The following is a 64317-nucleotide window of genomic DNA, read 5'->3' on the forward strand; positions in this document are numbered from 1 at the left end:
GTATCGTCGTTGGCACTACCCGATCTTCACAATCGTATGATAACGATGGTGTTACCTCATGTAGTATAAATCTATCAAACTCTTTATACGACCTGTTTTTCGACAAAGGGTTCAATAACATACGAGGAGTGCTTGAGCGCTAAACAATCATGAGTACAAACAGGTTGTTTTAAATTATTCAAATCAAATTATTTTCAAACTTAAAACAGTACAACAAAAAAAGTTCCAGTCAGCATATTCATACGCATATTCGTGTTTCGATTGAAATATTCGTATTCATATGTATCACACAAACTCACACTAGACGCGCAAAATACAGCATATGCGTACTGTTTTGGAGGCGATATACGCACTGAAAAATAATAGTACGGGATTCTTTGATAAATTTATAAACGATAATATTCGCAACTGAAAGCGATTTATTTCATACTTTCTTACGAATTTAAGTTTAGTCCGGTTCCGACATAATATACGATTGTAATCTTACTTTTGGGGAGCTGCGTAGCCGCAAGGTTACAGAGTCCGCTTTGTCGAGCGGATGGTCGTGGGTTCGAATCTTAGTAGAACCTGGCCATCCGGTGTCAAAAAAAATGGACTTAAGCATGGGTTTATTCTCATTCTCATTCTCATTATAGTAGAACAATAAGCGTGTAAAGGAAGAATAGCACATTACACACAAGCACTGATGAACAATAATAATAAGTATGCCACTTCTCAATAGAGGTATTGCTATTAACAGAAGTGCGGGATACAACAGACACCCGGGCATATCTCACAATAGATCCTACGATTCTGGTCGCAGTGAGGAAGTCCATACAGGAAAAAAAATCTTACTTTTGTGCAATCAATAGAAGTCAAGACAAGAATCCATATTTATTTATTTTCATTTATCATTTTTTGAACTTTATTTGAAGTTCGATCAACCATAACTTTTTCAAGCACATATGAATCGAAAAGTTATTGTACTTTAAACTCGAAGGTTACTAGTTCTTCGAGAACAGTTCTTCAATTCAGAATGTCTGTGGTCGCTACTACTGATAGTGCTGACAACACTGGCGCACAGTTTGGAACACGTAATAAAGTATTTTAACGGTATGTATTTTATTATTTCATTAAATAGGAAATGTCAAAATAGATACATATTTCACTGACTTTTCAAATTTTAACAACAGAACTATTGGAAAAATTTGTTTTGAAACTTAACAACCGTAAATGATTTCAAGACAGTCTGATTTCAGGAAAAATCATTACAGAGGGGTGTCAAGTCGCACTCCACGGAAAAATGTTTTTATCTGTCCCAATTAATATTTTCCAGTTGGCTAAAATCCCAGTAAACTCATTAAAGCGGCTGCGGGTAACCAATCGACTATTAGGCTTCCACATATCAACACGAGCTCTATTACACTTGTGAACACAGGTTTGGCCCTACAGCACAACCTGGAAAAAATGAGAGATTATAGCTTTTCAACCATTCCTTGTGAATTTAGGTGTCTCTAAAACAGACAACTTTTTGTGAGAGTTGAATTAGTTTTTTGACGTGGGACTACGTCTTTGCTTACTATACTGGAAAGCATTCTGTAAAACTGCAAATAAAACTGGCAAATGTTGTGTCAGATTTCAAACGCTAATAATAGCATAACCACATGATGGATAACAATAACCAATATGTTGTTGGATAAATAAAATGTAAAACAATTTTGTAATATGCTTGTTATCACTCTAATTTCATTGCTAAGCGGAAAAATTGATAAAAAGTTCGACAAATTTACGCGAACAATGAACCAATCACATGCGAGCATTCCTAACACAGACGACGTGAGTGGACACCATCCGTTTCCTGTGATATTCTCTGTATCAATCTATACATATAAAAATGCAGCTCTGTCTGTCTGTCTGTCTGTCTGTCTATCTGTCTGACTGTTCCATATAGGCTTGGAAACTACTGAACCGATTGGCGTGAAATTTTGTATATAGGGGTTTCAGGGGCCGAGAAAGGTGACTAAGTAATTCGAGACCCCTCCCTCTTCTGGAAGCGAGGGATCCCATACAAATGAAACACAAACTCATGCACATCTCGAAAACAAACCAAGCAAATGGAACCAAATTTGGCAGGTGGATGTTTTTAGGGGTAACAAATATATCCATTATGGTTTGAGACCCCTCCCTCTTCTAGAAAGGAGGAGTCCCATACAAATGAAACATAAATTCATGCACATCTCGAAAACTAACCAAGCCAATGGAACCAAATTTGGCAGGTGGATGTTGTTAGGTCAAAAAATATATCCATAATAGTTTGATACCCCTCCCTCTACTAAAAGGGAAGGGTTCCATACAAATGAAACACAAATTCATGCACATCTCGAAAACTAACCAAGTAAATGAAACCAAATTGGGCAGGTGGATGTTTTTAGGGGTATCAAATATATCCATAACAAATTGAGGAGGGGCGTCAATTTTTAAAAGGGAGGGGTCCCATACAAAAGAAACACAAATTTCGCACAGCTCGAGAACCAATCCACCAAATAGAACCAAATTTGGCATGTAAGTGTTTTTAGAGGTAACAAATATGTTCATAATGTTTCGACACCCCTCCTTCTTCAGAAGGAGGGGTTCCACACAAATTTCTGCACATCTCGAGAAATTATCAAGCAAATGGAACCAAATTTGATATGTTGAGGTTTCTGAGAGCAAGAAAATTTTTTGACTCCAGACGCCATTGTTAAATTTAAGAAGGAAACTTCCGGTTTCTATCCGTAAAATGTCTTCAAATATCAGTTTCAAATCCAAGATGGTGACTTCCGGTTTGAAAAACAGCGGGGTATGACCAAATACCACCCAATATGGGTATTTCCGAAATCGTGATGATACACTGAAACCACAAATCGACCTCCGACAACATTTTGAGTTGTAAAATGGTGACTACCGGTGACTGGAAAACTGCCGAAAATGACCAAATACTAATATGGGTGTTTTTTAGCCAGAATGACGTTCAGAGGCCAGAAATTGTCTCCAAATGCCATTTTGAAATCCAAGATGGCGCTTACGGTTTCTGAAAAACAGCGAGATATGACCAAATACCACCGAATATGGGTATTTGCGAAATCGTGATGATGCATTGAAACCACAAATCGACCTCAGACAACATTTTAAGTTGTGAAATGGCAACTTTTGGTGCCTGGAAAACTGCCGAAAATGACCCAAAAATAACCAAATATCGGTTTTTCTTTAACCAGAATGATGCTCAGGGGCCAGAAATTGTCACAAAATGTCATTTTGAAATACAAGATGGCGACTTACGGTTTCTGAGAAAATAGCCGAAAATGACCAAATACCATCCAATATGAGTGTTTCTTTAACCAGAATGACGCTCAGAGACCAGAAATTGTCTCCAAATACAATTTTGAAATCCAAGATGGCGACTTCCGCTCTCTGAAAAACAGCCAAAAATGGCAGATTTCCATCCAATATGAGATGCTTCGATACCAGATTGATACACAGGAGCTAGAATCGACCACAGACACCATTTTGAATTCTAAGATGGTGATTTCCGGTTTCTGGAAAACAGCCGAATATCACTAAATAATACCTATTATAGGTGTTTCTTCAACCAGAATGACGCTCAGAGGCCAAAAATTGTCTCCTAATGTCATTTTAAAATCCAGGACGGTGACTTCCGGTTTCTGAAAAAAAAACATAAAGTGACCAATTACCACACAATATGCGCGTTTCTTTAACCAGAATGATGCATGAAACTAAAAATTGACCTCAGGCACCATTTTAAATTGTAAAATGGCAACTTCTGGAAAACAGCCGAATACTACTACATATAAATATTTCCGTAATCGAAATGATGTATAGACGCCAAGCATTGACCCTGAACACCATCTTGAATTCGAAGATGACCACTTTCAGGTTTTGAAAAACAACGAAAATAACTGAATACCACCCAATATGAGTATTTCCGGAGAGGTGATGTACTAAAGGCAGAAAACGAGGATGTTGTCATTCCGATAAAATCAATAATTTCAAACGATATAAACAAATCGCAAGAAATCAATGAATTTGGAATGTTGAAAATTATTAAATTGACCACAAAAATAGGCGGGACGAAGTTTGCCGGGTCAGCTAGTATCGAAATATAAATTGACAGAGTCTCCCCGTCCCAATAGGTCAATTTATTTTTGCTTCCATGAGCTTAGACTAATATGATGTCTCGAAGGTAAAAGTTTTCCGAAACATTTGAAACAATCCCCATTCTTGAACAATTTCTAAACCTGCTTTCAGAACCTAATAAAAACTGATGTCGCGAAAGAAAATATGCCGGTGAAAGCAACAATGCCAGTGGAGTAAAGAGCCGCAGGTCTCTTGTCGTCTATGATTGCAGCGGTACTCTTCTATTCATACATTTCAGCGGTACACTTCTATTCGTACTGCAGCGGTACAATTCGTATTGCAGTGGTACACTTTTATTCGTACATTTCTATTCGTGTGCAATCGAGGAAAAACTGCAACGCTGCTGCTGATGGTGATTGAAAGTTTATCTCATAAATAAGATTACCATAAATTACTCAACTAGTATTGTAAATTTTTGCAACGGATATTTATTTAATTTTATTTTCGATAATCACTAAATAAATGTGACCGGATAGTATCGAAAGATTAAATTTCCAAACATACAAATGTATAGAAAAGTAAGAGCCTGCGAATTCTAGTGAATTTTTGGTTTATTTACTAAGATTCATTCAGAATCTCTTTTTACATTTCAAAATTGTTTGATGATATATAATTATTCTAAGCTTTACCATAATAAACGTATATTAGCTGTCTTCATAATACAGCGAAGGTAGTTGTAGGCAACTGAAAAAAAAATTTCAACCAAAAACAAAAATGGAATTGTTGATTCCTATGATTTTTTGCTGGAACTTGTTCATAATTTTGTTTAAAATATCTTTTTATGTTTGCCAACTAATGAACTTTTGTAAGGACTTCCATATTATTTTGAAAGTAAAGTCCATATCATAGATTTGATTTATTCAGTGTTGAATGAGACAAAACCATTCATTATGATAACGTAAGTATTATTGGATTTGGTTTTTTAAGATATAGAGTTAATTCTGACTTCGACGCATTACGAGAAATTTTTGGTGCTTCTTCAACAAGCACGATATGCTTGTTCCTTGTCAAATACATGTTGCACAAAAAATACTAAAGAGCAAAATCATTTTAAATCGCCTGGAAATACGCGAAAATTTAATCGACCATTTTTGATTTGAATGAAACTTTGCCCACGGATTTGGCTTAGCAAACTGAGCATTTTTCACAGGTGGAGAGATTTTTTACACCCATGAGTTACATTCTAAAAGGGCGTATGCCTTTTGGCATAGGTTTTATTCGAAGCATTGTAGCCCAGAAACCGTTGGTTGTATAGAAAAACTGTCTGAGAATGAGTTGTAGAGAATAAAAATGCACTATAAAAAAAATATACACTGTACAAAAAAATTTTTTTTTGACCAAAAAAAATTAAAAACAAACATTAAATTTCAATTTAAAAAAAAAAGAGTTGAATTTTTTTTTTAACTTTTTTTTTAAAGAAGCTTGACGTTAATGCGCAACTTTTCAAAAAAAGTCCAGGATGGAGAAATGAAAAGTAATTTTTTTATGGTAGATTATTTTTTTTATGAAAATTCTAATTCAAACTTTTTTCAAAATATTTGTATTCTGATGATTTTAAAAGATGCAGAGAGTTATTTTGAATCAAAAAGCGCTTGGTAATAAACATTCTAAAGGCATCGGTTTTCGAGTTATTTCTGATTCAAGCTCGAAAAATTATAATTATTTAGAAAAATACACGGTTTTCTTATTTTGTCCATAGTTCTCCAGCAAAAACCATACGTTCATTGGAATGCTTGATCAAAAATATACAATTCATTCTTTGACAACAAAACGATTTAGCGAACGGTTCTAAAGAAAAGAGTTAAATGTTCTAAGTAATATAAATATATATAAGAATCAGGTATTTATTTTCGAGTTTTATTATATTAGGAACATACGTTTTTATGACATACATACTTTACAGAACTAGTTTCACCTTATATTTTATATACATCATAAGTAAATGATTCGTCATCTTTTGAAAACAGCTTCGTTTGTATCTTATTTTCTAAAATCGGAACAAAAGAGTAATACTTTTGTGTGGCAGCTATCATTATAGATTTTTTGAAAATATTGCTCCATTCTGTTACTCTTTGTTCATATTCTTCATATGATACCCAACTAAATGACTTTTTTGATGAATTCTATTTACTTTTCAGATTAGACCAATTGCGCTTGTAATGGGATGTTCATGCTCTTTAGCTAAACTTGCATTTCCTGCCATTCGTTTTAATATGCCACCAATTGCATTGCATGGGCCTTTAACATGAGAAGTCGCAAAAAAATGCCACTCTGCATCGACGTTATATTTTGTTTTGAACTTGCCAAGACTTGCAAAGTTTTTTCTATTTTCATATTGTGAGGCAGCTCCATCAGACATTAATATCGCTTTTTTCAACTCTATTGTTGTTTTCAAAAAACTCATTAATTTGGCAATAAACACCTGAACCGCAACAGTATCATGATGGAGTACTTCCGATATTAAGATGAAGCTGATATTCTTAAGTGTTCCAGATTCTGAATAGTAAACAACGAAGGGATGAATGGTGGCTTGACTATCATTCCAATAACTACACGAATCACAAGTTGATAAAGACGTATTAAAATGAGCTTGACTGTGCAATATTTTTAATTTTGCAATAACGTTTTCGTTTAATTTGCGTAAGCTTGATGAGCACCGATGATCAGGAAAGGGTTTACAGCATTTGGGCTTGGTGTATTCCATTTTCACTTTATTCATCTTCACAAAATGCAAACTGTTACTAACACATCTAGAGTAGTGCAATCGTATTTATATACGAAAACAGATATTATAGGTAACCCAGTAGTTATTGGTTGCGTACTTTACAAACAGTTGTTATTAGTAAACAAGTAGGTAGTGTTGCATGACAAACATATTTTTTTATAAAACATTCGGCAAGGGGGAACGTGTAGGAAGGCTCAGGTTTAGCGCTTGAGTTATTTATCCAATCGTTTTATTGTCAAAGAATGAATTGTATATTTTTGATCAAGCATCCCAATGAACGTATGGTTTTTGCTGGAGAACCATGGACAAATTAAGAAAAACGTGTATTTTCCGAAATATTAATAATTTTTCGAGCTTAAATTTAAAATAACTCGAAAACCGATGCCTTTAGAATGTTTGCTACCAAGCGCTTTTTGATTTAAAATGACTCTCTGCATCTTTTAAAATCATCAGAATACAAATATTTTGGAAAATGTTTGAATTAGAATTTTCATTAAAAAATTAATCTACCATAAAAAATTACTTTTCATTTCTCCATCCTGGACTTTTTTTGAAAAGTTGCGCATTTACGTCAAGCTTCTTTAAAAAAAAAATAAAAAAAAATTCAACTCATTTTTTTTTTAAATTGAAATATAATGTTTATTTTTAATTTATTTTGGTCAAAAAAATTTTTTTTGTACAGTGTATATTTTTTCAATGGTGCATTTTTAATTCCCTACAATTCATTCTCAGACAGTTTTTCTACACAACCAACGGTTTCTGGGCTACAATGCTTCGAATAAAACCTATGCCAAGAGGCATACGCCCTTTTAGAATGTAACTCATGGGTGTAAAAAATCTCTCCATCTATGAAAAATGCTCAGTTTGCTAAGCCAAATACGTGTGCAAAGTTTCAATCAAATCAAAAATGGTCGATATTCGACCATCGGTCATTTGGCGCAATCTTGCTCTAAAGGCATAACATCGCCAAACAGAAACGATATTCTTTCGAGTGTTGTTGAATATATTTCAAAAATCGATTTCCAGTGGAGGCTGAAAATAAAAATACGTAAAGTCGCTAAGCAAACACATTGATTCTGTCTGCAGACACTGAATATTTTGTAACAAAAAATCCCCTAATTACAGTGTTCGGTCCCACGTCACCATTTCATACAACCCTAGGGCTGTATACCTTGTAGTATTTCGTAAACATAACGTTGAACGCATCTGGCGAGCAATTACTATGCGACATTCTGACGCACTTTAACGTACTTCTGCACAAAGCTATAATCTTTCTAGGCGACTATTTTGAACTTTAGGGCCGCATATTTTTTCTTTTTTGTCGACCAGTATTATCTCCAAAATTATGTCTTCTCATCTGGCATCCATGTCATAATACGTTAATCAGGGTTATGTTTTTCACCGGTTAGTCAGCTACCATTTTACAGAAATGATCAAAAAATCTAACGTCATGCTTACTCAAAGGTCGGTTATGGATTAGTATAAAAAGCAGGTAGTTTTTTGAGTTAAAACCCGCTACTGGGTTTAAACTAGGAAATACCGTAATTTCAAGTCAATTTTAGCCCGTATCAGCCGATTTTTTTCTGAAAAGTAGTCACGATCGTGATGTTTATTAGACGACCACCGTTTATCTCTTAAATGTGCCATAATTCCGTACAATTATTTACATTGCCATGTTACATTTCTGGGGCTGCAAAATACATGATTACAATCAGGTTTCCTAAATCATGAAAGCTGATATAGGAGAGGGTTCTGGCAGCACGGCTATCACCAACTCGTGCGAATTCTCTGCTTATGCCTTCAGACTACGCCGGATATCACCTGATATCGCCAGATAATACCGGATACCACCTCGGGTGTTCACACTACAGTCATATGATATGGTTTGACATTTGCTTTGGTAATTAAAGAGAGTAGAAAACAAACAGGTCGCAGCAGAAACTAGACAACAAGAGCAATGTAATTAGGATAGAGATGTCAGCTAGTTGACTCGTACTTACGTGAACTCTCATATGCAATTGTCAAAATGTGCGGGGTGACAAGAGCAAAATTATTTTCTTCCTTCTTACTCGCATGCAATGCGAATTTAGAAATTTGTAGGGTTGGGTCAAATGTCTTTTCACCGTTGCCAACTGCTGCAAATCTGGTTTTTATTGGTTTTCGAACATGATATCCGCGATATCATGTAGCCGAGGTGATATCCGATGATAGCTCGATTGTGTGATATATTAGGTGATATGGCCTCGATAGCACCAACCGCCTGATATCAGGTGACACGCGGTGTAGTGTGAACGGGGTATTAGTGAGAGTTCACATTTAAAGTGTTTTTCCGTCAGCATTTTTGCTGAAACTAGTGTGTTTGGTGTGAGTGGTTACTGCAGGCTGCAGAGGCGCTTGAATATGCGACTATTTCAATGGATTCGTTAATATAAGTACAAATTATTGATATTCGAGCTCATACCCAGTAAAAATATTCGTCACCCTATCTCAGGTCGCACTAAAAGTGCAGCAAAATTTCGCGTGTGTGGATTGCAACATTGGGTTTTTACTGCTGTTTTTTTCGATCCTTCATTTAAGTGACATTTCCCGTACATACACTGACAAACGTGTATTGTGACCATTTTACGAACTGGTAGGGTAGGATACTAGGAGTGATCTTTGATCACTCTCTTTGCTTCCCTCTTTACGATATATTTTTATTCATTAGTGTACACCACAACATGTGGTTCACATTGTGTACAATAGACTTGGACACTGTTATATGGGAAAAAAGCGATGGTGTTATTTTTTCGCTCCCATCCACTTTTCGTGTTCCTTATGGGTCCTATAACAACCGTGTAACTTTTAAGATCGATCGGTGCAACTATATTTTTGCGCCCGATTTTTAAAGTTTCCAAACGATTTTATATGGGAAAATCAACTTTTTCAAAACTTATTCTCTAGAGATGTCAATTTGGCTTCTAAAAATATATCGATACATAATATTTGTAGGAAATTTTCCTGGGAAAAACTCTTCTGAAGACGTAAGACGTTACGATGCTTGTAGAAAAAGTTATTTACCCCAAACTGATTGAATGTCTGATGAACGGCACACCATTGAATTTTTCCAGCAACACTGCTACAGCATGCTTCATTTAACTATTATTCAATTTCTTAATTGAACTTGATAATATAATTAAGTAATACGGTAAATTTAACAGCGATGTTAATACATTGAAAATTGATCTGATTTTTCGACTATGAATTGACATAAATATTTTAACTAAATACAGTTCTATATATAGTATATAGTTCTTCGATGAGAATAGTCGAATGATGGAGAAACTTTCATGTTTATTAACTAAAATCCCCATACAAAATGCTGCTTATCAATCAATGGAAATAGGAACTTCACTGTGTAAAAATTAGCTGTTCATGTGCAAGAAGTTTTGATTTAATAGTGGTACTTTATCAGTTAATTGTAGCATTTTCGTTTCACCCTGAAAGTTTGACCCAATCTCGCACCAGCACGCATTCAAACAGCCTTCTGATTCTCGTTATTTCCCAAGGAAAAATGGCAAGCATGACCAGAAGGGCAAACTAAAAACACTTTCTTTTATTATATATATTTTATTTACGATGGGCAATTGTCACTCGGAACAAAATATACTATATTGCAACGGTAGCCTTTATGAACCAAAACAAAGAAATTATATTTTCTAGTAGCAGATGAAATATTGTTGGGCAATGGAAACAAGATTTGTTATATTTTCTACGAAGTTTATTTTCTGGAAATAATTTGCATCGTGTAATAGCACAGCAAATATATATCAGCAAAAAAATGAGCAAAGAGACTTTGATGTCATTCTAGCAAACAGAGTTTTGAACAAATATTTGTTATAGTGTAAAATAGCGTAACAAATATATTTACCCGAAGAAAAATTTTACGCAAATAAATTACATACCAATTATTGCAACTATTTGCCTCGTCTAATGTGTGCTTAATTGACATAAATCTACAGCACTGTAGTGGTAACCTAGGTTACCAATTTTGCGCGTAAATAACTGCAGCGGATTTCTAGGTAACCTACTACGACGGGCTGCGGCTACGTTCATACGATTGAGCAGTGATTCAAATTTTGATATATGGAAGCGTTTTTAAAAATGGTTTGTTTTACAAAATTCAGGATAAATCTAGCTAATTTTACTAAATATACAATGCTAAACAATTCCATAGAAGCACGTAAGCATATTTAGTTTATTTGTGCAGTGATTTCGCGAAACTTTGGTGTATATTACGTGCGTTCTTCGTGAATATCGGCTTAATGAGATGAATAATGAAGCAGTTCCCCAGTTAGTAAATTTTTAGAAATGTTAACTATATTGTACTCACGATCTACCGATCGATAGTCGTAGTAGTTACGGCGCAAACAGATTTATTTTCCTCAGCCATGCCCAACGATATTTTTCTCAGAAATACTTACAGATTTCATTTAAAATTCTTTTTGTGAGTTTATGTCAATTTAAATCAAAATATTATAATGATGGTGAATGGTATTGTTTTGTAACGTCAAACAGCGAAAATCATTGTGACGCAATTGGCGAAGCATAGAACTAGATGACAATAGGAATTAAAGGGTGATTTTTTAAGAATTTGGTTTTTCTTAAAAAAAAAAAAACGCATAAAAATTACAAAACTGTATGAATTCTTTATTTGAGCCGATAAATTGGTTTATGCTATTTACTTTTTGAAGATAATTTCATTCAAATGTTGGCCATGGCTACGTTTTAAATGGTCCATACGAAAAGTCCAATTTTGGGTCATATTTTCGAGCATTTCGGCTGGTATCTCGTGAATAACGCGTGTAATGTTGTCTTCCAAGGCTGGAATTGTTGTTGGCTTATCTGCATAGACGAGAGACTTCTAGCGGTGTTAAACCCGTACATATCGAAATCCGTACACCGTGTTGTTTTTCTTCAGTTTTAAGCATTATAAAAATGAAAATTCATATGATGATTACATGTACAATGTACATGTAACTATCATATAAATTTTCATTTTTATAATGCTTAAAACTGAAAAAAAATCAAGGTGTACGGATTTCGATACTGTACGGGTTTCGATCCAGCACGGTAAACGAAACTAAACCCAACGGCGAAACTCGACATGCTGGTATAGAGGAGAAACGTAACGTTAGAGTCGAACCTACCCTCGAGGAAGTTTCGGACAAGAAAAATAAAGCAAAACACAACACAGCTAAACTTCCATTCAGTTATCAGTTTATAATTTGGGCTACCTTTATGTACATCATTTAGTATCTTATATCCTACTACTACTGGCCTCTACATTCTTATAGTGTATGTACATTCATCGAACGATCCAAAGCAACTTCAAGTTTAACACCTTGAATCACACGCGAGACTAGCAACACCTATCGAGAATTCCTAATTTGCGTGAGTATCTATCGGACGGGCCGCCCGAAGTCGACATCGAGGAAACACATCTGAGATAACGTGAAAAAATAAAACTCCTTTCACAGACATCAATCCCAACGCAGTGTGCGAATGCTGTGAATGAGATGGAAAAAAAAAGAAATTGTAGAAATACATATACGGGTGAAGCGTTGAGTTTGACAACCTACCTTCAACTAAATCCTACGGGTGCGCTCGGCTTGAAATCAGTCTTTCCGGCAATGAAATTATTATTGTTGTGTGGTTCAAGCATCGTGCATCACAGCCACCAAAACATCGCTAAGCGGAGACACTGGCGGCGGAAGACAGCGGTCTTCGCGCAGGCGATGTAGTCTCTTCTATTTGGGTTCTATCTGGCATAGGGTTTACGAAGGTACGTTTTGGTTGAGCGGCGTTCCGGGCTCCGGCTGACGCCTATTACGTAATGGTGACGTGCAGCGGCGTTGTCATCGCGCTCAGCTGATCTTGGCCATATGGATGTTGTTGCTGTTGTTGATGTGGCTGCTGCTGCAATTGGTGTGCTTGCTGCTGTTCGTAGTAGTAAGGCGGATTTGCTGTAGTGTATACGGGTGGTGGTGGCATCGGAGGATTGCTACTGTTTAGCAGGGACATCTGATCATGCTGGCTTGCGTAGAACTGCTGGACGTCATTGTCCAGGTAGTTGTCGATGAGACTCGGGCTCCGCCGACGCTGGTGTTGTTCATGCTCCTGAAGCAGTTGCGAAGCGGACCACGACTCGAATGGACTCAGCGTGCGGTTGTCGTTGATGGTTACCGTCGGTTCGTATCCACGTGACAGGGTGCTGTTGTAGTTGATGGCGTCGTTCGGTGAGAGGACGAATGACTGCGTGTCCGCCATCTGTTGCTGGTGCTTCAGTTCATCGATCAGTTTCTGTTCGATGGGAAGCGTCCGGGAGTTGTAGATGGTCGGGATGTTCGGACTAACATTCGTCTGCTGGACGTAGTCCGGTGAGGCGGATGTCGAGCTGGTCGCGTTGGATGAGGAAGATGTTACGTTGCCTGCTGTTACGAAAACACTGTGCCCTAGTGATGTTTTTGTCTCGCTGGTGAATGGTTTAATGGGACGCTTCTGGTCGTCCCCGTTGGAATTATTTCGTTTTTTTATAAAGTAGAAGTAACAACAAACGAGAATGATGATAATTAGGAATATAACTCCTGCTATGATGGCAAGGAGAACTTCAACTTCCAGGCTGATTGTGTCGGCGATTCTTTGATGAATGTTAACGCGTCGGTTGTGACTTTCACGGATTTCGTCGTAGGATGACCAGACGGATTCGTAACTTTCCGTCCCGACTGAAGTGGATGGCGACAGTGAAGTGGCTCGTTTCGGCTTTGGTACGAATACTCTTACGTAGTTCGAAGTTGATCCACCGGCTACACCGAGTGCGTGTGCTCGGACAGCGAAGTAAAGGATCTGTCCGATGAGATGAGGCTCGTGGGATAAGTTCATTGTGAAGGAACTTTCATCACCAACAGAATTGATAAGAGGCGTATCATGATGCCACAAAAATGCGGCTGTATCGAAATAATCTACAACGTCGCGAATCGATGTAGCGTATTTAATCTCGTAGCGGGCGATGTTTTTTCCTCCCATATCCGGGGTTGTCCAGTTAAGGCGCACCCTCATACCATCGATGTCCACTATCAAGTCGCTTATCTTTCCAATCGTACGCGAGCCGATTTCATCCAGTTGATCCTGTGATAGAAACACCGTGATGGGCTGGAGTGTCCGTTGGAACGGAACAATTGAGGACATCAAGGTCGTTCGAACGGTGCTTCCACAACATCTGGATGGAGCACCTTTGAGTACACTTTCCGACCGGGTGTAAGCCATGTTTCCATTATCGGTTGCTGTCACCTCAAACTGGTAAGCTCCTGCACCGCCGAAGTCATCTGCATTGAAGTATCGCGAGTAAATTCCATCATTTTTGGTAATATCTGGATCTCCGGAACCAGTATCTAGTAGTCGAAATTTCTGACGACACTCGTTGCCGCTTCCGGCCGGACAAATGCCATCCGGGCGGGACACTGTGACTTCCACTAGAGCGGCAATAATAGGCAAGTCTCCTCTTTTAACCTCAGCGTAAATTACGGGGGGACTACCGACTCGCTGCCGAATCCAGGATCGCGCTTGAATTGTTGGTGCATACTTGGAACGTGGTGTCGCGAGTACTTGCACGTAATGCGGCTGAGGATGTCCATTGAATCGGTCAATTTTATAGCTCCAGCTGCCGGTTTCGTTGAGCGTAGCAGACACCATCAGCTGTTTAACCAAGGATCGAGCGTCACTTCTGGACGAGTAAACAATACCACTCGGGCTGGTCAGTTTCATGTTAGCAATCAGTGGTGACTCTGGATTATGAACATAGACGAAAAAGTAAGCCGGAGGTCCCATGAACGAGTCCAGGTGGAAGCTGCCGGTCACAATTTGGCTGGTTCGCTTTGACATCATATGGGTAGCATCGTTGTCATCTGAATCCAGCAATTCCTTACGGTAAATTTCGATCGGCAAATCGTTTTTGTTTCCTTCGTAGTACTGCCGACCGATGTTGGATAGTGCGTTGGTCAGCTCGAAATAGGTTGTCAAGTAGCTCTTTTCTTGATTGTACTTACTCTCAAAGACCGAGAACGCAGCACCGCCGGTAGACACTGCAAGTGCGTCCAGCGGTTGGCGCCGAATCACGTTCGGATAGTTGATGGTAGAGATGCGAATTCGCGAAGCACTGGCGGAGGCTGCCAGCGAGACATGATCGATGGAATATTCCATTCCGGGAGCGATCACCAGAATGATCGAGTTGGCGGGTCCGTTCATGCGGGTACGTTCGTTCAGCAGGTGGATGGCGTCCGCTACTGCACAGCTCAAACACGCCGGTTGACGAGAATCGCTTGGTGAATATGGAATAAATGACGCGACAAGATCTTTGTTTTCCTGGATGTAAAGCGAGGAGATCTGGAGTATCTTTTCTGTGGCTGTGTCGTTTGCTAGAACCATTCCCACCTCAGTGTTGGCCGGTAGATCGTAAACGACCCACTTCCGTATAGCCGAACGTAGAAAACTCCAGGATTCTCGCATCTGCATGTCAAGCGTTTCATCGATGATGATTACATACCGAGTCGATTTACGAGTTTTGTAGCTGAACTTTGGTGTGGTGTTGATTATGATCGATGGGTTGACGTTGATTTGATTTTCCATGATGAAATCTGGATGCTTCAGGATTACATCCAGAGTACTGCGACGGTCACACAGCTGATTGTGTTTGGTAGGAGCGTACCGATTGTGAGTTCCCTCATCGCAGAACATGGTCACGCTAGGAGCTTCTGCGGCAAACATAATGCTTGAACGAGCATTCCTATCCACGATGTCGCTGATATTGTAGGATGCAGGACTGCCACAGAGACCACGGTCGTGAACCGGAGCGTCCGAGCAACCTGTCAGCTTTAGCTCGTGGTCATCGTTGATATAGCACCGAGGGTAAATAAGATCCTTGGTGAAACCGACCTCATCGAAAACACCGTACCGATATTTGGCCCACTCACGGACAAATTCCCGACCGATGGTGTCCCGTCCCAGGATGTCAGCATCGATGAAGATTTGATCGCCCATTTCGCCACAGCCCGCAAACTGTTTCGTCCAGAAGGGAGATTCGGTTTTGGAATGTGTTTTGATCGTTACGTCACTTCGCTCGCCACTGGCCGAGGTTCGCGTTTGGTTGTACGGAATGCAAGAATTAGGCCAATGGGGTGGTAAAATGACGGTAATGTCTCCGTAGTATACCCGACCGTCCAGCGCCGAGAAGAGATACTGCGAGGCCGAAGTCAGCATGATCTGTGCGAGAGGGGAGAAAAACGTAAAGCTGACGTTAATTACTGCTATTAGCCAGTTCGATGATGAACTCATGAGAAAATGTGAATACCCCACCCGCGCCTCCTTTCCATTAATAACTAACAGTGGCCGCGGCTCTACCACAAACGTATGTGGCTGCTAGCCTTTCGTGCAGCCGAAATAGAAATTGAGCACGCAACAAAATGCCTTGCGGCTGATTGATGATGATGCACAGCAAGTCTGCGCCAGTTGAGTAATTTAAATTGACCGAAAATTGCACGTTACACCAGCTCGGGAAAGATTTGATGATGCGAGCTCTACCGCGTCTGATGCAATGTTCCAATAATGTTCGAGTGGTTTGAGGGCAGCGCTTCCAAGGTTACCACCGTCAAACTCATTTATTCATTCACTCTGCTTACCGGGAAGAACTTGATTTCATGGAAAGTTAATGCAGAAAACAAAGCGCGTCCGGTATAATGTTCTAAAAAGCTATAGAGCATGATATCCTAAGGCAAAACGAGATAACTTTTGTTATTACCCTCCGCCTCCGCTTACATTTCCCATCCTCGGACAAAATCCCGACTGGAGCCATCGTTTGAGCAGCATTATCGGTGATAGCATCAAATTGCTCATTATACCCGCTGGAAGAATGCCCTTGCACCCAGCACTTGGAAAGTAATCCCCATAAACTGTCCCAGATATGAGTTCCGTTTGGGGTCACCACATTTATTCAACTGAAACATAAACCATTCCAGCCTTTTCGTCTTGCAGCGTCTCACACACGCCACCAGTTAGCATATCACCAGCCGTAAACAACGAAGATATGAATCGAAGGACTTACAAGCGAGACTAAAGCTACCAACAACAACAAAAAATAAGCCAAAGGAGAAACAGAAAAGTTAGTCAAAATTTCCAGCATCATCATCGCTCGCACCAAGCGAGCAGCCCTCTAATGGATAGAAAATTTTGACCGCCGCCGTCGTTGTCGGTAAGCTCATGTACCCGTTATCATACTACCTTGATCTCCGATCGGGATTGGTGTTATAATTCCCATAAATCGAGGCAGCAATTGTACACACACGGACCGCCGCCACCACCACCACCAACAACGGGCGCGGTCCATTTTGCGGTCGTCGATATACTCGTGGAATTTACGCATAGCCTGGGGGATTTAAATCGACACTGGGGCGGCTTTTCGGCACTCAGCCAGGGATGGACTTACCATGGACGTTAGACTAGTTTCAGCGGGACAGTAGGAATGGGGAGTGTAATCTTATCGGGTATTTAAGCTATTGGAATGACGTACAGGATCGGGTAGAAAGAATAAACATATTACAAAAAGGCATTTTGTTTTCTTCCCTCGATACATTTAACCCATTCCCGGCGGAGAGAAATCAGTTTTTACCTCAAAAAATGAACTTCAAATAATTATTACTTATCAACTATATGTACAATTGATACAAAATGTATTACATAATGAAGATCAATCTGATCTCTAACGATACTCAATAGATTCAGGTAATCGTCCAAAAATGGTAAAAAGTCATCTACGCACACTAGGGTGGCAGCGAAAGTGGTCATGCGAAATTTCTGAAACCGACCATGTACAATTAGTTCATTGGCCCAAAAAAATGATTTGTGCAAAATTTCAGCTCAATCGGACATGAGAGTTGTGATTTTTTTGATGTAAAATGTCTTAAAAATGCAAAAAAAAAATAATTTAAAAATTACGGAATCGATTCGGCAGACATGACAGCGGTTATGAATATATTGGTAAAATTTAGACATTCAAAAGAATATGAATCTATGTTTTTGCTCTGAAAAATATATAACTTGAATCATAACAATTCATTGCACGTGATTGCAATAAAGTGAGGTATGAAATATAAGCAAATCTATATTTTCCGAAAAACCACTTATTCCGAATTCATTATTTGAATCAACTTAATTTCCATGTGGTAGCGGACTATTATCAAAACAATTGGCATTTCAACTCTAAAGCGCATAATATTACTAAATATATGACAAGTAATTGAAAATAAAGTGATTTTCTATTGATTTTGTTATACTTTGTATTTATTCGATTTAAAATTCAACTGCAAATCACTTCATATCAACGTGGAGATTTTTTACCGTGCAGGAAAAGGCAACACAGTTAACTGTCACTCACTTATCACCTGACAGTTGTCAACTCACAGAGATAACAAATGTGCAGATTTGTCTGTAAAAGGAAAATTCTCAGAGTCCGTGCGCAGTTTTTTATTGATTCGCAGATATTTGCAGTCTTTCCACAGTTTCTGCAGATTTTTATCAGAGTCTCCTTATATTTGCCAGATTAAACATCTGGCATCTCTGTCAACTCGTGAAGAAGAAAGTAAAAGAGATTTTCAACGTTGTTCGCACCTACGCGAAATTGCATATTAGGGTGGGGAATCGCTATATGGAAAGAAAACGAAACTTGATAACAGAAACCCAGAACCAAGATTTTTTGTTCTATTTGGAGCCCTTAACAAACCTAAATTTATCGGAAATCGATTGGTTTTGTCTCCGCTTGGCGCATTACATTTCAAATTTATATGAAGATTTGTATGAAAAAACCAACTTTTTTGCATTTTCCATTCTAAAAAGCTCAAAAAGTCTCAAACCATAGGTTTCATGATTCAAATGGTAGTTTTTTGATGCCTAACAACTTGGTCGAAGACACGAAAGAGCTAGGGTGTCCCAAAAGATACTAGAGCTGTTCAAAGTTGATTATGTCGAAATTTATGTTGTAAATCATGTTTGCTGCCAACACTGCCAATGTACTGTCGTCAGTCAGAAATCCATCAGAATTAACCTCTGAAACACGTTGTAGATTCTACCTACGCCTAGAATATTGACCTGAATTTGTTTGCTTGATCCAGCTGAGTGTATAAACTCGTTACGACAGGTGACTTCTCATGGGAACCCACTGACGCCAGTACATTGGTAGAGGTGACAGAAAACAAGATTTTCTGCATTTAAATCGACATACTCAACTTTGAACGGTTATAGCTCTTCTTAGGGACATCCTAGCTCTTCAGTGTCTTTTGCAAAGTTGTTGGGCATCTAAAATACTATACTATACTATACATAATGTAGTGCATTATTAGAGTATTATTGAGCTTTCTAGAAAGGTAAATGCAAAAAAGTAGGTTTTCCCATATACATTTTCATACAAATTTGAAATGCAATGCGCCAAGCGGAGACAAAACCAATCGACTTCCGGTAAGTTTAGGGTTGTTTGGGGCCCCAAAAAGAACCAAAAACAAAAATATTTTCCTTTTCGCACGCAAAAACCTAACAAAATACTTATCATCAGAGTCGTCATCGCGAATTGAAAATGGCTGAGCGCTAACAGAGACAGAGAGATTCTATACAGTACTTCTTGCATATAGAGGGAAAGTGAATTAAATGTTGACTGAAATGAACATATACAGAGGATTTCCTTTTTATACGAATGTGTCATTTACTAATCCTTTTAAGAGGTTCTGGCTTTTGTTTCGGATAACATCGAATTTGCTTGCGTAAATCTCATTTGACAGTGCTGCATCTTTCGTTGTAGGTGTAATGGAAATGTATGATGTAGTAACGTTCCTTCCTCCCGATTGTCTTGAGTTCGATTTGCTACTGATAATAAACCATTTGATAATAATTACCGTATAGCTGAATTAATAATGCCTATATTAAACCCTTAGTATTGATTCACTTATAACCACAAGCCATAAACAACAAGTCATTTGCCTCTTGCGCTTTTTTCGCCAGTTGCCAGACCGAATTATTCGGCAAAGTTGTAGCACATTCTATGATAAACAACTTTGTCAAAAACAAGTATGGATTTCTATCTGCCGATTTAAATGGAGTTTTCTACTGATTGCCACTTGAAATCAATTTTTTCAATATAACATATAATTAACATAACAATATACATTAAGTGGATCTACCCACTTAATATTTGATCACAGCTTTCTATTTTAACGCCTCTATTGGCGGTTATGAGAAACCAATGACAGCGCAGTGATGAGGTTTTCTACCGTAAATAGCGTAATGAAACGATTGAATGGCACTCTAACGCTGGATCGCGCTGATCACAGCAACCGCAGAAGTGAAACGATTGACAAGCAGCTACGATTCAAAGTCTGCAGAGCAGTTCAGACGAACCCTGCAATCGACCAGCGCGATTTGGCTAAGAAGTTCTCGGAACCGACGAATCGACAAATCTGTCGGCGTAAAGGCCTGCGGTCGTTCCACGCTAGCAAGCACCCCAACAGGACCCTCAAGCAGAATCTCGTGGCAAAACGCCGCGCTAGGATGCTGTTTGCGAAAGTCTTGACCAAATTCGACGGCTGTATTTTATTGGACGATATGACATATGTAAAAATGGATTTCGCGCAGCTCTCAGGACGAAAATTCTCAATGTCCAAGCGCAAGAGAACCAAGCGGTTTTGATTCGTGTTTGCTGACAAGTTTGCTCAAAGACTGATGGTGTGGCAGGGGATCTGCAACTATGACAAAAAACATCACCGTATCAGCCATGAATGTACAAGGAACATTGCCACCAGAAGCGGATTTTGCTGTTTATCCAATCACATGACGTCATGGATTTGTACAAGGAGAATGGAATTGATAACTATCATCGAAAAAGCTATCAACCCACCAAATTGCCTAGATTTTCGTCCAATTGAAAAAAAATATTGGGCGATAATCAAGAGCAAGTTTAAAAAAAGTGGCAGAAAGATTAATAAAAACCAGCTGGTTCACATAGATGGTAGAAGGAAAGGGCGGATCGAGTTGGCAGTTGCACTGTGCAGAAGATGATGGGCGGTATAAAACGAAAAGTGCGTGATTTCATCCGAAACACAGACGAATAGTTTTTTCTGTATTTTTCCTTCAAAGGTCAATAAATTTGCTACCAAATTTTTCTTCGTGTTTTTTTGACGAAGATATTTGGAGTGATTTGCGATTAACACTACAATACTACATTAAATTTGTGCATTTGTGGCAAAAATCTGCGTTTTTCTTTTAACCCTTTTCAAATGAGCCTGCTTTAAGCATTCTGACAACGAGATTCGCCCACCTTTATTTCGCCTTGTTTTTGTTTTTTCTTCAGTTGTGCCTCTTTAAGTGCGCCTGTATTCTGAAAACAATGTTGATCCGCCCTTCACTGTCGCCTGTTTATGAAATATTTCGCAAATATGCCCGTTGCTTCAAAACAATGAAAAGGAACTAGTTCCAAAGTATCTTTTGTTTTGGGTAAATTGTTTTGTTGCCCTTCACTAAAAACTTGATTTAAATAATTTTATCGATTATTACGAAAGAAAGGATTTTTTCCATGAATTTTGTCCGTCTTTTCGAAACCGATGGTGTAATGAAACGATTTGTTTACATTTTGCTAGTTGTGCCCTAATCTCGAATCACTCCGGATATGTCTCATTCTGTGCGACCTATTAATAAAAGGATCAAGCTTAAGTAGTGATTTTCTACAATTTCTCAATGTTCTACAATGTTACTCGTTATAACGAAACAAACACTATCATCGAAGAAAGTTTATTTTTACCTCTCATACTTCTTTGGTTATAGACGATTATCTCGGCGCATTAACTTACTAACTCACTTCACAACCTGTTTCTCACTTTCAGATGGTTTAATCACAGAACTTTAACTTTTATAAAATGAAGAGTAATTAACAAAATGACTTTGCTGAAGACAATACGGCTCTAAAATCTTCTTTTGAGTAAAAAGTAATTAATTTGAATGAGTGGATTATTCAAGTAAAAATCGTCAATAACCATAGAAATACGTAAGATGAGAATAAACTTCCTTCGAAGAAATTGTTTGTTTCGTTATAGCAAACAATATTGTAGAACATTGAAAAATTGTAGAAAATCACGACCGAAAGTTAAATTAAAAACAATTGATTTTTAGTTGTGATCTATAGAAAACTTCACAAAAGTTCGTTTGAATAGGTAGATAGACGTATGCTGCCTATAATCGCATACAAGTTCCACCTGCATTCTTGTCGCTCTTATAGAGAAGGTATGGTAAATCTCTATCTCATTATATTATGTCAAAAATGTGGGAATAAACCACGCTCAACAACTGAAATAACTTAAGCAAGAAAAATAGCTTTACGCGTTGTTTTCTCAACATGATGAAAATTAAGGTGGGACTGATATGCGATTGTAGGCAGTATGATGCCTTCTACAGAGTGGGTTCTTTCAAAATGTGCTTTTACTTGCCGAACAAAGCGGATTCTTTTTATTCAAAAATGAGAAAAGTAAAATTCGTTTCTGTTGACTCAACCAGGCCCACCACTCAAGGGGGCCCCAAAATCTTGCTTCGGTCGATGATTCGGCACGCAAAGAATGAAGAATACCACCACAGAGCGGATATCTCTTCGTTCGTGTTTTTCTAAAGTTACATAGAGCGCACGGTGTAGCCCCGAATCATTTTGCTTACTTTTTTACTTCGTGGCATCTCCGTCTTTTTATGCTCCGCTTCTCTTTGCTATGTGTATTACACGTTACAGCTAGTGCAGAGGATGAGCGCTGACGACGTATGCGGGTGAGTGGGTGACTATATATTTGTGTTGTTTTTGAACTTAAATGTCATGAATTCAATGAAATGAAATTTAATGTAATGAAGCAGCAAAATAATGTTCTGTTAAATAGTTTCAAAAGAACATGCCGTGAAAATTTGTTACCTGTTGCAATGGGGTCCTAAAGTTTTAAACGGTTTTCTGATTTTTATATATCAGCTGGAAGAGTGCAATTTTCTGAGCAAAACGTGATTTTAAAAAAATGTTTATCATTTTCCTTTGATTTTTAAATAAAGGATAAAAATCTGCTCGAAATGCCTTAAATGACAGTTCTCTTATATACCGTACATGGGCGAAACGTCATCTAAGACCATTCGAGCAGTTTTTTTATTCTTCATTTTAAAATCGAAGGAAAACGATAAACGTTATTTGAAAATCACGTTTTGCTCAGGAAACGCGGCATTTTTAAATAATATATAAAAACCGGTATAGCTTTAGGACCCAATTACTTGGATTTGTTTGTTTCGTTTAAGAAAGCATGCGTTTCGGTAAATATTTCCTGTAATATGATGTTTAAATTGCTCTATATTTTTGAGCCTTCAGCCAGAAAATACAGTGGATTATAATCAAGACACTATTTTGATACTTTCCGTCGTTTCAGGAAGCGTAATCATCAATCGTTACTAAAAAACGAGCTTATATTTAAAAAAAATATTACAAAATTCTTATTCAAACTTGGTACGCACAGCATCTCAAGCAGAGCTTGATTGTAGCTCTTAGCTCCATAACCCACACACACACTCGGGCTAGGTGCTTTGGTCTTCAGCTTGGTGCGCAACAAATTAAGAAAAGCATCACACAGCAAATATCTCTTCACAGATCAAAACCAAACGAAAAAGAAAAAACGCTCAACGTGCCTACAGGTGACTGGACAAACACAAGATTATCGCATTGCATTCGTAGCATTTTTAGCTTTTGTGCCGAGCTGGTGCTTGCTACGAATGTCACATAAAACGATAATACGCTCGTGGTGCTGGTGTCTATAATTTGGCGATGTCACCGAGCGGCTCGGAGCAGTGCTTTTACCAAGTTTGGAAAACTCTGTCTATCTGTGTTGCTGTATGGCTAACGAAAACATGGAACAGAGCGAGGGAAATAATCTGCGTTCACGCGAGACTATATGCACCCGAAAACAGTTGGCTCTAAGTTGAAGTTGATCAAGTTTCTCTAAGTTAAAGTTGATCAAGAACTATTTGAGGTCAAAGATGAGTAACTTGAGATTAACAAACTTTGCCATTTGTTGCCATTATCTCGGCGCATTAACTTACTAACTCACTTCACAACCTGTTTCTCACTTTCAGATGGTTTAATCACAGAACTTTAACTTTTATAAAATGAAGAGTAATTAACAAAATGACTTTGCTGAAGACAATACGGCTCTAAAATCTTCTTTTGAGTAAAAAGTAATTAATTTGAATGAGTGGATTATTCAAGTAAAAATCGTCAATAACCATAGAAATACGTAAGATGAGAATAAACTTCCTTCGAAGAAATTGTTTGTTTCGTTATAGCAAACAATATTGTAGAACATTGAAAAATTGTAGAAAATCACGACCGAAAGTTAAATTAAAAACAATTGATTTTTAGTTGTGATCTATAGAAAACTTCACAAAAGTTCGTTTGAATAGGTAGATAGACGTATGCTGCCTATAATCGCATACAAGTTCCACCTGCATTCTTGTCGCTCTTATAGAGAAGGTATGGTAAATCTCTATCTCATTATATTATGTCAAAAATGTGGGAATAAACCACGCTCAACAACTGAAATAACTTAAGCAAGAAAAATAGCTTTACGCGTTGTTTTCTCAACATGATGAAAATTAAGGTGGGACTGATATGCGATTGTAGGCAGTATGATGCCTTCTACAGAGTGGGTTCTTTCAAAATGTGCTTTTACTTGCCGAACAAAGCGGATTCTTTTTATTCAAAAATGAGAAAAGTAAAATTCGTTTCTGTTGACTCAACCAGGCCCACCACTCAAGGGGGCCCCAAAATCTTGCGAACACCAAACCGGTCTAACTGCCCAACTGAACTTAACCTCGTGCTGGGTGCTTCGGTCGATGATTCGGCACGCAAAGAATGAAGAATACCACCACAGAGCGGATATCTCTTCGTTCGTGTTTTTCTAAAGTTACATAGAGCGCACGGTGTAGCCCCGAATCATTTTGCTTACTTTTTTACTTCGTGGCATCTCCGTCTTTTTATGCTCCGCTTCTCTTTGCTATGTGTATTACACGTTACAGCTAGTGCAGAGGATGAGCGCTGACGACGTATGCGGGTGAGTGGGTGACTATATATTTGTGTTGTTTTTGAACTTAAATGTCATGAATTCAATGAAATGAAATTTAATGTAATGAAGCAGCAAAATAATGTTCTGTTAAATAGTTTCAAAAGAACATGCCGTGAAAATTTGTTACCTGTTGCAATGGGGTCCTAAAGTTTTAAACGGTTTTCTGATTTTTATATATCAGCTGGAAGAGTGCAATTTTCTGAGCAAAACGTGATTTTAAAAAAATGTTTATCATTTTCCTTTGATTTTTAAATAAAGGATAAAAATCTGCTCGAAATGCCTTAAATGACAGTTCTCTTATATACCGTACATGGGCGAAACGTCATCTAAGACCATTCGAGCAGTTTTTTTATTCTTCATTTTAAAATCGAAGGAAAACGATAAACGTTATTTGAAAATCACGTTTTGCTCAGGAAACGCGGCATTTTTAAATAATATATAAAAACCGGTATAGCTTTAGGACCCAATTACTTGGATTTGTTTGTTTCGTTTAAGAAAGCATGCGTTTCGGTAAATATTTCCTGTAATATGATGTTTAAATTGCTTTATATTTTTGAGCCTTCAGCCAGAAAATACAGTGGATTATAATCAAGACACTATTTTGATACTTTCCGTCGTTTCAGGAAGCGTAATCATCAATCGTTACTAAAAAACGAGCTTATATTTAAAAAAAATATTACAAAATTCTTATTCAAACTTGGTACGCATAGCATCTCAAGCAGAGCTTGATTGTAGCTCTTAGCTCCATAACCCACACACACACTCGGGCTAGGTGCTTTGGTCTTCAGCTTGGTGCGCAACAAATTAAGAAAAGCATCACACAGCAAATATCTCTTCACAGATCAAAACCAAACGAAAAAGAAAAAACGCTCAACGTGCCTACAGGTGACTGGACAAACACAAGATTATCGCATTGCATTCGTAGCATTTTTAGCTTATGTGCCGAGCTGGTGCTTGCTACGAATGTCACATAAAACGATAATACGCTCGTGGTGCTGGTGTCTATAATTTGGCGATGTCACCGAGCGGCTCGGAGCAGTGCTTTTACCAAGTTTGGAAAACTCTGTCTATCTGTGTTGCTGTATGGCTAACGAAAACATGGAACAGAGCGAGGGAAATAATCTGCGTTCACGCGAGACTATATGCACCCGAAAACAGTTGGCTCTAAGTTGAAGTTGATCAAGTTTCTCTAAGTTAAAGTTGATCAAGAACTATTTGAGGTCAAAGATGAGTAACTTGAGATTAACAAACTTTGCCATTTGTTATTTGTGATTTCTGATTTTGCCAACCAAACGGCTCGGAAAGTGAGTAGGGTAGGGAACATATTCTTAGCAGCTTTAGGAACCGCCTGTGTATTCAGACAAAATACTCGAAATGTGTTGGGTGAAATTCAAACAGTAGTATATCAATCTGTTCTTTATCGTTTTCTCTGTCAGAACATGTTTTCAGATTGTAAAACTAAGTTAGCAAACTTTTACAATAATCACTTGAAGTTACCAATCGAGGGACACTATTCCAATCACCCCGAACATATTTTAAGCAGTTTCCATCTGTTTTGCAGGCGTTTTTTGCAGCGAAGTGGCTCCTGAATGGCTGCAATATAGGTCGATTTGTTTCAAATGTTGTTTGCTCACAGATTTCTTTGTGATTAACTGTATTTCTTATATTCTTAAGACAGTTAGACAATCAAAGTTTTCGTTTCCATCATTGAAATTGTCGATATTGATAAAAAAGCAGGAGTTTGAGGCCTGTTTCCTGCGACTGATTAAAATAGGCGCTACTGCTTAAGCCGTTCCTTACCCTATCTAAATACCTAATTATTGATTTTGCGGACAACCGAATAAAAAAGTAGAAAAATCTAAGTTTTTTGTTTGTCTCAATTCTTTTTATGGAAAAAAAAAACTGCCCGGTCATTTTCATTGGGAGCCCACATTTTTGTTGCCGCACCAGGCCCACCAATCCATAGCTACGCCACTGTATGGTGCGTAGGTTTCTGGGAGAAAATAAACACATGACTAGACTACATCTGCTCTGAGAAGCGATTCGCTCGTTGCGTTTGTCTCTCCATATGCCGGTCGTTAGGGGAACAAAGAATAGCAGCAGAAGAATATCATGTCGCCTGAGCAGCAGCAGAGGTGTGGTGCGGTGAGAAGGAAAGTGTGGGGGAAGGGACTACTTCAGCAGCGGTTGACTTGAGCGAGAGTAGGAGAGCATACATTGTCATTTTCTTTCTTTTTCTGACAAAAAATCTTATTCATGGGTAATAACATAACAAGATTTGATCGCTCTGTGTAACAGAGACGAATAACTTCATATACCGAGTTGTGCACATTGAGAGCCATATGTTATGGTGTACGCTAACGACAGGCAATATATCGTAAAAAGAAAAGCAAAGAGAGTGAACCAACACCGATACTTTGTTATTCGCATACTGACGACGATGTCAACTCATCTTAGGCTTCCTATATGTATTCAAAATCGCTAGAGGTGATTTTTTTCCATCGCTGCTGTTGAGTGGATTCATCACAAAATTGCAACTCTTATAACATGGAGTTACTGAAGACGCTGCGGCTCTAAAATCAATTTTTTGTGGTTAAAATAATTACGATTACGTTTTTTCAGCTTTGAGAAACAGTGTGCAGAGCTATTCCTAGAAACTGAAAAACTGTGTCCGATGCTATTTTCAAAGCCAAGATAAGGACTTCCAGTTGCTAAAAAACTGTGGATACTAAAGAAACCCTATTCAAATACTTCCTATTATTAGTATTTCCAGAACTGGGGTGTCGCCTTTTAAACCTAAAACTGGTGTCCGACGTCCTTTCGAACCCCAAAATGGTGGCTTCTAGTTTATCATTGATTATTGGCCTTTTTATGAACGATATTCAACACACTTCGTGGCATATTCTTTACGCAATTTGCAGTTCGTATGGTAAGTTGTTGAATCTGTACTATTACCCATAGGACCTTCTTAAAAATTTAAAAGTGAAAATTCCATCATCATTCCGGAACGCCCAAACCAATCTCTACTTAGCTTGGCGTAGGCTATTCTTCGCGCAGGAGAATAAATTGAAATGGCTTATTTGGTGGGATAATCGTCTTACAATTGAAAGTTATAGATTCGTATTTTTAAGATATTTTTGAGAAAAGTTAAGGGTGTCTCATATCGAATCAAGAAGAAACGCTGTAGAAAATTACCTTTTTGACCGATCTTTTTCAAACTTTCAGATAATGAAATAGAACCCATGAGTAAGCTTTTGGTATATTTATTCTATTTAACTTCTATACCATAACCGTACGCTCACATCGTACGCCTAACTCCACTCTGTAATACATCAAGCTGCAGCTTGCTCATTTCTTCTTTTCTTCGTGTCTGTCTTAGATTTGACTTCCTTGAGATGCTCAAAGCAGTCCGATACCTTACACGTTCCAGTATGCGATACTCTACAGATTCTTCCCCTCGTTCGGTTGTCGGTGCACAGAGCAAAACCGGGCTGATAAAGAAAGCTTTTTCATAATCGAGTACAGTTGTTCAAGCACTCCTCCTAGTCGAGCAATTTTAGTCGAGTACTCCTACTCGTTAGCAGGAACTCGCGTACACTTTTGCAGTCGCTGAGTAGCAATACAAAAGAGTTTTTACGTGTCGGTGCGTGCTTGCTGCTACTCAGGGGAATGCATGAAGAAGAAAGAATAACTCGAAAGCGTGTGTACAAAAGACTTGAGAAGCGTAGCATATGTCTCGTTCTCAAGCAAAAAGGAGGATAAAGGTTTTGTTCTCGCTCGCCTTGCAGCGCTGTACACGACTCATTGTTGGATGCACGAGTCCGAGTTGTTTTTCGATTTCCCGATGAGAGAGTTGAGGATTTTCCCGATGCTTGCGCAAAATCTATCGCAATGTTGCTTTTCGGGTGACGAAAAACTGACAGCGAGAAAAACTCAGTGCAAACACTACACTCTACTTTACGAACTAATTTAATTTTTTGTCATATTGACTTACATTTTAAGTTTAGTAAAGCGGGCAATTTATGTAGTTTCGCGGGAATGCGAAGATGAACGGGAATAGAAGGTGTGACTAGAATTAGAAAAAATTTTCCCTCGTCCAGACGGGACTCGAACCCGCAATCTCCGTTGTCTCCGGCAAGGTGTTTTGGCCAATTAAACTACTGGGTAAGGGTAACTCTTCCTAAGACCAATGTCGAATCACCCTCTACTATTGTGTTCCCGCATCTCAGCACGCCACGATGAAACTGCATACACTGCCCTGCGGAAGTTTATTTCTGTCAACTGAGAGAGTGGTCTCTTTACGCACACTATGTATAATGACTTATTATATCTACAGCGGCGCAAGCGATGAGACACGTCAGTTGGTGGCCAACCCCCATGGAAGGCGTATCACGGAAGAGCTCCGTTGTGTTAATTTTACTTTACGAACTAATTTCATTTTTTGTCATATTGACTTACATTTTAAGTTTAGTAAAGCGGGCAATTTATGTAGTTTCGCGGGAATGCGAAGATGAACGGGAATAGAAGGTGTGACTAGAATTAGAAAAATCCATGGGAGTTGGCCACCAACTGACGTGTCTCATCGCTTGCGCCGCTGTAGATATAATAAGTCATTATACATAGTGTGCGTAAAGAGACGACTCTCTCAGTTGACAGAAATAAACTTCCACAGGGCAGTGTATGCAGTTTCATCGCGGCGTGCTGAGATGCGGGAACACAATAGTAGAGGGTGATTCGACATTGGTCTTAGGAAGAGTTACCCTTACCCAGTAGTTTAATTGGCCAAAACACCTTGCCGGAGACAACGGAGATTGCGGGTTCGAGTCCCGTCTGGACGAGGGAAAATTTTTTTCTAATTCTAGTCACACCTTCTATTCCCGTTCATCTTCGCATTCCCGCGAAACTACATAAATTGCCCGCTTTACTAAACTACACTCTAAACTACTTCTTCCCCAATTTTCAAAAGAAAGTATTCAAATTTTACTTCTTTTATGTCTAAAATATCAAAAGATGTTGAGGTAACTCGAATTCGAACGATTACCTAATATGAATAAAAATTTTGGTTTTACTGTATTTCTGCGAAATGAAAATGACTTTACTGTCGCCAAAATGTAGATTGTAGTAGTCTTCAACCTCAACGTTTTAAAATTTGATTTAAATCGTTAATAATTAGGTTGATATACGCTCTCTGTTCAATGTTTCGTTTACATATTTTCGATTTCTCCCATAGTTTTATGTTAACAAGCGTATATTAAATTGATTGAAGTTTCATTGGCCCAACACGGTATGCCCATTTGCTTGGGTAATTGAAAACTATCCTGTTTCATGGCAGCCAGCAGGCTCGAAAATGTGTTCAAACCTTCTGGTAATTACCTGGTTTAAATTGGTTTTCCATATGTACACGATAACGCAGCATCCATCGCTGAGTAGAGGTTGTTAGAAATTAATTGTATGAACGATTTCCGAGTAATGATTCCTGTTTTTTTTTCATTGATACCATTGCATTGAAGTATGTTCATGCCAAAGTTCTGGTCATCAGCAACATCGCACATTGCGTTGTGATGTTGTCTAGTTTAGTTCGCATCATTAATAAACCCGGCAACCGGCTGCGAATCCGTCCATGTTTGGCTACCAGTGCATGTTTACGGTCTGCCACAAATTTGGCCACGAGATGAGCAGAAACAGTGCTCCGGCGGCCGCTCCTCGTCTGCCAATTCCGCACTGCTGTGGGCTTCCGTTGGGTCAGCGCACAGGAGGTATCAATATATCTCGATAGCAATTAGAGATAGACTAAGCTCCTCATGCCGAGAATTTCAGCCGGTTCTGTTTTCTATTTGTTGACCAGTTATTTTGCCATCAATGTCTGCCGTTGCCAAGCGTTGGAAGTTTCCTCTTGATGTGCGGCATGTACTTGTATGTATTCATTTATTCATAGAGCAGCTTGGTGCCAATATGCTTGCAGCTCCGACCCTTATGCAAGCGACTTTGGCTCACACACAGAATTTTGCCTCGGCTCTCGCATCGATCCGATACTGATTGCGGCCCGTATGCTGTGCACACTGTGGGACACTCACTCTATGTCTCTCTGTTGGTGAACTTAAATAGAATCCATGGATTATGTAAATGTTTTGAATTGAATATTTGGAAAGTTCCAGTCCGTCTGGAGATTGGCCAAACTACTGCCCAAGTTTTATTGCGCTCTACATTTGTGATCGACACCAGAGTGTCTGGTCCTAAAGCACATCGTCAAGAAAGATCATTATCATTATTGTTTTCTATACAAAACACACTCCAATTCCTATTACGAGCTGGAAAATTGACTAGCATGAATTTAGCATCGCCTATTAAAGCTTTGAATTAAACAATTCAATCTTTTTGTTGTTTTATTCAATAGACAGATAGAACGGCAGAGCCTTTAAGTCATTTTAACCCAAACCTGCTGGGATAACGAAATCTGTTCAACGTTCTTATCAAAACAGCTCGAGGTTAAACTGCTATCCAACCTTCCAAATTGAAACCCACGCTAGCAAAAATAGACATTCTGCATACCCTGACACAGGCCAGATAAAAAAAGACAAATTTAAAAGTAAAACCTCTCCGTCCTTTCTTGGGCCTCCACTAAGGAAAGAACTGAAAAGAAACATAACTTTCTCGCCCAAACAGAGGCCAACCAAACTCACATTCAAACATCCGGACCGGCAGGAGCACAGTGGCTAAAATGTCAAGAAAAGCTACTGGCTAAGATTTCAGCCGCACATTTGCGTATATGGATTCGAATCCACTCGAGATAGTCCTAGCCTGGAAAGTTCTAGGATCCTCCAACTCCGGTCGGCAAAGTTTCGAACAAAACGTTGAACGGATTAGCTTAAACGAGCTTCCCCTTTGGCTCCGTAAGCGTACCCACATGTGTCCTTCGGTTGAAAGTTTTTATTCCGAACGCAATCTGGGTGCCAAGGAAAAGGCTACTCTACCCTCTACGCTGTGGAACACCTTGCCGGGCGGCAAGGCAAGGCTCCCCTGCCCCGAGAGGAAGTTTATTCGAGGAATAAATTTCGTAGTTCATGTTTTCCTATAAACATGGTAGGACAGATTGAAATATAATTCCGTCTAGTTGAACGGCAGAGTTTTCTGCCGTTGCATTTAGTGTGGCACAGCGTTCACATGTGTGTGGGTGTGGACCGGACAGCTTATCACTGAGCATACCAGACCGGCGGACACTGCGGTAGCTCGGACCATCTCCCTGGAAATTGCTATATTCTGGGTTCGCGGAAAAATAATTAGTGTACAGCTGACTGGGGGCACTGGTTACGATGAGGTATGCAGTGTTGTACGTGATATGGTTTTCGATGACAACTGGCAGACTGATTCACTGGTGGCTTAAATTGCAATTAGAAATCAAGTGATGTAAGAATGTTTTTTGCCTGTTAGTAAACTGTTTTAACTTTCACTAGCTTTGATACCCGTAATTGAAACTAATACTCATAATCAAGCAAAACTAAGCAGGCTGACGCCTAGGTTGAGTTAGAACTTTGCTCTACAATGTTTTTTTTTAAGATTCTTCATTGAGGTGGTTTTCGCCACAGAACGCCATCAAAAATAGTTAAATTTATAAGAGCTATGAAATTAGTCAAAAATGTCAGGAATTGTAGAAAATAAAAAAATGAAAGAGATATAAAAAATGACATCATGTATAAAATGTCAACATTGTCAAAAAAGTTGAAAATATTGGAATAAAAAAAGTGTCAAAAATTTCAAAATACCAGGAATGTTGAAAGTTCAATAAATAGAGACGAAGAGTTTGTTTATAGGAGTTCTGGGTAGAGTACCACTTCTTCTTCAAAATAAAACAGCGTTGGGGGAACTGAGTCTTGCTAGATGAAAATATTCTGTCAATTTTTTACTGCTTCAATTGAGAATATGTAGTCGTCCTCAAAAGGATGGTTGGGTTCACTTTCTACCAAGCTAGGAATAATCCTAATTATGCCTTGTTTCCCGTTTTCTTCGAGCGCAGAAAAGTTTGGATGATAGAACATCTTTAGAAAAGTTTTTTAGATGTAATTATGCTCGAATTTAAGAAATCCTGTTAACGAATTATGTTTAAACAGTTTTTTTTTATTTTGTAGCTAGAAATGCTTGGAACAGGTAACATTCTTTTGCTGCCTCAAATTATTTCCATTTTGAGAATACTCATCTCATGAAGCTTTCCTCAAATTCGGTCAAATCTCTTCCCGTAACCTGTTTGACCCTCGTAACAACATAGAACATCGATTTTTATCTTATTTATAGCAATGATAGACGCAATTTCCATTTAAAACTATTACACAATCTAGCAGTAGCAATTAACACCTCATTTTAGGCATCTCTATTTAACTTTAAGTAACCTTCAGTGTGAAGCAAATAATCACAAGGCACCAATTGTTATAGACTTGTCTACACCCAGTCCGGAAACGCTTTTACCCTCGACCACTGTTTGTAATATCCGCTTTTGTCCCTTCCGTTTACCAAACAATTTAATGAACAGTTGTTTCAGTCTCTCAGCCTGCCGTACGGTGGGGGTGGTATTACAAAGGCTTACGGCAGGATTAGAGCCACTGCTGATCGGTCGTGTTTGTGTTTCTTGTGAGTGTGTGTGTGTTTCTTTAGGCGATATAAATGATGCTCGCAAAGCCATCATCAGATGCTACGTTTCAGATACATTAAATTTTGACAATCCCACTGCTAACAAATCGTGTTTTCACGAAACGATTACAACGGTGTCTTATAGAGCTTAACACAGCCGTCTCAAACCTCGACCGGAGGGGATTCTAAAGCAGCAATAAATCTGCAAAAATTCACTGTTACTTGTGACGTGTAACCAAAGCTGACTGCACGGCACAAAACATCGCTTATTTGCCGTCACCCATTGTCCCATTATAAACGCCGACAATATGGCGAAGCAATAGACAAAAGTAAACCGAAGTGTGAAACCATTCTCATTTCCAGACAATAGTGGGTGGTAAAGCAAAGGTCATCCTTGCGAAAACGGGAGTCCTACCGGGGGAATCCTGGAACCCGTCAAGCGTAAATAGTGGTGAAATAATTTATTGCCAGTCCTGCCTGTCTCTGTTTTCCGGGGGGATACTTTTGAGCCGGCTCTTATAGCGTGGGCTTTTCTACCTTCACTCGTTAATGGTTACCCCTTTATGGGTGCTTTCCAACCGACGCCTCAGTTCCACATGGGTTGAGGAAGATCGATACAATTTCGATTTACTAATGATGGCGTGAATAAAAAACTTTTCTCCTGCAGAACTTTTCAGGCCCTTCGAGGTTACGTTCGGTTTTCCGCAGTTTAGGCAAACCCGAAGAACGATTATATTAAGCTTTTTACGAAATTGCTTGCTTTATATGGTAGAAGATGGGGTATCTGCTGGAATCTATGCCTCGCCGAACCAATTACTGTTAGTGTGCTTCAGAAGCTGGTGGAAAATCCACTATACGGTGATACATTGAACATTTTCAACTGATTTGCATAAGCCGAACTGAATGGGAGGAAGCTAAATGCAACTCATTCTTTAAGTAACTCAAGTACTGCAGAACACCCTCGGACCATTAGTTACTGCTTGTTTTTCGATTTCGATTCAATCCGGTCTCGATTGAATATTCAGAGGAAGTTCTCACTGCTAGTAGGATATTTTTTGTGCCTCCACAAAGCCCATCCATTAGTGTTTATAGCTTTCTTCCTGTGCAACTGAAGACCAGAGTCATTTCGGGTAAACTGTTTTCCTTTCTCTCTCTTTCTATCGCTGTCTTCTATTCACCCACATTTTCCTCGGAAGTGTGTTACGTCTGCCCAGTATTTGTACAACATTTTTGGCAAGCCTCACCGGTAGCGGAGTTTATCGCTGTTTTCCGTGTTCAAGCTTTTGGCCGTGTAGCGCACAGTTGGATGCGGTTGGTGCTGCTGTCTTATGGAGTGACGAGAGAGAAGATGAGCCTAGAAGAGGAAATGGCGCGGTGAAGAAGCATGTGGCTCGAGTAATGATTTGACCTCTTGATACAACTTTTCCTCTACTAAATTGAAAAGCAGCATTTCAGGGTATCGATTTTTTTCCATCTCGTACCTTGTTCTGTTTTGAAAAGAGCAAAGAATGCCTCAGTGTGGAAGGTTTTTTTCCTGCTCATTTCCTGTTCGTAAAATTATGAGTATTATGTAAATAAGGGGGCGCATCGATCGCTAGAAATTTTGCCCTGCGGCTGCGGGGGCCATGTCGCGCATCACCGACCGTACTTGATTGAGTTTCTAGTTTCAGACTTTTGCTACTTGTGAAAATAATTCCAAGTTTCATCTTCCCAAGCCACTACCTTGTTGTTACGTAATCAAATTTTGAGGCAGTAAGAGATTATTTGTGGGGATGTAATTCGTGGGGTTCGTCGCTTGGTGTGTATCATCGCACCAGCGGTACGGGGAAACTGTTATACAAACCCTTCTTGAAACTTATTCATTGAATTTTTGTTTTTCATATACCTATAAGTAACAATTTAATTTTGAAAAGAATAAATACATTTCTTTGAAAAGTTTAAACTTTGAAGCGCTAGTAACTACTTTCAGAGAAAATGCTTGTCGGGCCGAGATATCAAACTGAAGTTCTCAATTGCCATTCAATTCAGTTACAAGTATGTATCTTCTTTACCATGAGGTAGCAGGTATGTGTTGACTTCTCTAACCTTCTCTAACCACTGCAAATGTAAGCTCGAGAATTTAGCATCACATGAACTGTACTTTCTCACTTGCCAAAGTGCGAAACAAAACCAGGGATGTCACTTACAGATATATCTCTAAAACTGTTCATGTGTAATTCGAAAACAAATTTCCACGCGGGAAATAAACGAGCTATTGCATAAAAAGTGTCCCAATTTAGATGTTTATTTTTTAATTTGGCCTTTTTGATTAGGTTAAAACTTTGCACGGAAACTCTTATGCTAAAGATGCCATTTTGTGCTATTATAATTTTTTTTTTAACCACAACTAGTTTTTGAAAACGGTTTATGTGAAAATGATACATCTTTAAGATGTAGAAAATGATTTCGTCTCTCTTATATATTGTTATAAGCTGAGTTTTCAAAAATAAAATTAAAAATAACAAATTATATATCTTGAAAAACTCGTTCTTTATGAATCTGTATTTTCTAAAAGAAACTTTAATAAGCTATACAAACACTGATAGCATACAGAAATGAGAAACATAAAAATAAAAATGTTTAAAAAAATAAGATGAAACTAGAACGCAAAGTTGTGCACAGAAAAGTGAAAAAAATCATTAGAAAAATTATCATAAATTAAATACAGGTTTTCCTTGTTATAACGTATCTATTTTTTTTAACTCTTTACGTTACATCGAGTTTACATTATATCGAATTTTTATACTAAATACAACAGAAACGTAACTTTTATTTTTCTTCTGAACATGATTCATAATTTTATAGTACCGTGCATTTCATTATTTATTATTCTTGCAGAAATTATACCGTAAAGTGACATAAACAACGAACATATTTAAAAAATGTATAACACGTTTCATCTACAGTTATATGGGGTTCCCAAGTAACACACAAAACACGTTAAAAAATAAGTAACAATAAAAGTAGTCATATAAGTGTACTACGAGTGTATTTCGAAAACAAGCTCTTTTTTGCTGGTTTTGGAGATGTTTTGAATGACATGAGCTCAACAATAACAATATCCTCACTACGTCTTTTCGTAAGACATTACATCATCTAATAACAACACTACGTACCTGTAAAGGACTTTTCCTTAGGACTATGGTCGTAGTATTCAGCAACCAACGTAAAATTCTTTGATCCAATTAATATTTGAATTATTTGAACGATTTCTATATTTATTCGAAGCGGGTCAAAATGCGCCATCAGCTGATAAACAAAACGCTTGCAGTGTAACCAATATCACTCCAACTTATGTTATCGTATATCTTACAACGTTTTCTAGTTGTTTAATTCAAACGAAAACTTATGTTATCGTATATCTAGCAACTTTTTCTAGTTTGTAATATTCAAACGAAAAAAGTAACTCTTTTCTAAAGGTTGAATATTATTTTTTATCATCAATTTATAATCCATTGAAACTGCCATTGATAAAAACAATTGTCAAACTAGTTGCACTGCGCATAACAACACATTTGCGCATGCGCTTTACTACAGTTGTCATAGCAACAGATTTGTGCATTGCCGTCAGTTAGTACTTGAGATGTATTTTGCCACTTCATTCTATCAAGTTGGCTTTTGAGCAGTGTTGTAATAATTCATATAGTATCGGTACTTGTTCTATAGCAGCCTAAAATTTTTGCGCTTTTCTGGTGATAGAGATGTCATGAAATAGGTAACGTCAACTATTCTATAACAACGCGTTTTACTTGGGTAAAATGTTACGTTATATCGATTTACATTATAAAGAGGATTCGTTGCAAGGCAGGTTGCGTTATAACGATGAATACCTTTTGCTCAAATAGGGTGACAAGTTTCATCACCGAAGTTCAAAAACTAACCCTGCATATTTTGTTTATTGTCTCAAAAAATGACCTGTGAAAAATTTCAGCTCGATCGGACAAAATTTAGGGGTGCCTCAAAGTACTTAAAGTTGTGATTTTTCGACCCTCGAAAATCTACCAAGGGAGGAGTAGATGAATTTGAAAAATCGAAAATTGTTTTTTTGATGCCCAATTACTTAAAAAATACATCAAACTTCAGGATCTGGTGTTTTTTGATGTTCGCACAAAGGAGAAGATCTGGTGTTATCTCAAAAACAAAAAACAAACAAACAAATCGTTTTTTCTGGGACTTGTTTTTGGTACATTTGAGTGGTATGAATGAACCGCCCTAATGAAAATCAATTTCGAGATGCCTAATAAGCATTAAAATCAGCCTTTTTAATAATCAATAATTTGCAGATTTCATTAAAAAATAAATATTTTAAGAAATGAGCTTTTTCAAATAAAAATTTTTAATAATATTTTATACCTACAGGGTGACAAAAAAGTCCGGTCACACAGGAAAATCTCAATATTTCAAAGAATAAGAATAAAATCTGAATCTGGCTTTCATAGCTTTATTCAGTAACTCATAAAGATACTTCACAGACGATATCTCGGAATTACACCACCTTTGTCTGATCGAACCAGCTTCAGACGTCTCGGAAAGTCATCGCAAGCGGCGCGCACGTGCCCCATCGGCATCTCGTCCCAGATTTTCGTGCTAACTCGCTTGAATTGCTCCAAATTTGTTATTTTATAGTCGTTCAGCTTCGACATCATGTATCCCCACACGAAATAATCCAGTGGATTCAGATCCGGAGACAACGGAGGCCATTCATTCTTCGAAATGAAATCGAAATGAAAGTTTTCCTCACACCACACCTGAACAAACTTTGCGGTGTGGGATGGGGCGCCATCTTGCTGGAAGCAGTTGTAATCGTCTTAAAACAATAGTTTAGCTTGAGCCAGAACATTTTTGTTCAAAACCGTGTTCAGGTAGTACGGTGCGTTGATTTTGACCCCTTTATCGATAAAAATAAGAGGCAGTTTACCTCTCTTGCAAATGACTCCCCAAACCATCACTGACGTCTAATTTTGGTACCGGGAAACGTTCAGCTTGTCCGCAGGAGCTTGCTGGAGGCTCACACTTCAAACTCGATCATTTTGGCGATTGACTGTTTGCTCCAAAACGAACAGCTTCTCGTCCGAAAAAATAATCTCGTCATCTGCGCGCCAGCCGAGCAACTCCCGCGACCGTTGGTCCTTGTCCTTTGTAGCTTTGGTAACCCTATGAACCACCTGTTTTTTGTACGGTGTAAGTTTTTAATCCTTGCGCAGAAGCAGGCGGATTGATTCTCGGTTCATTTTAAGGTTCCTGGCCAGCTTCCGTGCAGATTGGGCGGGATTCCGGCGAATCCGGTCTCGTATAATCGTTTTCAGCCTTGGAGTTCTCACAGACTTTGGTCGTCCAGATCGTGCCTTGTCCTCGGTGCCTCCGGTCTCTAGGTACCGATTTATGGTTTGGTACACGAATTTCCGATTGATTCCGAGCGGTTTTAGGTGTTTGAATATGTGTCCGGGTTTGTACCCTTTCACATATTCAGCGATAACAGTTGCTCTTTACTCTGCCATGGCTCACAACTCAATGTAAACAAACTGCACAGAAACGAAACTCTGCCACTTTGGGCAGCAAAGTTAATCCTTTCATTTGACATATAAATGGCACCAGAGAGATGCAACGTGTAGGCGACCCCAAAAAAGTGTGAGCGGACTTTTTTGTCACCGTGTATTTACTTATGCGAAATTCACGTCGAGGAACACCCGGTTAAGCTTCAACTATTTATTAAAGAGAAGTTCACGGTAAGGTACACCCGGGTAACCTTCAATTTCGACCGCACGCAATGTATTTCTATCAGTGCCTTAGATTATCGGTATTTATTCACGAGTAGATGAATTGAATTATTCTCAGTGTTAGCACATTTTTTTTCTGGTGCAACTCAGTAACCAATGCTCACTGCGACAAAGCATGAATTTCGTTTACCATATTCAATGACAAAACTTTGGAATGAATATCAAAGGCCTTGTAAATGATATTCAGAGAAGTTTCGGTAATTATCAACCCAAGTAGTGGAAGTTTGTTCAGACACTGTACACCGCACGGTACAATATAAATTGTCGAATGAGGTTGTTTTGATTTTCACTGCTCTGAAATGATTTTTATTGTTGACGTTCAAAATAACGACACGAGTGTTAAAGTTTATTCGTGCGGTGTTCATCGGTTGTTTGGTATCATGAATATCAATATTCGAATGGGTAGTATGAGTATCAATATAAAGAAGGCTGAAAATCGCTGATTTTGAATATCATGACAGTGAATGTTCTCAGCACTGATTTCTATAATCATTTTTTTGCAATAATGAGTATTACTAAACGTACCATTCGAGTGTCAAAACCGAAAAGTTGGAGTTGCTAAGCGCACGCCGTGCCTTTGTTTACTTTCCTTGCTTCGCTAATTCAGTGTAAAAAATTTTACTAGATGGCTGAATTTGTCTGAAAAAAACGTTGTTATATCGGTTCATAGCATTCTGTGTTGACTTAGTGTAGAGTTTTAAAAAGAGCCACGGTAGGTTTCTATTTCATTGTGAATTTTTAGGATTTTAGATTGCCCCTTATTTTTTCACCTTTTGGGGTAAATGCAAACGCAGAAAAGGGCAAGTTAAAACGCATATTTGAATTGACATCGAAGAATCCATCCTAGTCCGAAATAACGTGTGAGAAACTATTTCTAAGTATTCCAAAGAAACGCTCGACAAAGTGAAAACAATAACACTAGCGGAGTCGGTATACCGGTATATCAAAACCAACATTGTTCTGGCGAGTCAACGGGTAAAGCGGTTTAAAGAGCAACTCTAGAGGTAGACTGACAGTTAAACATTTGAACGTGGAGTCGAAAATAGCATCCAGTATTAAAACAAAGGAAAAGTGGGGTTATGGGTTGAGTAAAAAGAGATTATCCGTGCGATGAAGCAGTATCTAAAAAAAAATTGTCCGGACACCGTTTCGAAATTAAATTCCAGGAGATGACTTTTTTGAACGTTAAATGACGAAATAATTTGTTTCAAAAAGCCGCAGTGTGTTGAAATGGCTGGAAAATGAGCCGCTGATCCTTCTGTGATCTCGCAGTACTTTGAATTGCTCCGAAGCGCTAATCTTACCATCCTTCCCGAGAGGATGTTTTAACGTTGACAAAACTAACTTTTGTTTGTTTGGTAGTTGGCGAAAAGGGTGGAAATGCTTAAGGAAATAAGCTTCCTCCTCTCATTATTTTCAAAGATAAAAGTATTTTGGACTGAAGTTTTTGACGTAGAATTACGTCTTACGGCAACATATATAGAGGTACAAATTCAAAAACTGAGAACATCTTTTGGGTAACAAAATTGTCTATCTAAAAAACTACTTTCGAAACAAATCTGAGATTACAGTTTTTCCTTCTATACTACTTTATGTTTTTGAAAATAATAAAACATTTTTCCAGTATTCTTGATTGCAAATTCATACAATTTCATAAAAACCAGTTTTAACAACTTCTCTCTAACTCTTTCTTAAGCGGTTATGGTCTTGCAACTGAATTGTCTACCTGAAAAACTCTGCTGAAAAAAAACTAGATGACTGATTGTTCCAAAATTACTTTTTGTGTTAAAATGTCCGGACATATTCAGCAATGCTTTTTTACATGAGTACGAAGAGTTGAACTTCGGGTAGACGTTTCTTTGTGAAATAGACGAGTAAAAAAATAACAAAACCAATTCGGTTATGAATTGAAATCGTTTGCATACTTTAAGGGGTTGTATACCTTTTTGGTTTTCAAATAATCGTTTTCAAATAATCGAAATTTTAAATATTGCATTATCTTAACCCTCTAGTGCCCAAATTTGTTTTCAGACGGATTTCGAAAGAATCACTTTGAGTTTTTATAAACATTTTTTAAGTAATGATTGAAGCTTTTTAGAGGTGTAACTGAAGACCGTCTAAAGGCGGCAATGGGCACTGGAGGGTTGAACAACAACTTCCTGAGAATATTTTCACAAATTTTCATAAAGATCTGAGCGATAGGGAGGAAGTTATAGCGATTTTAAGCGCGCCTCGTTACGGCCGCATAAGCTAAACTTGAAACTACATCCGCGTTTATCTCGGAATGGTGTTTCTCGAAAAATGACTTTCCGTGTTTACGGTTGCGGACATACAACTGAACCGATTTTTGTTTTATTTGTTTTTAATGTTCGTTATTGAATTTCCCGGTCGTTAAACGATCGTTTTTTGATACACGAAGTTAGACTTTTCCGAAAAAGATTTTTAATACAATTTTTAGCGTTCAGAACATGTTTTTTTCAGGAAAAACGTTCGCGTTTGCACTGAAAACAAAATATCTACAAAAATGATCGTTCAGATACCCGGTACACTTCTAAACTGATAAAAAATATGAGTTTTTTGATTTCTGTTGATCTTCCGGGGCGCTGTCGTAAACACCGCTAACCTCTGCAAAAAAGAAGCGTTCCGAGAAAACGGCCATTACTCCTCAAATAATTGGTCTTTCATATGAACAAACGTGTTTTTTTTTGTTGTTGATTAACTGAACTCTTAGAAAATGACTACTTTTATGCTATAATATAAAATACACACACACATACACACACATACACACACACAGACACACACACACACACACAGACACACACATACAGAAAATGCTCAGCTCGTCAAACTAAGTCGATTGATATATGAGATTTGACCCTTTTGGAGCACTTTTATACCTTTGGTTTTTCCAGTGATTGCTATACCGTTCTAGGAGAAAGGCAAAAAGGTGTTACACTTAAAAAGAATTCCAAACTTTACTCTTTTTTCTCGAGCAAAAAGGTATATAACCCCTTAACTTCGGCTCACAGAGGTACAATATGATAAAAAGTGGAACTTAATTCCATAGCGCCTTTCACCTTCATCCTAGTTTAATTGTGTCTTCGGAACAATTGTTTGTATGAATTACCCGTATAATTGCAAATTGTCAAAAATTATGAAAAGATTGCTTTACTAAAAATAAAGGAACTAACTTTTTTGTGTTAAGAGATGGAGGAATGGTTTATCCAGAAAAGTTGTATAAAATGCGAAAATATGAAACTCTGTTAAACAAATGAAAATCCTGTCTTCATTGGGTACAAAGTTTTGAAGTATATTATGTGGAACTTACTTAAAATTTTGTTTTTTGTACTTAACTTTTGTAAGTTGCATTTTACACGAAAGTGTTGTTCGGAGGAAATATTTGGGCACACAAAACTTACATTTTGGCTTGATACCGTACATCTCCCGGACTTTTCCTTACAGAGTGATATCTTATTTTAGCTTATTTTTCCGAGAACATCATGAAAGTATAGGTTAAAAAGGGGCAAGTGGAATCATGATGTCGATACTTTTTCTTGAAGTTAAGCTAAAGTACTTTATACTCTTGCAAGTTCCATTTGTCCTAATCCACTCATATTAGAGTACAGCGAGTGTATGTAACAGTAGATTTTCATATAATAATAATACTAACTATTCTATGTTATGAGATGAAGGAGTAGTTTATTTGGCAAAGGTGTAGAACGAGCGAAAACATGAACTTTGCCTAACAAACAAAATTCCAAAAAGTTATAGCTTATTTTAACTTATTTTTCCGCAAATTTTAGGAACATATAAGGTAAAAAGGGGCGAGTGGAATCATGATGTCAATAGTTTTTCTCAAAGGTTAGCTCGAGTACTCAAAGCCGTTATAAGTTCCATTTATCCTAATCCGCCCACTGTTTTTTCTATACGTTACTATACGTAACAAAAGTTAAGTTCAAAAAACTTAATTTTAAGTTTTGAGTTAGTTTTATTTAATGTGCTTTATAACTTGGTACCCAATGAAGATAGGATTTTCATTTGTTCAACAAAGTTTCATATATTTGCATTTTATACAACTTTCCTGAATAAACCATCCCTCTATCTCTTAACACAAAAAAGTTAGTTTCTTTTATTTATAGTATAGTAAACTTTTCATAATTTTTGACAATTTGCGATTATGTGGGTCATTCGTACAAACAATTGTTCCGAAGACACTATTAAGCTAGGATGAAGGTGAAAGGCGCTATGGAATTAAGTTCCCCTTTTTGCCTTCTTGGACCACTGTGCGGCTGTGCTGGGAAGCTCTATATTTTTCACTAGTCACAAAATCAAAATTTTTGAATTTTGGTGAATGTATAACTAATTTTTCAATCGATTGCTGTAAAAATTAAGGAAATCTATTGGAAACCGACTGAGTTTTAGGCATTTGAAAGTGAACAGCTTTCGTGACGCCCTCGTTATTCCCGGTTTTTAACTTTGTATCCTCATACATGTTGCCGTAAGACGTAATTCTACGTCAAAATAAATATATCAAATCAAAATTGGAAGAAATTGGAAATTGGAAAAAAATGAATGATTGAACTCAGTGATCCTGATAGAAGAAAGATCGAATAAGATATTATGCTTTTTTCAGGAATCAGAGAGAAAATAAAAAAATGAATAAATGATATAAGAGATCAAATTCAGAAGGCAAATACATAGAAAACATCGAACAAACAGAAAAGAATAACGATATAAAGATATCAAAGCTTTTCAAAATAGTAAAAAGCTGTCAAAAATGACAGCGGGTATAGCAATGCGAAAAAAGAGTAAATAACAAAATAATAATAATAAATAAAAAATGACAGATACGAATTGATATGCGGGATGAAATGAGTGGGAAAATGCGCGATTCTAGAGAAAAGAGTAAGAAATCAGAGATAAAACAAACTTAAACTAACGGAAACATAGTTAATTAACTAGAAGGAATTAAGAAAAAGTTAGAAACAATAAGAAAAGAAGGAGACAGCAGGCTGAATATAAATATAAGAAATATAGTGAAAACTTAGTGTTGAAAACACAAATATAACACACAACATAGAAAATCAATTATATAGACACTAAAGAAAAAACTAAAGAAGAAAATTTATAGAAAAGGAAAAAACAGACAAGAAGTAAACTGTGTGAAAATAGAGGGTAAACATAAAAAAACTAAAGAAAAACTATTTTCCCAAATTAAAAACCGAATAACTGAGAAGCAACATGGCTTCTTCAAGGGCCGTTCAACATCGACCAATTTACTTGAATTTATAAAATATTCATTGAATGCAATGGATAATGGAAACCATGTAGAAGCTCTTTACACAGATTTCAGTAAGGCATTTGATCGCATAGACATACCAATGCTACTTTTCAAATTGTAAATAATGGGACTTGAGCCAGAACTCCTGAAGTGGCTCGAATCATATTTAGGGAACATCCATAAATGACGTAGCTTTTTTTAGGTTTTTTTGACCCCCTCCTCCCCCATCGTAGCATTTCGTCACAAAGGCAGGACCCCCCTCTAGATAATTACGTAGCTTTATAACACCCCCCCCCCCCACATAATTTTTATTGCAAATTTTATTATCCAAAACATACCTTGAGTCATAAATGAACAAGAAAAGATAAGGAAGGGATAAAAATGACCCTAAGCAGACAAAACAGTGATAAAAAAGAACAAAAAATCCAATTTTTTTTTTTAGTTTCATGTTTGCTACGTAGCTTGGCTTTAACCCCACCCTCCCCCTCGTCACATTTCGTCACAAAACTGCAAACAGGTCCCCCCCTCCCCCCTCAAATGCTATGCATTTATGGATGTTCCCTTAACCAATCGCCAACAAATAGGTAAATTTAACGGACAAAACTCAAATCCGATTCTAGTCACTTCTGGTGTCCCCCAAGGCTCTCATTTAGGACCTCTTCTTTTCATCTTGTACGTTAACGACATTTCCTTTATTCTCAAAAAACTAAAAGTGTTAATTTATGCCGACGATTTGAAGCTCTTTTTGGAAATAAGAAATGAAGAAGACATCAATGCATTCCAGAATGAAATATACATATTCTACACATGGTGTAAAAAAAGCTTACTAGTGTTAAATGTAAAAAAATGCAACCACATCATTCTGTCGAAAAAGAACAACACCAAACATTACAATATCATTAGGAAACCAAACTGTAGCAAATTGTGAAAGAGTTAGGGACTTAGGAGTTGTCTTGGACTCCAAACTAACCTTCATTGACCACTACAACACAAAAATCCACAAAGCTAATGACATGCTAGGATTTATAAAGCACTTTTGTTACAACTTTCAGGATCCGTATACCATCAAAACATTATATATAGCCTATGTAAGAACGATACTGGAATACTGCAGCATTGTTTGATCACCCTATACAATCACACACGAAGAAAGAATAGAATCGGTACATAAGCAATTTCTATTGTATGCTCTTCGTAAATTAGGTTGGACATCATTTCCTCTTCCATCATATGAAGCTCGTTGCATGCTCATAAACATACAATCATTGAAAGAGCGTCGTGAAATCGCAATAGTGTCATTTGTAAACGACATCGTTTCGCAGCGCATTGATTCAGCTACACTTTTATCTAAGCTAAATTTCCACGCACCTCTTAGACAACTTCGAAATCGAAACACGTTTGCCACCAATCATTACCGCACAAATTATGCAAAATTCGAACCCTCGAATCGTATGATGGCCACTTACAATCAATACTGCGAAACCATTGACTTTACAATGTCTCGGCATGAACTTAAACACTTTTTTAGCTCAATACGCAATCGCATCGCTTATTGGAAAAAATAGTTTGTATGTAAACATTGTATTAGAATATTAGAATATTGTATATTGTCTACTTCTGATTGACGAAATGAATAAAGAACATGAGCAATGGACCGAAAACATAGAGGAAAAAAAAGTAGGAGGTTGTATCCAAGACACGACCGCATAAATGACGTAGAACTACGTACACTATCAACAAATGCATTGAGTGTTTCATTACCCTAGTAACACAACTGTTTTTATCAAAGTTTTATAGCGCTTTTTTGGCTGTATTGAGCGCTATAAAACTTTGATAAAACCAATATTTTTACTTGGGTAATGAGTTATAATGTCTACTAATGAAGGGTTGTGAAGTTCGTGAACCGAATTCAGCAGTTAGCAGATCGTGCCGAGTTGAAAACCATACACAGCACACACACACAAATCATACCATATCATAGACACACACATCATACCATATCATTATATCATACACGCATCATACCATATCATACACACATACACACACACATGATACCATATCATACACACACAGCAAGCAAGCGACCAATCAGAGGACGTTATTTTTATTTCAACAAGGCTTGACAATTTTCAATAGTGCAATAGTTCGTATTTGGGCAGATGCGTGTATAATTTTCCAATCGATTGCTGCAAAAATGAAGAAAATTGGTTGAAAACCAACCGACCTATAAGCATTTGAAAAGGGACTAGCTAACACACATTCGTGCTAACTTCGCACCATCCAACACTTTTACGTATACATTACTTTCAGCTCACTGAAGTCTGAAATTTTAATGGGACTTTTTTTTAATTTATTAGACATTCTTTAACGTTCCAGCAAATGTACATCAATCGAAAAAATTTCACAGAAAATTAAACTGCTACCGTGGAAAAGCGTAACCCAACTGCCTGCTGCTACTAACTGCTTCTTGGCAGATAATCCGAACTGCTTTTTCTAGCGTACAGCTCAGCTGTGCCAAAAGTTGAAGCTATAATTTTCCAACTTTAAACCGACCGACAGCAGGAGGAGCGATTGCGAAAGTTTCCAATACTGTCACATAATTTCTGCTCGTGGCATCTTTCGCGGCCCCAAGCACTCCAAAGTGATCTTAGTTGTATGACATATTTATGTTTTTTGGCGGGTAGAAGCACCGTTTAACGAAGAAGTTATAAAAACGAAGCTCTGTTTTTCTGGAAATTAGTTTACTGAATTTTCTAAACCATACAAAATTATAAAGTCTGGCAGGGATCGGAATAAAGTACTAACCGAGAGTTTCTCCAGCGTAAACCACTTTACGAACTAAACTTTTCCCTCTCAGATTGGATTGAATAATGTTGAAAAAAATTGTCCTTTAAACCCGGCTGATAGCACATATGGTATAATTAAAACAATACATCTTGGAAAGCATTCTAAAATCGCAGGTACCATATTTCATTTTCCGACGTGCGTGCTAGTGGGAAGCGTCATCGTAACACCCCGGACCTTGCAGGGCCCAGGGCTTCTAAGGTGCTAGCACTTCGCCAGGCAATTCTGAATTTCCCACACCGGTCGTTTCGCGCTCGCATGCCCACTCGAGTGGTGGAGGATGGATACTCAAACTTCTGTTTGCACTCAATTATCTCTAAACCGCGCCATCTCTCACCCCTGGGCGCGCGCGCTCGTATGTGTGAGTGTGTGTTTGTATACAAAGTACAATCAGAGAATTTGTTCAACTATTTGCACTTTACAATTTACGAGAGCCACTCCGCTTCCATGGCAAACCATGGCCGGGCGAGAATAAGCAAGTGGTTACATTTTCCTCGTTTCTTCAAAATTTTCCCACCAATTACCGGCTGGAGCAGCAACGAAGGCAACGCCGCGCATATTAAGTTGAGCGTTGTCGAACCGCTTTTTACTCGCTATTCAATCCTGGTCGGACTGCTGACTGCAAGGGTGTCCGTACATGTGCAGCAAGCAATTTTCCACAGCACTGCGAACCTCGGCATTTGGAGTCTTTGACTTACTGCGGCTCCGTCCCCTTGTCGTGGTTGCATCTAGGCTAGGAGTTGTGGTTCGAGCTGCACAAGAGCAACCACAGCAAACAATAACAAGCCTGCTGCGGTGCCAGCCATAACGAAGCCGCAGGCTCAGGCACCGGGAAGCTTCAAACCGTAGAGTGTTTTTCGTACCTACACACCGAAGCACTTTTGGCTGACATTGTTTGGCCAACCCGCAGCCAGGATCAGTCGCAACTTGTGAAAGTGCAAAACCGGCAGTAAAACCGAAGCTAGCGGCAAGGATCGCATCCCCTTTAGTATCATTTAATAAATATCATTGAATTCCACCAACACTCCTCGAAATACCTCCACCTAGTCACGCCAATGGGGAAGCGCTTCAGCTTCTTGCTTTTTATATCGCGCCGTAAAAAAGTGCTGCGTTTGCCTCTAAACATGAAACAAAAAACCTCAGCTCTCGCGAAAAGCATGTCTGGGATTAAACGGGATAACTTTTGCTACTCATGGTGAGAAGTTGCAGACGTTTTTTTTTTTTCTCTTCTGACTTTCTACGTTGGTTCTGTATCCGCGTTCTACTCTAAATCAAGCGTCAAGTCATTCTACTCTTGCAAACGAATCCGTTTTTCTCTACCGTTTCAGATTTTCTTGTGCATTCGGCTGCCGTCCTGATGCTATCGGCCCGTTTCCATCCCACTCCGAGACACGATCGAAGCTGTAATTTGCTCCTCCAGAACGTTCCAGAGTTCGTCCGAAAGACGAAATCAGCTGTTTCAACAAGATCCCCGATAAGAATAAACGATTTTGACCTCATAACTTATCGATTTTGCCGTGTCGGACATCCACTTCAGCTCACTGTGAGTACCGAAAGCGTGTCCTACATGAGATGGTACCATCATTCGCCACCGCTGCAGTTCTTGCCGGGAACAGCTTAGGCACGTGGTGAATTCGGTGGCTTGCTGGCAATAAGAAAAGATGATAATAAAAGTAGTTGAGGAAATGATATTTTTATTACATTATGCAGATATAATCCTCCCCTGCACAGCGGGGGGCGACCAAGCTTTTGCTACCGGCTTCTGCTCGTGTGCACTGCGAGAGGATACGAGGAATCAGGTTGGAGAAAAATTGCGGTTACCTATCTTTCGGTCTTCCGAATACACTCTCTGGACGTTTCGTGACCGTTCGTCGCTAGAGTCTATTCCAAATACAGCCTGCCACTGTTGTATGTTATGCCAGAGCCCATCATTCCTCCAACGATAACAGGTGGACGGAACTGTACCGGTTCCGACTGCATAAATCTACCTCAACTGTGCTATGCATTCATTAGGATGCAAGCGTTCGCTGTACACAAAATGGCATGATGTATGGTAGCGGGACTCGCGCTTCTTCACTTCTTCACAGCGCAGATGCACCGGGCCGAGCAGCATTCGAAATGCTCCTTCAGGATGTTGAGTAGGTACTAGTCGTGAAACTTTGGTCGCTGCAGGTGAAACTCGGGCAAAGTGGTGTGTAAAGTTTATTATTTCCCATGTGCGTTGTCTGACTCTCGAAGTTGGGGCCTTTTTTAGTGTGGCTGGACTGCGGTATCAAAATTACAGTCGCACAAGCGTACCATTCTGGGAGGTAGATATTTTGCACTTTTCGAAGGTTATATGCAAATAGGAGCGGAAAAAGGCTAGGCTTCGAAGATGTTCTCGCACAAATGCAACCGCTATTGCTTAATGGCATTTCAGGTGAGTTTTAGGTTGTGCTGCAATTGGTGACTTCTCTGATCGCATTCCTGTGTGCCGCGCGTCAAAATGAATTGAGTATATAGTGCTACGAAACTGGGTCAAGATACTATACTAATTGAATTGACAAAAAATGATTGTTTCGTTACTCATTTTCGAAATAAATTTAAAAAAAAATATGCTGGTAGAAAAAAAAAAGTTGAACTTTAAGTACTACCTATTTGTTTTCTCTGAGGCCGTTACAATTTTTTTTTATTTATTATTTTTTTTTATTCTCACTTATTTTCCGTCGGTCTAGTTCCGCCACTGCTGTGATTTTTTTATTTTATGTCATCGAAATTTTTTGACGTAGAATTGTGTCTTACGGCGACACATATAGGGGTACAAATTGAAAAACCGTAAACATCGAGGGCGTGACGAAAATTATCCACTTTCAAATGTTACCGATTAACTTCATTTTTAAAGCTATCAATTTAAAAAAAACATCTATGCACCCGCTCATATGCAGCAAAATGAAGTGTGATAATTCAAACTATTGTACTATTGTATGCGACCAGATCTGCCGTGATACAACATTATGACGTACATCCATTTGATCAGTTTTTCAATAAGGCCCAAAAACGAACGGGTTACTTGTCACTTTTGTATTGAAATGGTGCATACGTCATTTTGTTTTCTTGATTTTCTGCAACGTACGAATAAGTAACAACTAAAAGAAAGATACCAAAAGATGGGTCTTCGAATAACGAACAAATTGGCATGAGAACCCCATATTCGAAAAAATGGAGCTTACGTCAGTCTGCGAGATTACGGCAGAGATGCTTGCTTTCCCTACCACGGTTAACAGAATATTATACCTTGTTAACTAATAATGAACTAATTGGGTTATATAGGCACCTGCTTTTGCTCAAACCAAGCAGTTTACTAGTGGACGGCCACTAACCAAAAAGCAGCGGCAGCAGCGGCGGTAGTGGTAGCAGCATCAGCGATAGTGGCACTAATTTCTCCAGTCAATATATGCTTTTTTGCGATAGCGATAGCGGCACTACTTTCTTTTGTAAAAGGCTGCCCTTTCCACTCTATTATCAAAATAGTACCTTATTCCCAATGTCTGGAATAGCACAGAGATTCCAATAATAAATTTTGAGGACGAATTGAATACTTAATTGAAGAGTAAATAATTTCTCATTTATTCATTGCACTTTATTAAAAATGTTAGAACGCATTGACAAAGACGGTTGTAAATTTGGCTTCAACTCCATGTCTCAGCACGAACCGATTTTTTTCCTTCTGCAATATGCAACACTAAACAACAGAGTACGACACCTTCTGTTATCTGCCTCCATATGACACTAAAACGCATAATAAATCCTTGAAAATTGGCAAGTCCCAATTATGCAAATACTGTGTTATTGCAAATGGTCAAGCTTTGTTGAAACGCAGATTTCTATTGATCTGAATGGTCGTGTAATGCTCGCTTTCCTAAACACAATCGACTGTATATTATACCATAGTATAATAACAGGAAATGCACTCTTTGCACTATATAAAAGCCTACCACTGTTCAAATTAATCAATTTACTAGTGGATGGCTACTATGGGCGGTGCTAACTAAGTAGCAGCGGTATATCCGATCACTGTTGCAAGAGGTTGATTTACTGTGAACTGGATCGACAAGCAGCAAACAGCGCTGCACCAGGTGGCAATTTCATATATCTCGCTGTCTTCTACAGCGGCCGGACCAACAGAGTAAACAGCACCTTCCACAGCGCTAGATTTTGGAACTTCCTTCTGTGGGGAAAGCATCGTCGACATACCTATTTTTAATTTTTATTTTTAATTGAGATAGTTAAAAAGAATTTTCCACATCTGGCTCACTAATCGTGAGTTTACTATCAAGAAACGGAGTGATATTTACTGCTAAGAACTGTAAGCATCATACAAAAAATCAGCATCCGTGATTGATTCGCAATAACTTTACAAAACGAATAACGAATAAACTGTCACTAAACTGGCATACCGTCGTTTTTGTTCAAAACTTGCCCAATTTATAATTCATAGTTTCGAGAAAAACGGGTTTCAAATTTCTTTGGGTATATTAATATAAAGGCTTATGGAGACACGTTACAGGTAAACCATTAACACAATTTCATGACGTGTAGGATGACTGTCGCTTTGTTGTTTCCTCGGTAGCTTTTTCTTTTACTGTCAGAACTTTATAAGCTACTAAGTTCTCCATAAAAGCTAACAGATGGAGAACAGAATATAACAATAAGTTTGATCAAATGACTTCGCAACATTCAACACAATTTTTCCATCTTTCTTTCAACAGAGTCGACATAAGAATATATCGTCGGTCTCGTGCAACACTGACACAACTCAAAAATCATAGTTTCGAGGAAAACGCGTTTGAAATTCAACGTCGAAAATTCATTTTTCAATTTTCAAAACAAGAAAACTTTAAAGTTTAGGATTTCCGATTCTTATATAACACGTTTAGGTCGGTTATGCACATATTATGAGCACGTTGTACAAGTTGAAACTTTACATTTACTACTTTTATAGAGAAATTTCGATTCGTGCAGCAGAAATTTTGAATTGTGCCAGTGTTACACGAAACCGACGATATCGATCGTATCCCCAAACCTATTGCAATAAATATATTGACATAAGATAGGCTGTCGTAATTCTACGTTAACCTTGTGGTCATGTCTTAGAAACAACTCCTTCAACTATTCCCAGTTCCGTTGAGAGTAAGATGCGCATTAGGGTGGGACAAAAAATAAATGTTAGCTCCCATGCACTTTTCGTGTTCCTTATGGGTCCCATAACAACTGTGTTACTTTTCAGATCGATCGGTGAAACGCCTGATTTGCGCCCGATTTTTAAAGTTTCCATACGATTTTATATGGGAAAATACACTTTTTCGAAACTTATTCTCTAGAAATTCCCAGTTAGGTCCAAAAATTATATCGATCCATGATATTTGTAGGAAATTTTCCTGGGAAAAACTCTTTTGAAGACCGTAAGGCGCTACGATGCTTGTAGAAACAGCAATTCACCCCAAACTAATTGAATGTCTGACGGACGGCTCACCATTGAAATTTTCCAGCAACACTGCTACAGCATGCTGCTATTGAAAACTTGCTTAAGTATGAGAAATAATTTCGCGTGAAATTAATTTTCAAAGTGTGATTTTTGCTCATAGTATCTTTGGGGAAGCTTCCAAGATTAATTTAAACGATATCATTTCTCATCACATGGTTGAATTTGCAACAGCAGCATGCTGCAACAGTATTGCTAGTAAAATTCAATGGTGAGCCGTCCGTCAGACATTTGGGGTGAATTGATATATTTTTAGGACCCAACTGTGAATTTCTAGAGAATAAGTTTTGAAAAAGTGAATTTTCCCATATAAAATCGTATGGAAACTTTAAAAATCGGGTGCAAATCGGGCGTTTCACCGGTCGATCTGAAAAATTACACAGTTGTTATAGGATCCATAAGGTACACGAAAAGTGCATGGGAGCGACAAAATAACACCATCGCTTTTTTCCCATATAACCGTGTCCCAGTCTAATGCGCATATGTGTGTACGGAAAGCCCCACCATTGCAATGACGATCATTAACCAGAGGATGCACAATTGTGTTGCTATGCGAAGTGCAACTAGATTGACAATCCGATTTATCAGTGACAAATTATATTAATTTTAATTGCGCTGTTTTATTCGCTGTTTCAACGTTGTCTGGACAAAAAATCTAACAAGTTTTTTAGTGTATTGGTTCAAACAACAGAAATAAACAACAGTAAACGTCAACGGTCGCTGACAGCTTCCACACACAGCATAACTTCTGCACAATGGTGTTTGCATGCAAGTTCCTGGTTACCAAAAAATTGTTTAGTATGGTTGACAGTGCTGCGAGTTTCGCTTCGATAAAGTGTCTAGTAATAGTGTTCATAATGTAAGATGTTGAAATTGTATTTGATATCTTGTTTAGGGAATTTATTGTATTTTCGAACGTATTATCAGGTTGATAATTATTTGTTTTGACAATTAACGCCCTAGCCGAATAGCCACTTCACAGCAAAAAGGTACTCTCGGTAATGATATAAAGAAGCAAGTGCTACATTCCGATTCGGAACTCGACCTTCTGTTTATTATACACAGACTTCGCAGCCAACTGTTAAGTGTACAGGACAATTGCGGGACTAGCGTTACGATCCTACTGACACTAACAGTCTCTTCCGAGCCGAGACTCGAACCTACGACAACTGGCTTGTTGGGCCAGCATCGTACCTCGAGACCAGCTGAAAGGGCTCAGTACTGATATATTATGAGGATAATTAGTGTGATTGCATCTAAAAAATTTGTTGGTCTTTATTCGCTTGTAGAGCCTCGATAAAGAATACAGATTATTCGAAACGTCGGTGTAAAAGAAAAATATCGTTTTCTTTTTCACATTTTAAAGACTGCGAAGCTAAAAAAAACTCCTCTACAATACAGCATCAAAAAAACAGTTTTGGAAATCTCGATATCAAATTTTTTTTCATTGGTCCAAAAAAGAAAACTTCCGGAGCTCAGATTGCAATGTTAACCTTTAAGATCTTTGCCAGGGAATTTTAATAGAAAAATCCCCGTACATGCAGAATAAACAATGATCGCCTGGAATCAATTCGGTTGCTAGATTGATTTCAATTAACAAATTCTACTTAAACCTAACCTAGCCCGGAGAGAAACAACTCTCTTTAATGTTTTTCTTCCTGTCCTTTTCTTGCTGTTTGATTCTTTGTTTTGTTCTTGTCTCCTATAATTACCAAGAAAAAAACATCGTCGCTACTCTTTTTACCTAGCTTTTCAATCGTCGTGGGGCCGTCGTTATTTCTCCCACGGGAAACAAGGTGTCTAATATCAGAACTTCGTTCCAGCTAAGGAACGTCGGGAAAATATACTTTTACAGCCTATGCAACGGAAGGTTGCATCGAATGTCTGTCTGTGTATTGAAATGATCTTTGAGCAAAAATTTTGCATGGTGACTTTTTTGGATAAGACGAAACTTTTGAGACTTGCCGCTAAACGAAATTTGGAAAGCTAATTTTCATGCGATAAACAAGCCTGGGAATGAAGGCTCAGATGAATATGATGTATACTTGAACTTGAACTTGACTTTAAAGTCGCTTTCGACAAGATTGACCACCGGATGTTGCTCCGTAAACTCTCTCGACTTGGAGCATTAAGTAAACTCGTTGCGTGCCTTAAATCGTACCTGTCGGACAGAGCAGTGCGAGTTGAAATTGATTTCTGTACTTTGAAACCTTTTACTAACGCGTCACGGATTCTTCAAGGAAGCAACCTGGGTCCACTGCTTTTCATATTACTTTCAACAATGCCGCCTCGAGTAATAAAGAATAATTGTAAGCTGATTCATGCGGATGACCTGAAACTTTATTTCGTTGTGCGTTCCGTGGAGGACTGTAAACGTCTGCAATCATTACTTAATATTTATTTACTATATTGCCAGTACTCTAAGTATTGACAATTGTGTAGTATTTACGTTTCATCCATCTCTAAGCCTATTACGTTTGCATAGTTGAGGATTATTCCGATCTCCACTGTTTCAAGGCTCTATATTGTGCTCTGAATCGTCCTCTTTTAGAAGGTGCTGTTGTAGTATGGTGTCCACATCAAAACTTTTGGAGTATAAAAATCCAGCGCATCCAGAAACTTTTCCTTGTACTGGCCTTAAAAGATTTAACGTGGCACAATCCATTCCTCCGTATCTTGACCCATACTCTCTCTCTCTTTCCTTTTCTCTTTCTCTCCTTTCTCTCTCTCCTCTTCTCTCTCTCTTCTTTTCTCCCTCTCTCCTTTTCTCTCTCTCTCTCTCTTTTTCTCCCTCTCCTTTTTCTCTCTCTCTCATTTTCTCTCTCTTTCTCTCCTTTTATCTCTCACTCCTTTTTCTATCTCTCTGCTTCTCTCTCTCTCCCTATCTCTTTCTGTCTCTCTTCCTATCTCTTTCTCTCTCTCTCCCTATCTCTCTCTCTCTCCCTATCTCTCTCTCTCCCTATCTCTCTCTCTCCCTATCTCTCTCCCTCTATCTCTTTCTCCCTCTCTCTTTCTCTCTCTCTCTCTCTGTTTTTCTCTCTCTATTTCCCAAGCTGACGCTTCAAATTTTGGAAGTTCTATACGAGTTTTTATAATTTTACAAAATCTCGAAGATTAAGCAAATTTTTATTCAGTCGAATGTGCACTTCCAAAGAGTAATGTTAATATATTTTGTGCAAGCAATTTAAATGAAATTTTGATGCCTTGACTTAATCATGATTGGTAGGCAAAATTTCTACGTTCACACCCCTCCTGAATTACACGTACAGTGCTGTTCATCAAAAATGGTTGCAGAGCTCATCCCAGAAAAATCATTTAACTTCAACAGAATTTTAACAGAATTTGTTTTGTATTTGTTCGTTGAATATAGATATGCAAAGAGGTTCAAGCGTGAACGACTCATCCGTTCTAAAATATTTTATTGCACCGGCTTCAGAATGTTTTAAACCTAGCACCCGTTAAAACCATGACTTGCGATAAATTTTGGCTGCCTAAGATCTACGTAAAATTCCACAAAAAATGTCTCGATAAGCCCAGTAGAAATAAGTTCTATTTCTTTAAAGAACCAGCTTAGGATAACTGATATTGGAATTATCTTCTTGAAATAAGTTGTTTGACTTAAATGTTTGCATTGTTATCAAAGCTCCACATTTTCGAAGCATAGAAAATAAAACTGAATCTTTCGGGCAGTCATTTCGTCAAACAGGTTTGATTACGATTTTTTCCGTCTGGTGTTCATTGGTTTATTTCGAATGACAATGATAACTGGTACAACTAACGGATTGACTGATGCAAAGTATGACTCTACTCTTTTCTTCAATGTGTCATTTGAAGTTAGCACCGTATCACGTCATTTGATGTACTATCATCAAAGACAGACGTCCAGGTAAGAACAAATTGATCGAAAATTTTGTGTAAATTTCCAATCAGAAATACGTTTTAAATTATTTGTACTCTAGCGCCACATGGTGAGCTTTTTGCTACAACAAAATCAATACACAGGTGAATGATGCTGGTAGTGCAATCTGGTAAACGTATTGCTAGTATTAAAAAAATGACACATGTTTAGAATTTAGTTTGGATGTCACTTTTCGAACACGTAGTCGTATCGTTAAATCGTAATCAACCGCACTATATTGTGGCACCAGCACTAAATTAAACCGACTTCCGATCTTTTTTTCGACATTTTAAACACATAGAACAACTGCGTGCTCACGTAACATGAACTGCAGGAATGACTCCAATGTATTTGTTTTTGTAAACCGGACTGATAGTGCAATGGCGGCTGAGATGATTGCAGTGTTGCGAGAACACCTAAAATAAACATCGGAAGTGAGCCTGACTGCCAGTTTATCAACAACGTTTCGATAATTTATATTTAAATTCACAATATTATGCATGGAATGGAACGCTTGCACTCGTGCATTAACTGCAAGCCGTTGTTGGAACACATATGGCAGCATCCATTGAGTATGTCACGCAAGTTTTGATCAATATCAACCTCCGCGTCCTAACCACTCAGAGTAGTGATTCTGGTGTTGGCGGTGGCAAAAATATCTTCGGCAGGAAAGTACTAAATAAAAAAGGTTGTGGAAAACAAATTCTAAGTCCCAAATTTCCATTTCTAAGCTAAGATGTGCTTTGCTCCATCAGCGCTCAAAGTAATTTTCAATTGAAAATCGTCTTCCACTACCGATGCTTTTAACCTTCGCTTTCAATTAAGAATCGTTTCTTCCCTTTTCAGCTGTCACAATCAATGCAAGAGCATTCGAGTAGTTCTCATGTGACTAACAAAGTGCTCGAAAATGAATTAAACAAATGATTATCAATTGAGAGCGTTGGCAACAAAGTCACGCCTGATAATTTTCAATTGAAAATGATTTTGCCATGCTCTGGTTGTTGTAGTCCATGATTACGAGCTTCTCATTTCAAAATGGTAAAGAATGTTTTCTTGAAGACGCTGATAAGCATCATCTACTGTCAAATATATCTGACATTGATAAAGCCTTCGATTGCTTAGCTAGCAGATAACTCCGAACTGAACAAAATTCCAATCGATGACTGGAAAAACAAACCGTCAAATCGTGAGTGTACGGAAGTATCGGATGTGTTGTGGATTAAAGGCGGTGACTGTTGGTTTCGTTGGAGTTATCCACTATTTTTAGCAATGAGCTTTCAACAAGAACGAGATTAACATATCATTAACCCCAGAAAGATAGCCTGCGTCAATTTGACTCCTAGCTTTTAGTGACATTGCCCTCTTCTTTTTGAAATAGTCCGAATCGGTTCTCTATTTTCAAAAAAGCTGAATTCTGGTATTTGTCGTGTATCGATGTTTTATTATTTCATCGAATTTTGGGTTAATATCAAATCTATAGTCCATTGAATATACCAAAAAGATAATAAACATAGCAAAAATTTGACATAAAATCATTTTAGTCATGTGAAGGCCAGAAACAAAAAGTAAAGATTCTAGGAGTAAGGCAAAACCACAATCGATGGGTAGACCAAATCGGGAGGTTATAAAATCTGAATAATACGGTATTGTACGGTAATTTACCATTCATTTTACATTTCCATTTCCCATTAGTTTATACGTGACGAAACGATACTGCATCCTATTATTGCGATAATCATAGAAACATTTGCATTTCGATTCAAAGCTGTACCCGAGTTTTGTGCGTACTTCAAGTACGACTGTCGTGTATCGCGCGGCAATTTGCCACGGAAACACAGAGCAAACTAGCGAAATGAAGATATCCCAACTACCTATTTGTTCCCCACTTCCGCTGTGATCCATAAAATTCGGAAAAAATCACGTTTCCATATTCGATACACTTGCACTGTATCTGTCGCGAAAACAAATGACATCCAGCGGCAGTTTAACGACCCACCTGGAATGGGGCGAGAGTGCAATAACTATGAAGCATGCAGTAGGTTTGGTGTCCCTTCCTACTTCTTTCGCTTTCTGTGCTCAATTAGCATTGGAAGCCGAAATCGATCATGGCCCGATACCACCGATGGGATCGGTTCCTCGCCTCTCATTTACCAACACCAAATCTTCCCCCTTGCAAGCCATCCTTCCACCCACTAACAACTGCAATTGCACTTACAGCACAGCAGCCAAATGCCTCCCAATTTATATATAGGCATGCACATACAAGTGCAGGTAGGTACGTACCTCGACATTGTGCAGAATGGTTTGGCAGTTTTCCACCGGCACGTTATCCCTTATCTCGATGACGATATTTTTGTACGCGGATTTTTCCACGTAAACCGAACTGGTGGCGGAGGCGGAAACCGCAGGTTCGATTGGCAGTACTGCCACGGCCACCCACAGCCACAGGAGCTGCACCGTTTGCGTTATTGGAAACATCACTCTCCGGTGGGTCTTTGATGTTGTTTGAAGTTCGTGTTCTGCTGCTAATCGGCCGCGTGCACTATATTTTCTGCGCGGTTTCTGTTCGCTACAGTTCATTGCTTCCGGATGACTAGCTCCAGATGCGTGCGCCGTAAATTTTCATTTTTTTTCACTGTCATAAACTAGCACGTTATCTTTGCTGCTAAATCAGCCGTTCGATTACACTCCGCAAAAAAATAATAATTTCCAATTCTGAACCACAACACACTCGCCCTCTCGCGAATCCCCTGCTTGTCGCTTTCGTTGTGTAACCATTCACAAAGGACACGATTGTACTCTCAACGGATACTAAGCACCCACCAGCGCAAGCACCAATTTCGACGATATTGTTTCCCTATCTTCCTAAGTTCAATGTTAGTCTAAAAACCTGCTGCGAGTTTGTTTGTTTTTTATTTCGCGCTACAGGCGAACCACTAAACTACGATGAAAATCAACCGGTAAGGTACTTTTCAAATCTCTCGTCGTACTTGGCAATTCCACTCCGCGCTTGAAACACTTCAAAGCGGGTCCATTCGCACGTATAATTCTATCCGTTTGTCTTCCTTCCACTCTAAACAACACACTTGGTATGACAACACCGGATAGCACGTGAAACGCGACCTCACAACCAGCCTTCGACCATTCCACCACTTTGTATAACAATTTGCTGATCTGTTTTATGGTTGCTGGTTTACCACCTGCCAGAAGACAGTAACCCGTAACTGGCAATTACGACCAAACGCAACGAACGTCAACTGCGGACTAACCGACGACGACCGGCAGCAGTATAAGCATTGCGGTATGTCGAGCGGACGGCATCGTCTTCCTTTTAGCCTACATACGGTACAACAACAGCATGTCTACCAACCACCAGCACCAGCAAGCCATCATCATGCTGCAGATCAGCCTGTTTCGGCCCGATTCACCCCGAAGCACGAGTGGGAGAGGAAAACATGAAGCGAGCATTCGGGGCCGATCAGTGCGTTCATGCGGTGGCAGTTCGGGTGATTCATTCCGTCTGAGTCAGATGAACACCGTACGGCCGGTGCAAAACGTTTCACAATCACAACAAATCGGAGACCGGTTGCCACGGTGAAGAGAGGTTTGTTTTGGTTTTCATAACGGTCATTCGTTGCAGTTGCGCCTATGTTGAGCATATTTTTGCCGATGATGACTGCCTGCCCATGTTACAAAGGGTCATCCGGAACGAAATTATGTTTGTTTGCTGCGCGACAGCCAAGGTTGTTGCATCGGTTCCAACAAGAAATACCGCAACATATGTTGCGTCGTATTAGAAACAGTTTGAGCTTATCTCGGTAGACGTTAGTAAGCTTGTAATGAGCTATTTGAATCAAAACATTGTAGTTTGAAAACCTTTGGTGAAACATATTGGAACATTGGTGTTGTAGGAAACTGATATTTGTTTGTGTATTCCAGTTTACATGTTTTCAGAGACACCTAATCCAGTCCATGATGAAACATTGCTTTAGTTACAACAAAGTTAAATATTTCTTTTTCCAATCATATTTGCCATTCTACAGAAAACTATTAAATATTGAAAATATTTTATCCGAATTAATAATCCGAAAGATCCAACTGTTTTTAAATTGTTTTGATTTCAACTAATTTCAACGGAATTCAACGCATTTTGAAACTGATGGGTTTTTTATTATCAGACAAAATGAAACGGTCTTAAGTATTCTTATATCTCTTCCTTCGAACGAAAATGTCAACCTATAAGAGAAATTGGAAAATTTTAATCGCCATCTCTGTGTGATTGTTCCCGATATCATCACCATCACCTACGTCAAACAATTTTTTCTTATAAACCGCAAATCGCAGAATCACCATTTACCTAGAAACTTACTGAGGAATATTCACTTTCTTGGAAAATGATAATGAGTTTTTAAAGCTTACTTACTTTACTTTACTTTTATGGCGACGGAACGTTGATATCCTATGCCGAATCCAGCATACGTCTACACAAAACTCGGTCTTGGGCTGTTACTCTCCAGTCTCCCTTTACACCCGCTGCTCTGGCATCCTCGCACAGTGGTCGGAAAAGGTAATTTGACGAACTTAACTCATTTGTGCTTAAACGGTTGATGTTAGCCAAAGACAATGTTCAAAAGAATTGTTCGCAAAAATATAACGGAAATGTTGATAAGAAAATTTTTTGATCATGGCCTACTATCATAAAAATAAAAAAATTAACCTTTGATACAGTGAAGATACATGAATAGTTTCTTTATCAAAGTTGTAGAACTTTTCAAAATATGAAACTTTGCAGAAGATATTAACTTTCTATGACGTCTATTTATTGAAATACAAAGCATTGTCACTGTCAACCCCCTCGAATTTAGTTTTTCTAGCATAACTTTTTAAATATTGTTTTCTCAGGAACATAATGTTCTAGACAAATATGACCAACATAAAAATACAGGTTTCTGTCGAAGACAGCAAGTTGCTACAATCGCTCCATACTAAGTTAGAGCGTTTTTTCATTAATCAATGTCCAAGTTTTAAATGCATATAGGGGAGAAAAAGGCAAACCGGTGCACGTCATAAAATACTTATTTTAAAGCTTAGACCTTGTACTATAAGCTAGTTAAACATTGATACTTGACAATTCATAAATGAATGAGTAGAGTGGTGTTTTAGGTATCTATGTTTCTGGGGTTTTCTATACAAAAATGCACCAACTACCTGATTACTGAACGATAATTTGTGAATTTAGGAAACAGATAACTCGCAATACTTTCAAAATTAGTGAGAACACTTCTTAGGTATATTTAGTTGTTGATAGGTGCATCCATCAGTCATTCGACGTGAGTTAAATAACACATAACAGCATTGTTTATTGTTAACTAGCTGACCCGGCAAACTTCGTCCCGCCCATTTTTGTGTTTAATTGATTAATTTTCAACATTCCAAATTCATTGATTTTTTGCGATTTGTTTATATCGTTTGAAATTATTGATTTTATCGGAATGACAACATCCTCGTTTTCTGCCTTTAGTACATCACCTCTCCGGAAATACTCATATTGGGTGGTATTCAGTTATTTTCGTTGTTTTTCAAAAACTGAAAGTGGTCATTTTCGAATTCAAGATGGTGTTCAGGGTCAATGCTAGGCGTCTATACACCATTTCGATTACGGAAATATTCATATGTAGTAGTATTCGGCTGTTTTCCAGAAGTTGACATCTTACAATTCAAAATGGTGCCTGAGGTCAATTTTTAGCTTCATGCATCATTCTGGTTAAAGAAACGCTCATATTGGGTGGTATTTGGTCACTTAAGGCTTTTTTTCAGAAACCGGAAGTCACCATCCTGGATTTTAAAATGGCATTTGGAGACAATTTCTGGCCCTTGAGCGTCATTCTGGTTCAAGAAACACCCATAATAGGTATTATTTAGTGATATTCGGCTGTTTTCCAGAAACCGGAAGTCACCATCTTAGAATTCAAAATGGTGTCTGTGGTCGATTATAGCTGCTGTGTATCATTCTGGTATCGAAGCATCTCATGTTGGATGGAAATCGGCCATTTTTGGCTGTTTTTCAGAGAGCGGAAGTCGCCATCTTGGATTTCAAAATTGCATTTGGAGACAATTTCTGGTCTCGGAGCGTCATTCTGGTTAAAGAAACACTCATATTGGGTGGTATTTGGTCATTTTCGGCTATTTTCCTGAAACCGTAAGTCGCCATCTTGTATTTCAAAATGACATTTTGTGACAATTTCTGGCCCCTAAGCATCATTCTGGTTAAAGAAACACCCATATTTGGTTATTTTTGGGTCATTTTCGGCAGTTTTCCAGTCACCAAAAGTTGCCATTTCACAACTCAAAATGTTGTCTGAGGTTGATTTGTGGTTTCAATGCATCATCACGATTTCGCAAATACCCATATTGGGTGGTATTTGGTCATAGCTCGCTGTTTTTCAGAAACCGTAAGTCGACATCTTGGATTTCAAAATGGCATTTGGAGACAATTTCTGGTCTCTGAACGTCATTCTGGTTAAAAAACACCCATATTAGGTGGTATTTGGTAATTTTCGGCAGTTTTCTAGTCACCGGAAGTCACCATATTACAACTCAAAATGTTGTCGGAGGTCGATTTCTGGTTTCAGTGTACCATCACGCAGAGGCGTCTCGTCCACCTGTTCAACCTGTTCATAGGACAGGTAGACAATCTCAGAAAAAGAGTGATTTTTTCACATTTGTAGGGTGGATAAAAATCATCGGAGTAATTTATTTGTAATTTCAATGTTATCCCGAACATCCTCATTTTATTTTCTACATAGTGGAAATTTATGCACCGTGAAGAATGTAACCTGATGGGCTACACTTAGGACTACGCCATACAACTCACACGCAACGCAACCCACACGCAATAATGACTACCGTTTGTTCAGACCTTTCACCTGAACTAACCGTCGTTCAACACTTCTCTGCACCTTCAAGTGCGGCAGGGTAGACGCAGTCATTTATTCTCACCACTACTAATGCGACGCCTCGCGTGAAAATGACATTTTTGGTTCAAACTTTCTGCTGAACAAAACCGATGTCAGCGAGAGAAAACATTCATTACACCTCTCTTTAGTGTCTGGTCTTCTGTTTCGTTATGCCTTTCTGTTTCTTCTCTCGACGTCATTGAAATTTGAGAGAGACCACGTGGCCGCGAGAGTTTGCAGATCCATCTTCAGAGCTTTCGTAGTGCAAATGAAAAACG

The 64317-nt window shown here is 38.3% G+C and overlaps 1 protein-coding gene across 1 annotated transcript; it reads right to left on the bottom strand.

Annotated features, from left to right (window-relative positions):
- Window positions 1-12135: 12135 nt before the first annotated feature.
- LOC129732122 (calcium-activated chloride channel regulator 2-like) lies at window positions 12136-60408 on the bottom strand. Its single transcript, XM_055692658.1, has 3 exons — window positions 59367-60408; window positions 12520-16195; window positions 12136-12445 (listed from the first exon to the last, which is right to left on the bottom strand). Exons 1-2 carry the CDS (start codon window positions 59661-59663, stop codon window positions 12767-12769), a joined length of 3726 nt encoding a protein of 1241 aa, XP_055548633.1. The 5' UTR covers window positions 59664-60408; the 3' UTR covers window positions 12136-12445; window positions 12520-12766.
- Window positions 60409-64317: the final 3909 nt, after the last annotated feature.

The sequence above is a fragment of the Wyeomyia smithii genome, chromosome 1 (assembly GCF_029784165.1).
Source record: "Wyeomyia smithii strain HCP4-BCI-WySm-NY-G18 chromosome 1, ASM2978416v1, whole genome shotgun sequence".
In the NCBI taxonomy this organism is placed as follows: domain Eukaryota; kingdom Metazoa; phylum Arthropoda; class Insecta; order Diptera; family Culicidae; genus Wyeomyia; species Wyeomyia smithii.

Excerpts from the sequence above, each read along its gene's own strand:
- LOC129732122 (XM_055692658.1), bottom strand. The coding sequence starts at position 59,663 with ATGAACTGTAGCGAACAGAAACCGCGCAGAAAATATAGTGCACGCGGC. Across the intron at positions 16,196-59,366 it reads CCATTCTGCACAATGTCGAG|ATCATGCTGACTTCGGCCTC; the intron begins GTACGTACCTAC and ends CCTCTCGCACAG.